At 35.3% G+C, this 61306-nt stretch overlaps 9 protein-coding genes and 1 pseudogene across 14 annotated transcripts; 4 read left to right on the forward strand and 6 right to left on the reverse strand.

The window, feature by feature from the left end:
• Window positions 1-9983: 9983 nt before the first annotated feature.
• On the reverse strand, window positions 9984-11318 carry LOC141686578 (uncharacterized). Its single transcript, XM_074491602.1, has 4 exons — window positions 11216-11318; window positions 10976-11073; window positions 10450-10766; window positions 9984-10351 (listed from the first exon to the last, which is right to left on the reverse strand). The coding sequence occupies exons 1-4, from the start codon at window positions 11222-11224 to the stop codon at window positions 9984-9986; spliced, it is 792 nt and encodes a 263-aa protein (XP_074347703.1). The 5' UTR covers window positions 11225-11318.
• Window positions 11319-12432: 1114 nt separating this feature from the next.
• LOC141686580 (caffeic acid 3-O-methyltransferase-like) lies at window positions 12433-13872 on the reverse strand. Its single transcript, XM_074491603.1, has 4 exons — window positions 13451-13872; window positions 13032-13345; window positions 12836-12900; window positions 12433-12748 (listed from the first exon to the last, which is right to left on the reverse strand). Exons 1-4 carry the CDS (start codon window positions 13870-13872, stop codon window positions 12437-12439), a joined length of 1113 nt encoding a protein of 370 aa, XP_074347704.1. The 3' UTR covers window positions 12433-12436.
• Window positions 13873-14345: 473 nt separating this feature from the next.
• On the reverse strand, window positions 14346-15917 carry LOC141687337 (caffeic acid 3-O-methyltransferase-like). The gene is made up of 4 exons (XM_074492578.1): window positions 15496-15917; window positions 14980-15290; window positions 14786-14850; window positions 14346-14671 (listed from the first exon to the last, which is right to left on the reverse strand). Exons 1-4 carry the CDS (start codon window positions 15915-15917, stop codon window positions 14360-14362), a joined length of 1110 nt encoding a protein of 369 aa, XP_074348679.1. The 3' UTR covers window positions 14346-14359.
• A 758-nt stretch (window positions 15918-16675) lies between these two features.
• LOC141682993 (caffeic acid 3-O-methyltransferase-like) lies at window positions 16676-18506 on the reverse strand. The gene is made up of 4 exons (XM_074487677.1): window positions 17975-18506; window positions 17477-17790; window positions 17339-17403; window positions 16676-17249 (listed from the first exon to the last, which is right to left on the reverse strand). The coding sequence occupies exons 1-4, from the start codon at window positions 18394-18396 to the stop codon at window positions 16938-16940; spliced, it is 1113 nt and encodes a 370-aa protein (XP_074343778.1). The 5' UTR covers window positions 18397-18506; the 3' UTR covers window positions 16676-16937.
• A 533-nt stretch (window positions 18507-19039) lies between these two features.
• Window positions 19040-20755, reverse strand: LOC141685906 (caffeic acid 3-O-methyltransferase-like). Its single transcript, XM_074490982.1, has 4 exons — window positions 20199-20755; window positions 19748-20061; window positions 19574-19638; window positions 19040-19451 (listed from the first exon to the last, which is right to left on the reverse strand). The coding sequence occupies exons 1-4, from the start codon at window positions 20618-20620 to the stop codon at window positions 19143-19145; spliced, it is 1110 nt and encodes a 369-aa protein (XP_074347083.1). The 5' UTR covers window positions 20621-20755; the 3' UTR covers window positions 19040-19142.
• A 948-nt stretch (window positions 20756-21703) lies between these two features.
• Window positions 21704-23351, reverse strand: LOC141687059 (caffeic acid 3-O-methyltransferase-like; annotated as a pseudogene).
• Window positions 23352-28458: 5107 nt separating this feature from the next.
• LOC141683024 (BTB/POZ domain-containing protein At5g48800-like) lies at window positions 28459-31681 on the forward strand. Its single transcript, XM_074487716.1, has 4 exons — window positions 28459-28627; window positions 28904-28970; window positions 29324-30490; window positions 30669-31681. Exons 1-4 carry the CDS (start codon window positions 28563-28565, stop codon window positions 31200-31202), a joined length of 1833 nt encoding a protein of 610 aa, XP_074343817.1. The 5' UTR covers window positions 28459-28562; the 3' UTR covers window positions 31203-31681.
• A 7244-nt stretch (window positions 31682-38925) lies between these two features.
• LOC141686581 (importin subunit alpha-1b-like) lies at window positions 38926-41023 on the forward strand. Its single transcript, XM_074491604.1, has 6 exons — window positions 38926-39105; window positions 39196-39353; window positions 39429-39507; window positions 39658-39780; window positions 39952-40082; window positions 40157-41023. Exons 1-6 carry the CDS (start codon window positions 38926-38928, stop codon window positions 40503-40505), a joined length of 1020 nt encoding a protein of 339 aa, XP_074347705.1. The 3' UTR covers window positions 40506-41023.
• Window positions 41024-44040: 3017 nt separating this feature from the next.
• On the forward strand, window positions 44041-51020 carry LOC141683623 (phosphatidylinositol/phosphatidylcholine transfer protein SFH9). Of its 3 annotated transcripts, XR_012560380.1 has the most exons (16): window positions 44042-44395; window positions 44763-44808; window positions 44920-45202; window positions 46650-46749; window positions 47345-47611; window positions 47691-47768; window positions 47864-47965; window positions 48043-48092; window positions 48202-48301; window positions 48379-48468; window positions 48564-48653; window positions 48914-48995; window positions 49112-49485; window positions 49563-49637; window positions 50287-50488; window positions 50574-51020. XR_012560380.1 is itself a non-coding variant. In XM_074488356.1 (15 exons), exons 2-15 carry the CDS (start codon window positions 44802-44804, stop codon window positions 50332-50334), a joined length of 1740 nt encoding a protein of 579 aa, XP_074344457.1. In that variant the 5' UTR covers window positions 44041-44395; window positions 44763-44801; the 3' UTR covers window positions 50335-51020. The 3 variants fall into 3 exon arrangements, 2 of the variants coding, with proteins under 2 accessions (XP_074344457.1, XP_074344456.1); XM_074488356.1 differs by having other exon boundaries at window positions 44041-44395; window positions 44926-45202; window positions 50287-51020; XM_074488355.1 differs by having other exon boundaries at window positions 50287-51020.
• Window positions 51021-51703: 683 nt separating this feature from the next.
• On the forward strand, window positions 51704-54043 carry LOC141682642 (trihelix transcription factor ENAP2). Of its 4 annotated transcripts, none has more exons than XM_074487347.1 (2): window positions 51704-52587; window positions 53530-54043. In XM_074487347.1, exon 1 carries the CDS (start codon window positions 51832-51834, stop codon window positions 52576-52578), a length of 747 nt encoding a protein of 248 aa, XP_074343448.1. In that variant the 5' UTR covers window positions 51704-51831; the 3' UTR covers window positions 52579-52587; window positions 53530-54043. The 4 variants fall into 4 exon arrangements, with proteins under 4 accessions (XP_074343448.1, XP_074343450.1, XP_074343451.1 ...); XM_074487349.1 differs by having other exon boundaries at window positions 53618-54041; XM_074487350.1 differs by having other exon boundaries at window positions 53623-54041.
• Window positions 54044-61306: the final 7263 nt, after the last annotated feature.

The raw sequence follows: 61306 nt of genomic DNA on the forward strand, positions 1-61306 counted from the left end.
ATAATAACTACTCCCATAATTGCATGCAAACAATTAAAAAAAGAGGGGGACAACAAAATCCTTGGATTACCAGGGGATTCTCTAGCTTGGGCCTTTATTTTATTTTATTGCGCAGTTGGTAAATTTGTTTGACACTGCACCAGTCAGTATGATTTAAATATTTTTATATATATGTTGGTTACTTGGTGATGTATATGTTCATTTTTGCAGTAAGTGTTGAGAAACTCACTAACAAGTATAGCAATATAGAGGCAAGTGTATAAAGAATTTAACAAGTTTAGGCCAAGACCACAGTTAACAAAACAAAACATGCAGGTAAACAAAATCAGTAACTGAAATAACGTAGAGAGAAAGAAAGATGTACCCGAAACCATAGCTTTCAACAGTGACTGAAATAAAGGTTTACAGATACAAAATGCCAAGAAAATAATCACAGCTGAGTCATCAGGCCTTGCTTGAAGTCCTGGCTGCTCTTGAAGAGATTATTGCCCCCTACCTGCTGCGTTTGGGATGTACGCAATATCTCCACCAGGATAAAACAGCTCGGAGTTTATGTTAACAGCAGCAACAAAACCTCCACTTCGACCAGCACCTCAGTCGCCGGAAAATATCAGCACTTCAGGACTTATGGGAGAGAAATGCAGAGAGGTTGAAGAGACGAGATGAGAATGTAGTGTGTTATATTTATTCAGTTTAGCCTCTATTTATAGGAGAGGAAAAATGAAACTGTCCACACACTTAATGTCTGAATTAAACTGCTCCATTAATGAAAAAATCAAAACTGATCAGATTTTGAATTCATAAATGAAAAAATCAAAACTGAACAGCTTTTGAATTTAAATTATTTGTAACAGCTTTTCACATTAACACCCACATTATTATCATAACTTAAGTTAAGTTCTGATTCGACTCATCAGTACTTAAGTTCTGATTCTGATATCAGAACTTGTTAAGTTCTGATTTTATTCATCAGTTCTTAAGTTCTGATTCTTATATCAGAACTTGTTACAGATCAGATTATTTGCAGGTTCAATATATTTAGACTACTTAGCCTATTTCAGAACCCAGCCCAATAATTCAATCACCGATAAATAAATTCGAATTAAAATAATTCTCAAATAAATAAAATCCTCGCCCAGGTCGCCTCGCGTACGCGAGACGCCGAGACATTCGCCCAAATCGCCCTTCGACCCGGTCCGGTGCGGTGCGTGGCGGGGCGGGGCGCGCGCGTGTGAAGCACACAACAACACAATGGACCATCACACACCTTAGTAGTTGTATACTACTCATGTGGGTAATACCATATAAAGCACACAACCCCCTTTATTTATTTCAATGTGGGACAAACATTCTCAAATTTTCCAAGCTTTTCCAAGCTACTTTCAACTCTCATTTCATATGGATTTCATTAAGAAAATTCTTAAAACCATACATGAAAATTTAAGTTCAAATATCATTGAACAATTTCCAATCATTAGATTTTAGGATTAACATCAAGAACATAATTAAATTAAGCTCTAAAATCCTAATTTTCTAACAATCCCCCACAAATCCATACAGAAATGTGATCAATTTCCCATCATGACTTGTTTTTCAGAGTCGGTACCCTTCCGGGTTTGAACCCTCCTAATTCCTCTACTTCAATGGCTATCGGACTCAGATGGAATGTTTCACCTTGAATCTTAATCCGTCTAGTATAACCATATTCCATAGACGACGACAAGTCAAAGGTTATGGTGCCAATCTACGGCTTTGAGACATTAATGGTCATGTCTCGATCCTGTTCGTCGAATGCTTCAAGGATTAACCCTATCCTCTAATTGCGACCACACAATTACATTCGCTTAGCTGGGCATCTCCAGAGATATACTGCCTCTATCTCGTCAAATGACTTGATCCCATTCAGAGTTTCAACACTCTTGCTTTTCTGGCAGTGTCTGTACCTTCTAGGTTTACAGGGGATAGATTCAGATACTGTAGTATCATCTATGTAGCAAAGGTACTACCAACTCATCCTTACAGCTTGTTATTACCCATTGAATACACTTCAAGGGATCTCCTCTCATGTGTATTGGGTTCCCACTGTTGATGAATTATGATGGGTTGACAATCTCATCCCCAACCTTGACTTAAGGACCACTGCATGTTCCAGTCCTTTAGTAAGAGGATCAGCTATATTATTCTGAGTTCCTATGAACTCTATATCTATGATCCTATCAGTCACTAAACCCCTTATAGACTTGAGTCTAACTTGGATGTGTCTCTTAGTTTTAGCATTATGCTTTTTACTGCTAATCTTGTCGATAGTTGTTCGACTATCACAGTGAATAGCAATAGCAGGGAGCGGTCTGCTTACTACAGGTATTGCAGACATAAGTCCGTGTAACCATTCAGCCTCCGTCCCTGTGGCATCAAGTGCACACAACTCAGCCTCAAAAGTAGACCGAGTAACAATAGTCTGTCTGCTTGACTTCCAGGATATTGCTCCACCAGCCAAGGTGAACACGTATCCAGTCACTCCATTGGAACCAGACTTCTTAGCTATCCAACTTGCATCACTGTACCCTTCAAGCACACCAGGAAATCTCCTGTAGTGTAAACTAAGGTACATTGTGCCTTTTAGATATCTAAGTACTCTATCAAGAGCATCCCAATGAGTTCTGTTTGGACAGCTTGTATATTTCGCCAATTTAGACACAGAATATGAAATATCTGGTCTAGTACAGTTAGCAAGATACTGCAAGCTCCCAATAATCTGAGAATACCTTAACTGAGACACAGGCACTCCTGAAGTATTCTTGACAAGGGCAACTTTCGAATCATAAGGTGTACTAGCGATTCTACACTGTGAATAACCATATTTCTCAAGTATAGATTTCTCTATATAATGAGATTGAGTCAAGGTTATTCCTTCAGTGGACTGAATCAATTTGATTCCAAGAATCACACTTGCCTCACCCATATCCTTCATTTCAAAATGCCTTTTCAAGAATTCTTTAGTCTCGTTAATAATCTCAATATTGGTTCCAAACAATAAAATATCATCCACATATAGGCACACGATAACACACTCATTACCTTTAACTTTAGTGTAGACACACTTATCACTTTCATTAATCTTATAACTGAAAGGCAATATAGTTTCATCAAACTTTTTATGCCAATCTCTGGGAGCTTGTTTCAAGCCATAGATGGACTTGATCAACTTACATACTTTCCTTTCATTGCCTGATGCAACAAATCCATCAGGCTGATCCATATAAATCTCTTCCTCAAGTTCACCATGAAGAAAAGTCGTCTTTACATCCATCTGATGGATGATAAGACCATGGACTGAAGCCAATGCTATAAGCATTCGGATTGTTACCATTCTTGCAACTGGAGAGTATGTATCAAAATAATCAATTCCTTCCTTTTGCTTAAAACCCTTAGCTACCAGTCTAGCTTTGTACTTATCTATTGAGCCGTCAGGGTTCAACTTCCTTTTAAAGACCCATTTGCACCCAATAGTAGAACACCCAGGAGGGAGATCAACCAACTCCCATGTTCCATTGGAAACAATAGAGTCAATTTCACTCTTGACAGCGCCCTTCCAGTGCCTTGACTCAGAAGAATCCATAGCTTGCCGGAAAGTTAAAGGTTCGTCCTCGATATTGTAAGTGATGAAATCACCTCCAAAATCCTTGACTACTTTTGCACGCTTACTTCTCTTTGGTTCCTCTAATTCCTTATGAATAGAGCTACTACTAGGTTCCGCCCCCACATTTGTCATCTTTTCCACATGATCAGGAATAGAACTTGATGTGTGAGTAGGATCTTCCTCAGAAGTCGTTTCAGGTATTCCAGTCTTCATAGGGTAGACATCCTCAAAGAATGTCGCATCTCGAAATTCAACTATCGTGTTTGCCACTATACCATCTATGTCAGATTTTAACACTAAAAATCTCATAGCTGTAGTGGTTTCAAGATAGCCCAGAAAGATACAGTCAACAGTCTTTGGACCTAGTTTCTTTCTCTTGTGTTCAGGAACAAGCACCTTAGCAAGGCACCCCCACACACGAAGATACTTAAGACTAGTCATCCTGCCTTTCCATAACTCCAAGGGTGTTTTATCCATGTGTTTCAGAGGGACTCTATTCAAAATATGGCAAGCCGTATTTAGAGCCTCTCCCCACATGTATTTAGGCAACCCAGAGTTAATAAGCATACTATTAATCATATCTTTAAATGTTATGTTCTTTCGCTCAGCAACCCCATTAGACTCAGGTGTGTATGGTGGAGTAACTTCATGAACTATACCATTGTTTGCACAAAATTCATTAAAAGCATTACTCGTATACTCACCACCTATATCAGATCTCAACCTTTTAAGTAACTTACTAGTTTGTTTTTCTACTTCAGTTTTATATATAATGAATTTACTAAGTGCTTCATCCTTATGTCTAAGTAAATAAACATAACAATATCTACTACTATCATCTATAAAAGTAATGAAGTATCTAAACTGGTCCTTGGTCAACACACCACCAAATTCACAAATATCAGTGTGTACTAAATCTAACAAGTCTGAATCCCTAACAACGTTATGAAAAGGTTTCCTTATCTGTTTAGCAGACACACATACTTGACATTTAGAATTCTTTTCTATGGTATATTTTGGAATCAACTCTAAGTTCATCATGTTCTTAAGAGCACCAAAGTTTAAATGACCTAGTCTAGCATGCCATATATTTGAGGATTCAATACAATTAACAGTAGGAATAACATTATTATTCAAACTTCCCAAAACGGGATCCGCATTAATAACAAATAAACCATTTGACAAGTAACCCTTGCCAAAGAATGTACCAGTGTGAATAAGAACTACTTTATTACACTTGAACGAAATTTCAAAACCACTGGAAACTAAACAGCTTCCACTTATTATATTTCTACGCATGTCGGGAACATGATGCACTCTCGTCAGAGATAGAATACGTCCTGAAGGGAACTTCAGATCCACGTTTCCAACTCCATGTACTTGAGCAGCACTAGCATTCCCCATCTTCACAGTCAGGCTATGACTCTGTTGATAAGATACAAATAAACTAATATCAGCACAAATATGTACATTAGCTCCAGTATCTATCAACCATTCATTTGACAGATAGGTAGAAAATATCACAGGGTTGTAGGATACATACCGGTCAACGTTGGTTTCAGAAGCCGTAGCCTCACCAACAACCATGTTCACTACAGGCCCACTTGCGGTTCCAAGCACAACATTTGCTTGTGCTACCTCGGTTTTCTTCGCTTTCTTCGTAGGGCAGTCCTTCCTCGGCCAGCATGGTTTGTTTGCCTTGGGTTTCTTGGTCTTGTCCTTGTCACTCTTAGGTTTATAACTATTAGCTTTCTTAGCAAAAGCCTTTCTCTTTTGTCCTACAGTTGCTATGTTTACCTTCGAGGTACCGTGTTCAGTTGGCATCACATGTCCCTGTTTGGACTTGTGTTGTTCTTGTACCGAGATGTCCAGCATAAGGTTGGTCCAGGTGATCTCTCCTTTCTGTCTTTTCAGGGAGAGAGAGAACTCTTCCCAAGACTTCGGGAGTTTTTCAATCACACTCATCACCTTGAACTTCTCCGGGAGATTCATTCCAGACTCCTTCAAAGCATGCACTATCATCTCGAACTCATGCACCTGCTCAGTCATGGACTTATTGTCCACCAGCTTGAACTCGAGGAACCTTGCCACATAATACTTTTCTAGACCTTGTGAGTCAGTATTATGTGTCTGGTCCAGCTTCTCCCATAAGAGTTTTGCAGAGTAGGCATCAGAAGAATAGACATCAAACAAAGTGTTTGTTAGTGCCGCAAGAATGGCCGCTCTAGCCACTCCATCCTTCTCAGCCCACTTCGCAAAAGCCTTAACTGTGTCAGCCTTCTCTTGATCCACTACTGGTTTCTCATATTCCACAACCGGCCACAGACCCTTTATAGTCAACCACAGCTTCATCCTTTTCTGCCAGCGAGAAAAGCCAATGCCACCGTTGAATTTCTCCGGTAAACCGGTTAGTTCAACAGCCTGTGAGAAACTATAGGTGGTCCAATCAATGGCCCCAGCAGTTACACCCGAACTGCTACCACCACCAACGATAACCTCACTTTCGTTAACCATTATGCTAAATTCTAAATAACTAATAATCTCTTCAAGAATGTTGAGAAACTCACTAACAAGTATAGCAACATAGAGGCAAGTGTATAAAGAATTTAACAAGTTTAGGCCAAGACCACAGTTAACAAAACAAAACATGCAGGTAAACAAAATCAGTAACTGAAATAACGTAGAGAGAAAGAAAGATGTACCCGAAACCATAGCTTTCAACAGTGACTGAAATAAAGGTTTACAGATACAAAATGCCAAGAAAATAATCACAGCTGAGTCACCAGGCCTTGCTCGAAGTCCTGGCTGCTCTTGAAGAGATTATTGCCCCCTACCTGCTGCGTTTGGGATGTACGCAATATCTCCACCAGGATAAAACAGCTCGGAGTTTATGTTAACAGGAGCAACAAAACCTCCACTTCGACCAGCACCTCAGTCGCCGGAAAATATCAGTACTTCAGGACTTATGGGAGAGAAATGCAGAGAGGTTGAAGAGAAGAGATGAGAATGTAGTGTGTTATATTTATTCAGTTTAGCCTCTATTTATAGGAGAGGAAAAATGAAACTGTCCACACACTTAATGTCTGAATTAAACTGCTCCATTAATGAAAAAATCAAAACTGATCAGATTTTGAATTCATAAATGAAAAAATTAAAACTGAACAGCTTTTGAATTTAAATTATTTGTAACAGCTTTTCACATTAACACCCACATTATTATCAGAACTTAAGTTAAGTTCTGATTCGACTCATCAGTACTTAAGTTCTGATTCTGATATCAGAACTTGTTAAGTTCTGATTTTATTCATCAGTTCTTAAGTTCTGATTCTTATATACTTGTTACAGATCAGATTATTTGCAGGTTCAATATATTTAGACTACTTAGCCTATTTCAGAACCCAGCCCAATAATCCAATCACCGATAAATAAATTCGAATTAAAATAATTCTCAAATAAATAAAATCCTCGCCCAGGTCGCCTCGCGTACGCGAGACGCCGAGACATTCGCCCAAATCGCCCTTCGACCCGGTCCGGTGCGGTGCGTGGCGGGGCGGGGCGCGCGCGTGTGAAGCACACAACAACACAATGGACCATCACACACCTTAGTAGTTGTATACTACTCATGTGGGTAATACCATATAAAGCACACAACCCCCTTTATTTATTTCAATGTGGGACAAACATTCTCAAATTTTCCAAGCTTTTCCAAGCTACTTTCAACTCTCATTTCATATGGATTTCATTAAGAAAATTCTTAAAACCATACATGAAAATTTAAGTTCAAATATCATTGAACAATTTCCAATCATTAGATTTTAGGATTAACAAATTAAATTAAGCTCTAAAATCCTAATTTTCTAACAGTAAGTTGCTTACTGAATTCTTTATCACTGATCAAGGCATCAAGGTGTGTATCAGTGTATGTCAGTATGTGCATGCATGCATGTCATGCTCAGCTTTTTCACAATTGAACATACACTATATGATCAATCATGATCAGCTTCATGTATTACCCTAGGTTATAATATGCTCAAACCTGGGTATTTATTTAGGTTTCTGTAAATATAGGGGTAGAGAAAGAGCAAGTGTATAATTTATACTAGTATTCACTTTAAATAAAGTCTTATATTCCAAAATCACCATCTTTTCCAGAGTTTGGGTTCCCTGGTCAAAAAAGTCAATATTTAACCAGGCAAAGCAAGAAAAAGCTACACACCCACATATCACTTCCTTTTCTTTGCTTCTCTCAGTCTTGTTGCCAAAGCTTCTTCTGTTTATATATGTGTAAAAAGCTCCCTTCATGTTTATAGTTTTTCTTGAGCATCAAATATTCTCTTACCATATTTAATTATCAATCTTTTCCTCCTTAATCATTTTCATAATTCTTTTTCTCTCTATTAATCCCATAACTTCTTGTTCATAAACATTATTGATCTTTGGTTGCCTCTTAATTAGTCGGGGCAGATATAGTAAGAGGCAAGAGGGACACAACTAATGTTAAGTTAATTTCTATATTTCTTGTATACATTTCTCTCTTTGTTAATTACATGGCCATCTCCGGAAACTCCATCAAACACTCCATCAAACATCATGTCTTTAGATCTGTTATACTTTTTTTCTTCACAACCTTCTTTATCTTCTTAAATTTAACTTTGATCATGAGCTGTAGTAATTTGCAAAGCCAAAGGCAGTTACTTAACGTTCATTATTCTACGTCGGAATCATCGTCATCATCTACCATGAAGACGGGTGATAATATGAGTAAAGGGAAAGTGCAGTTCCAAGGTGATGAGCATTCAGTTCCAAGTGGACCAAATCCAATTTCAAACAGGTAACTAATTAAATAGATGTAAATATATAATCAAGGAAGTTGCGAGTTCTTTGCGCAAGACGTGATCTCTGTAAGGTGCACACTGCTAACTCGGTTTTTAGTGGTTATACAATTTGATTGTAATCTCAGCCCTTGATATTTGGTTGTTATTAGCAAGAATTGATGCAATCTACATTTTGTAAATGACTAGAAGTATTTGAAGCTCTTAAATAGCTAAGCAGTGATATATTAATATAAGTAATTTTTGAGGAGAATGTTTAAGAGATTGTTTGAAACGGTCTTTGATTTTAAGCAGACTTCATGTTGGATTGGTGTTAGTTACGTGTAAATAGCAATGTTTGTAAAAATTGGTAATAAGAACTAATAGAGATATCGATTTAGAATTGATCGCTAAATTAGAGATTAATCTGATGAAAAATCAGTTGTATTTTAATATTTTAATTAAATTTAATATAATATCCCTATTTTATTAGTTATTTATATATTACTATATATTTAACATATTATATATCTCATAACTATTTAAAAGTAATTGAAATTTTATTTTATATCTAATAATATATTCATAACATATGAATTAAGAATAATTCATACCGATTAATCAAATTTAAAAAATCGGATCGGTTTTAAATCTTGTAGATGATTAATTGGAGATTAATCGAAAAAATCAGAAATTTTTAAAATCATACTCCCTCCGTCCCTAAAAACGTTTCCTCTTTGTGTTGGACACGTTTGCCAATGCACACTTTTGATCGTTAATATCTTTAAATTCGTATTAGTATTAAATATAAAAATTTCACTATATTAAAGTACTGATAAATACGAATCCAACGAGATCACTCATGACTATGTTTGATATTATAGATTAGACGTAAATTAGTAGTAAATCGCTTACCGTGAACAGTACCGAAAGTCAAAAGAGGAAACGTATATTGGGACGGAGGGAGTAATAATTGTGAACAGAAGTAGAGTCAAATCTGATAGTAGTACGGGTACTGGTGCACGTGAAAATGAGGGCCTAGGCTCAATCAATCCAGTAGTGATTTGCTTTTTATCTGTTGGACTTGGCCTTTTCAATTCATCAATCACGTACACCGATGCTTGCTTGTCAGCTTGTGTAACACGTCAAATGTTTTTATCAACAATCTCGCCAAACTTCAAATTTCAAAGTAGCTGGAGCGTCAATTTCACGTTCAAATTTCAGAATCCCCACCTGAGCCTAACTCAATTATTACCACCTACAAAGCAAGAGTGTGGGTGCGTACTGCAACCGTATAACTAACACGAGGATTCGATAATTTTAAAATATAAAAATTCGGGTGTGGGAAATTCGGCAAATATTATTTGAAGATTGATTAGTTGATTAACGGCATTGCCTTTGCCAATGAAACAACGATTACTAAGCATGCACCATGCAGCATGCACCATGCACCATGCACCATGCACCATGCACCATTAATTTGTCAGTTATGTCAACAGAGCAAGTCGAAAGAGACATGTTTGGCTTATCATTCACCTGTTATCATATTTTTTCATCACCCTCTGAGTGGCAAGTGCAGCAGCCTCACTAGCCCTCATGGTTCCACTTGCCATGATGCCTGCAAATTCACTGGCAATCTCTTCTTGCAACTTGCACCGAGCATCCTCAGTTCCTGCAGTTTTAGCCTTGGCAGCAACATCGTTACTTTTAGCCGACTTGGTAGGATTCTCCTCTGGCTTTGATTTACTTTCGTCTTCTTTCTTGTTGATTGCGAGAGAGCCATGACCTAGTTCTGTGCTTGTAGGCTCCTTATCTGGAAAGAGTATTTGTTCTTTGAACTGTGGAGCTTGGGGGACATCACCAACCTTCATAGTTTGCTCTAATCGTTCTATCATAGGCACTGCATGCATATAACTCTTATTAGATACCATACGAGAACACAGAACTTGACAAAAAAAAGAAAGGGTAACAGATGCATTATGGAGATTAGTAACTCACATATGAGAGGAGACATAGGGCTGTTCACTACTTCATTCGGGAGGTTAAGAATGTACTCTGGAATTGTAGCCCCGACTAGAAACTGAGCAACTTCGTTGCTAAAGTTATTGCAGTTGTGTTTGAGCAAATTGTATGACTCTGCTGTATATTGAGGGCTAATCTCTTGCAGATACATTTCAAATACATCTTTGGGAACGTGTGTGATACCAAGGTCTATTACTCGAAGTGGAGTCCCATACGGTGTAGCTCCTGCAAGAGAATGCTCCAAGCCGCCACTGAAATAGTATTCATTGCCATATACAACTACTCCAGTATGCCTGCAGGTCCAAGGAACTAAGATGAAATTCTAGATCTAGACCTGCTTGTGTTACTTCTAGAGCATCAGCGCTCCACTTAACAACTATATATCCTCTATCAATGTGTGTGCATATATACGACGGGTACTAGTTGAATGTAACAGCAGCAGAATATCAGAAAAATCACAAATAAATGTGCACTGACAATAGCAAAACAAGATTGTAATTACCATATGCCTTCAATCGGTTTCCCTAACAGTGTCATGGAGAACTGGCGAGCCATCCCTTGGCTCAAGTCATATACATTCAAGCTAACCTTATGACCTTCCTGCAAAATCCGGTAGAGCAAGTCAAATATATCAAACATTTTAACGGCAATCTAATAATATTTGATAATATGGCCGAAAAATATAAAGGTAGAGCATTCAGAAAGATGAATGACGAGTAATTATCATTAAATTATATCTTACCTCAGCCATCCTCAATCTATATTGTTAGTAGCAAACTTTTCGAGGAAGCTGAATCAGGAGATCTGCATAGGGGCACGACGATCAAACATCAATGTGTTATAACTGCAGTGAACATTATGGAGCTAGGAGTTCAGATTTGTAATTAATTGCTTTCTTATTTTCTGTACTAGTACCGGAACGGTGTCCAAAATAGATCCAACAAAGAATCAGTACTTGACAGCCCCTAACACTTTAACTGAATAAGAATACTACAAAGTCCGCTTGGACTTGATTTACAAATGTTTTGTATATCCAAATTCAGATACAGCGTACATCTCGAATTCCCCTGACAATTTATATTGCGTACATGTACAATATCGAAAGTTCAGATGAATCAGGTAGCATTAACTGACAAAAAAGATTGGAAACCCAAAAACTGCAGAATGCCCTAGTGAAGCAATAGGTTCAAATGCATAAGGTTTTACAGCATTACGACAAGGCACAAATCAAAGCACTGATATTTTGTAGACATTTGGTTTCAGTAACAAAATCTCACCCCTGATTCATGACATAGAACAATAGGAACTTGATGAAAATAATGCAGGAATTACATCAACGCAGATATCGGATATAAATGTAAAATCATTATGTACGTACCTCAAAAGCCAGCGTACAGAATGCAAATGAGACCTGGAAAGAGGCTAAAACAAAACAGAAATCTGGTTTACAAGTCCATTGATCTCTCTGTTTTGGCCACGTGTTGTTACTTTTTAATTTCTTCAAATTACATTTAGGTCCCAGTTTTATAATATTACTTGTCAAAACAAAGTTGTATCCACTCTGTTATGCTAGTAATTCTTGGTACTGTATGATTTCTGCTTCATATTCGCTCTTATCTATATTTATAGTACTATTTTGTTCCATCGAAACAGAATTTCTGAGACCCCCGAAGTCCCAACGTTTGGGGCATATACCGATTCAAGACATATTCTAACATGTCCTATGTGGCTGAGCTTAACTTTTCGACATTCTTATTTACCTTGATCTAGACAAGCAGAAAATTAACGCACAAAAGCACTGGAATGGATCTTTAATGAATTTACCAGAAAATAACAAGGATTCAGACGTTTATATGGAAAAATGTTAATCAAACACACCAAGGAGTTCATCAATCCGGGCACACTCCAACAACATTATTGTTCAAATACTAAGAGGAACAAATTGATGGATGAAGTCATTTAACTACGCAATTTTCTTATAAAATTCCAAAACACTGTAAAGAGACGCGCTGCAGATCAGTTTCACAGCTGCAAATCCAGAATGTTTTGCCAAATTCTCAAATTCTTTGAAACTTCTCTCTTTTCCTCCGGGGTTTGATGCCAACATGATCATGTCACAGTCACAGGCATTGTTTAATTTCGACAATGAATCTGTCTCTGAGTATTCGGGCAGTAAAGATTCCACAATTATCACCTTACCGAATTCTGGAAGGGAGTTGCAGCAATTCTGTAAAAGCTTTAAGCAGTGTTCGTCGCTCCAGTCATGAAGTATCCACTGCATAACCCAAGTACGCCAAATGTTAAAAAGATTTATGTTCTGGAAATAGCTATTGTGTTTTGATTCAGCAAAATTAGTGTTCACCTTCATGAAGATGACCTCTCCTTTTGGTACACTTTCGAACATATCTCCTGCAACATGCTCCACACCTAGCATCACAATTACATTCATATTCATTTGAACTAAAATCATGATAATTCATTACAATGTCCTCTTGTTTCATTATAATTTATCAAACACACATAATAGTATACACTCGCCTAACTGTGCACTTAATTACCAGCAAAAGGAGGGGCATCCTTGATGACATGAGGCAAATCGAAGTTGATTCCCCTAATCAGAGGATACTTGGATATGATACTTGCAAGCGTTGCCCCTATTCCACCACCAACGTCTACGATTTCTGTGACCTCATCAAATCCGGTGTAAACTTCCAAAACCTTCTTCATGATTATACTGGTTTGGTTATACATGGCTTGAATCAAAACGTCTCTGAATCTGCTGTCAATTGCAGGGTATTCAAATGCATGCATGCCATCATGCGCCTTATTAAAGGGAACTCCACCCTCCAGCACTGCGTCTTTCAAGTGATACCTAAAACATCGATGATAATTAACCATATCTTCTTAATTGGATTCAGAGCATAATTAACCAAATCTAGCGGAGATTATGAGTAGAAGATAAGTAGATTAGACAAACCAGGAATCGACGGTGACTTTGTCATGAAGCATAAGCAATGTAGGAGCTAGTGAAACTCCATCTTTGTCAGAAATGTAATATTTGCATATACTTGTTAGACCATACAGACTCTTCTCTTTGCAATCTTCTCCGACTATTGTGGTCCAGTTAAGAATTGACTTGGAAGCCAGAAATCGAAGAATACGATCAAGCATTGCAGAAGCTGCAGGATTTTGTGTAGGAAGCTGAGCTACAATATCATCACTGGACAATTTTTTAGCATCATCTCCGAAAGGAGAAGTACCATTAACAGTAGAAGCTTTAGCCATGATCTCAAATATATCAAGTTCTATAGCAGCTTTCATCACCATTCCAAGTATTGCACCACTATTCACCTGCAGTGCCAGTTCAAACTCACTGGCTTCTTCACCTTTTTTTGACATCTTAGTTAACTAACCTTTTACAAGTTACCTTATATGATATGTTTGTATTGTTTGTAAAAAGTTGTGATGGAAATATGAATTTATAGTTCTACTTGATTGATCCCTTTCGGTCGTTTAAACTTTAAATCAACACATTTTTTATCCGATTATTCTCTAAATTAGTCCACAGTGAATGTCTTTGTTATACAAGATACACAAAGTACAAACCAAAAATTTAAAACCAATCTCGATGTTATCGTGTTTGGAACAAGGCTCCTTGTTCATTGTGGTTCATTATGTCCCTTCTCTCTCGAATCAACAAATTGTTAACCATATTATGACAAAAAACACAAAAATTGGATAATTTTCATAGGTTTATACGGAAAATTGACAATCATAAACGCCAAACAACTTATCAATCCTGGAATACTCAGGACAAGGTTCAAATACTTAAAGTTTATATAATGTAGCATCACATAATATAATGTTACAAGATTGAGGCAATAAACTACACAAGTTTCTTATAAAATTCCAAAACACTGTAAAAACCAGCGTTGCACATGAGTTTTACAGCTGCAAATCCAGAATGTTTTGCCAATTCCTCAAATTCTTTCAAACTCCTTTCTTTTCCTCCAGAGGTCATCACCATCATCATCATATCAGTATCACAAGAATTGTTTAATTTCGCCAAGGCATTGGTGTCTGAGTATTCAGGCATTATTGATTCCACAATTATCACTTTACCAGACTCAGGTAGAGAGTTGCAGCAATTCTTTAAAAGCTTCAGGCAGTGTTCGTCGCTCCAATCATGAAGTATCCACTGCACAACCAAGTATGTCAAAAATTTACGGAAAGTTTTTGCTCTAGGCATAGTTATAACATTTTGAATCATACATATACAGGATTAATTATTTTCTGTAGCAAAAGTATTCACCTTCATGAAGATGACCTCTCCTTCTGGGACACTTTCGAACATATCTCCCCCAACATGCTCCACACCTAGCATTGCAATTACATTTATAAATCACCAGATAATTACATAGCATTAATTTTTCTTTATTTAGTGTCTCATTCATAAGTCCTCCTCTTAGTTCATTAGAATCTAACAACACATGCACGATACATTACCAGCTAAAGGAGCGGCATTCTTGATGACATGAGGTAAATCAAAGTTGATTCCCCTAATCCGGGGATACTTGGCAATAATTTTAGCTAGTGTTGCCCCTGTTCCCCCACCGACGTCTATGATTTTTGTGATATCTTCAAATCCAGTGTAAACTTCTAGAATCTTCTTCATGATTAGAGTGGTGTGGTTGTACATTCCCTGATTGAAACCATCATTGAATTTGCTGTTTATTGCAGGGTATTCAAATGTATGCATACCATGAGCCAAGTTAAATGGAATTCCCCCTTCAAGCACTGCATCTTTCAATTTATTCCTAAAAAACATTGATGAAATGTATTTTTATTAGTCGTTTATCAAGAATACACAACACATTCCATTGTATTTCACCGAAGCCATTTAAACAAAATTAAGGTCAGGAAATGTCTTCTCAATCGGGTTAAAGTTTTTGAGCGGAGACTAGAAGTAGATTATCATTTGATACTGTAAATTCGAAAGATAAAGAGATGGATTGTACAAACCAGGCATCAAGGAGAGCTTTATCATGAAGCGTAACCAACACAGGAGCTAGTGAAATTCCATCTTCATCAGAAATGTAACTTTCGCATCTACTTGATAGACTAAACAGACACTTTTCCTTGCCATCTTCACCAGCTACTGTGGTCAAATTAAGAATGGACTTGGCAGCCAGAAATCGGAGAATTCTGTCAAGCATTGCCGGAGCTGCAGGATTTTTTGTAGGAAGCTGAGCTACAATATCATCACTGGACATCTTTTTAGCATCATCTCCGAAAGGAGAAGTACCATTTGCAGTAGAAGCTTTAGCTATGATCTCGAATAAATCAAGTTCAATAGCAGCTTTCATTACCATTCCAATAATAGTTCCACCATTTAATTGCAGTCCCCATGCAAATTGATCGGCATCTTCAGCTTGTTTTGACATCTTAAATTTACAAGTGCTCTGATATGAAACGCTTGCAATATTCTTGGTACCAATTAGTTGCCATATATATATATATGAATGACTGAAGTCTAGTACTTTCTTTCAGGACTACAGTATAATAGAGTTACGCCAAAACAATATATTATACAGCTAGAAGCAAATAGCTTCCTTACAAAACTAAAATTTTAAATTTTTAGTAACTGAATCAAATATTTGACATCAATAAACCTAATCACCCGTTCATGTAAACTTTACTCCTGTCTTTTAGAACAAAATTTGTAGTGGTGGGACGGCCGCCGGCCGGGGAACGGGACAAGGGCGAATTTGGCTGTTTAGTAATCATGAATATGCACATTTGAAATAGACACTTGGACGAAGACTAACTAATAGAAAATAAAGTTACAAAGAATAGAAGGCAATTGGTGTTAGTGAGATACTTTGGTACTTCGGTACTTTAATACTGCAATAAAACAAGGGTTCACTTATTTACAAAGAGTATAGATAGATGCACATTTGAAATGCACAATACATGTCCAGAATATAGAGATTGTCTTCACAGTTAACTGAAAATAACACCAGCATCAGGAAAAAATTGGCTTAGAAACTGAATCCTGATATGTAATGTTAAATCAAAATGAATTATTTACAAATATGATTAGTGCTTAAATCCATCAATTTCACTTGATCGTCGTCTATCTGAGTACAGTAAAGATTCTACAATTATCTCCTTGCCGAATTTTGGAAGGGCGTTGCAGCAATTCTTTAGAAGTTTAAGCAGTGTTTGACTGTTTCTCGAATCTTGATTTACATGCAATGCATTCAAACAATTCAATAAATAGTTAACCATATTCTGAGAAAATACCACAAAAAAATTGGAAAACATCATATGTTTATGAAGAAAATTGGCAATCATACACACCAAAGAGCTTATCAATCCTGGAACACTCCCAACAATGTTCAAATACTTGGAAGCATACTAATGTATCAGATACCATAATGTCAGAGGATTGATGCAATAAACTACAGAACTTCTTTATAAAATTCCAAAATACTGTAAGCACCAGCGCTGCATATGAGTTTTACATCTGCAAATCCAGATGCTTTTGCCAATTCCTCAAATCCCTTCAGACTCCTTTCTTTTCCTCCAGGATTCATTGTCAACATTACCATATCCGCATCACAAGCATCGTTTAGTTTTGCCAAAGAATCCGTGTCTGAGAATTCAGGCATTATTGATTCCATAATTATTACTTTACCAAACTCAGGAAGAGAGTTGCAGCAATTCTTTAAAAGCTTTAAGCAATGTTCGTCACTCCAATCATGAAGTATCCACTGCACAACCAAGTATATGCCAGAAAATTACGGAAAGTTCTTGTTCTATGCATAGTTATAACGTTTTCTATACTTGTTCATACATATACCTTCATGAAGATGACCTCCCCTTTTGGGACACTTTCAAACATATCTCCTCCAACATGCTCCACGCCTAGCATTGCAAGTACATTTATAAATAGCCCAGATAATAACACAGCATTAATAAGAAACACACTCGATATTACCAGCTAAAGGAGCGGCATCCTTGATGACATGAGGTAAATCAAAGTTGATTCCCCTAATCCGGGGATACTTGGAAATGATTTTGGCCAGCGTTGCCCCTGTTCCACCACCAACATCTACGATTTCTGTGATCTCTTCAAATCCAGTGTAAACTTCTAGAATCTTCTTCATGATTAGAGCGGTGTGGACATACATTCCTTGATTGAAAACATCATTGAATCTGCTGTCTATTGCAGGGTATTCAAATGCATGCATACCATCATGAGCCAAGTTAAATGGAACTCCTCCCTCAAGCACTGCATCTTTCAATTTATTCCTAAAAACATCGATGACATATATATCTTATAGTGGGTTTATCAAGAGTCTGCAACACATTCTGCTGTATTTCAGATAAGCCGTTTAACAAAATAAAAGCCAGTAGATGTTTAAGCAAAAAATATTAGTAAATTATGTTATTTGATACTGTAAATTCGAAAGATGAAGAGATGGATTAGACAAACCAGGAATCAAGAATAACTTTGTCATGAAGCATAACCAACATAGGAGCTATTGACATTCCATCTTCATCAGAAATGTAGTATTTGCATATACTTGTTAGACTAAACAAACTCTTCTCTTTGCCATCTTCACCAGCTACTGTGGACCAATTAAGAATGGACTTGGCAGCCAGAAATCGAAGAATTCGGTCAAGCATTGCTGGAGCTGCAGGATTTTGTGTAGGAAGCTGAGCTGCAATATCATCACTGGACATTTTTTTAGCATCATCTCCGAAAGGAGAAGTACCACTTGCAGTAGATGCTTTAGCTATGATCTCAAATAAATCAAGCTCAATAGCAGCTTTCATCACCATTCCAAGAATTGTTCCACCATTTAATTGCAGTCCCCTTGCAAATTCGTTGAGATCTTGAGCTTGTTTTGACATCTTGTAAGTTGACTGGCCTTCAATTTACATGTACTTTAATCTGAAATGCTAGCAATATGAGTGACTGAAGTCTGGTACTACTTTAATGAAGCTAATCACCCATTCTTGTCAAATTTGCTTCTGTCTTTTAGAACAACTACCTTTATTAAATTTTAATATTAATTTTAAACTTTTATGATTAGATTCCTTTCTAAATTGTAGTGCTGGGACGGCAGCCGGCCAGCAATGGGAAGAGACCTAATTTTACTAATTTGAAATCATGAATTTGCACACTACGTGGCCATTTGTAACGTTTGTACATGACGTTTGTATAGAAATGGATGGAACAGATGATTCCATTGGTACCAGTTTCATAAATCTGTGTTGTGTCATCTGTACCAGTTTCTAAGCTAATATATAGAAAGCCTATTTTAGGTTGCGTCTGCAAGTCACGGTGCTTCTCTCAAGTTACTGAAAAATGTTTTACTGATAGATAGTATCTTCTCGCCTTGCTCGAGAGGCCTCATTCCAATACTAACAGCACATAATATGCGGAAATTTGCATTCATCCACATGACTTTTGTGAAGGTCAAAGCTTAAGTATCGTAAACGAAGAAACTCATCAAATAAGTCAATTCAATGTATGAGAAGTTAATTACCACAATGCAGATCAAAGAGCTTATTATATAAGCTGGAAAAACTCCATCAATGTTCTAATACATATAAATTAAAAACATACTAATGCATTACAGGGATGATACAGTGATCTACACTTTCTTATGAAATTCCAGAACACTATATATACCGACTTTGCATATGAGTTCTACATTGACAAATCCAGATTGCTTTGCCAATGCCTCAAACTCTTGAAGACTCCTCTCTTTTCCTCCCGGATTTAGTGCCAACATTATCATATCAGTACTCATGATGTTACTTAGATCCGATGAAGAACCTGTGTTCGTATACTCTGGTACAACTGAGTCTACAATTACCACCTTGCCAAATTCTGGAAGGGCGTTCCAGCAATTTTTTAAAAGCTTTAAGCAGTGTTCATCGCTCCAATCATGAAGTATCCACTGCATAAACCATGAGCTCAAAATAAACAATTAAGCAGTTTTATGTTTAAGAGATGGTTAGGGCATTTTGTATCTTCACAAATATGATGGTAAGTTTATTGTTATACAGCTGAAATATTCACCTTCATGAAGATGACCTCTCCTTTTGGGACACTTTCGAACATATCTCCTCCAACATGCTCCACACCTAGCACCAAAGCAGGTACATAAACTTCATTTCTCTTCTTGTTTTTTATTAATCTACCAAAGATAATTTTAGGATATATAACCGGAAAATCCTTCAAGTATTCACTTACCAGCTAAAGGAGCGGCATTCTTGATGACATGAGGCAAATCGAAGTTGATTCCCCTAGTCTGGGGATACTTGGATATGATTTTGGCTATTGTTGCCCCTGTTCCACCACCAACGTCTACGATCTCTGTGATCTCTTCAAATCCAGTGTAAACTTCTAAAATCTTCTTGATGATTATAGTGGTGTGGTTATACATCGATTGATTGAAAACGTCATTGAATCTGCTGTCAGTTGCAGGGTATTCAAATGCATGCATCCCATCATGAGCCTTGTTAAAAGGAATTCCTCCCTCAATAAGCGCATCTTGCAGGCGAAGCCTGAGAACAATAAACTTATTTTACATGTTTAATTTGATCATAATTTCTGAGCACATCCTGTTGTATTTTTGTGAAGGGATGCAACTTGCAAGCAAGCATCGCAAAATTTTGAATAATTAAAGAGAGAGTAGACAAACCAAGAATCGATAACAACTTTGTCATGAAGCATAACCAGTAAAGGAGCTAGTGAAACCCCATCTTCATCAGCAATGTAATTTTTGCATATGCTTTCTAGACTATACAAACTCTTTTCTTCGCCATCTTCGCCAGCCACTACTGTCCGGATAAGAATGGAATTGGCAGCCAGAAACCGCAGAATCCGCTCAAGCATGGCCGTGGCTGCAGGATTTTGTGTGGGAAGATGAGCTACAATATCATCACTAGACAAGTTTTTAGCATCAGCACCAAAAGGAGAAGCACCATTAACAGCTGCAGCTTTGGCCATAATCTCAAATAAATCAAGCTCAATTGCAGCTTTCATTACCATTCCAAGAATTGTGCCACTATTTATCTGCAGTGCTCTTGTAAAATCACTGGCATCTTTATCTTCTTTTGACATCTTACTTAACTGGCCTTGTAAGACTCCTCTAGTACATATGCTTGTATTCTTCAAACTTAATGCCAAGTTTTGATTTGGAATATATGTGAAGGAATGTAGTTATTTAAACATCTAAGCGATCTGAATTATATTTCTCCTATTACACTATTGTTCGTGTTTTTGTCATGTTGAGTAATCAGCTCATATAAAATCTTAAGGTGTTAGAGAATGACCGTCATCTTATATTATTCTAACACTCCCCCTCACTCGAAAGCCCATTTATGGGGGGAAGAGTGGATCACGGGCGCCCATCTTCGGGGCATAAATTTGTCTTTCGTGTCCCTCATAAATTATGAGAAATGTTGGGGGTGGCAGGGATCGAACCCATCTTTGGGGCATAAATTTGCCGGGATCAAACCCGAGTCCTCTGTCAGTCTGAGCTCTAATACCATGTCAAGGAACCAGTTACTCCAAAATCTCAAAGTGTTAAAGAAGGGTCCTTTCCCGGATCTTATATTATTCTAATTGCCTAAAAATTTGTGGTGAAAGGGCACACTTGAGAAAGTGTGATGCACTTTGCAAGGTAATAATTCTCACGCACTGTGCCCACTGTCTGATTATGAACTACTCCTTATCTACATTTTATGCCCCATACCACATGAGTGTGGTTGAAATTTAACAACAGGGAACGCATGCATTGATGCACATGTTATCTTAGAGCAACAACAGACAAGTAGGATCACACTTTGGTAGTTATACAATAACCTAAGATATGGATCGAGTCATCAGCCAGTCAATACGCATTAGTAGATTGTTTTATTTATTTAGCTCTTTCGATTATTTGTGAATGATTAGTTCTGTTTGTACATGGTTCTGCTACTTTATCAATTTTAAGGATGCCAATCCATAAGGAATAATGGATGTTGTCCGACGACTTTTCAATTTTAAAGCTGATGAAAACAGCATGCATTGTCTAGCAAGATCAAGAATGAATTCTTCTTCATCAGTTATCATCCAAGTAGCAGAACTAGTAACATTGAGCTAATTTAATACAGATCTGTTGGAAATTTTGTGTTTGGTTCATGAAAAGTTGTCACATTTACGAATCAAAAACTTTTAAGATCTTTTAATAGGAATATGCTTATCTGAAAAAACTTTCATGAGCTTATTAAGCTGGCAAAGCTCCAGCAATGTTCAAATCCTTAAAAACTTACTCATGTATTACAAGAATGATGCAACAATCTACACGTTCTTATGAAATTCCAAAACGCTGTAAACAGCTGCCTTGCATATGAGTTCTACAGCTGCAAATCCAGATTCCTTTGCCAAAACCTCAAATTCTTTTAAACTCCTCTCTTTTCCTCCCGGATTTATTGCCAACATTACCATATCATTATCCATAACGTTTCTCAAGTTCGATGAAGAACCAGTGTTGGTATACTCGGGCACTACTGATTCAACAATCACCACCTTACCAAATTCTGGAAGGGCATTACAGCAATTTTTTAAGAGCTTCAAGCAGTGTTCATCACTCCAGTCATGAAGTATCCACTGCATCACCCAAGTATTTCAAAATATATATAACAAAACAGGTTTATGTTTAAGACAACTTTGTACCATTTTGTGTATTCATAATTATCACATAATTAAGCTATATTCACCTTCATGAAGATGACCTCTCCTTTTGGGACACTTTCGAACATATCTCCACCAACATGCTCCACACCTAGCACCAGTGAAACAAGTCTTTATATTTCATTTCATTACTTACTTGGTGACAATATATTTCTGTTAGCTATGGATTAGCCTTATTATTCCTTCCAATATTCTCCTCGTGTTTGATAATTACCAGATAAAGGAGCGGCATTTTTAATGACATGAGGCAAATCAAAGTTGATTCCCCTGATTTGTGGATATTTAGCTATGATTTTGGCTAGCGTTGCCCCGGTTCCACCACCAACGTCTATGATCTCAGTGATCTCTCTGAATCCAGTGTAAACTTCTAGAATCTTCTTCATGACTATAGTTGTGTGGTTATACATCGCTTGATTGAAAACATCATTGAATCTGCCGTCTATTGCAGGGTATTCAAATGCATGCATGCCATCGTGAGCCTTGTTAAACGGAACTCCTCCCTCAAGCACTGCATCTTTTAACTGGTACCTGAAGGCATTGAATATATTGTTACAAGAATATGATCATGAATCCAAAGGATATATCCTGCAGTACTTAACCGAAGCCGGTTATCAGCCAAAGTAGTCGGATCAGTGTATAATTACTCAGTCATACAGGGAGATATGTATAAAACCTGAAACATAAAGAGAGTAGACAAACCAGGAATCGATAAAAACTTTGTCATGAAGCATAACTAACAAGGGAGCTAGTGAAACCCCCTCTTCATCAGAAATGTAACTTTTGCATATGCTTGCTAGACTATACAAACTCTTCTCTTTGCCATCTTTGCCAGCTACTACTGTCCGGATAAGAATGGAATTGGCAGCCAGAAACCGCAGAATTCTCTCAAGCATGGCAGTAGCTGCAGGATTTTGTGTGGGAATATGAGCTACAATATCATCACTGGTTTTTTAGCCTCATCTCCGAAGGGAGAAGCTCCATCAACAGCAGCAGCTTTGGCAATGATCTCAAATAAATCAAGCTCGATAGCAGCTTTCATCACCATTCCAAGAATTGTTCCACTATTTAACTGCAGTACTCTTGTAAATTCATTGGCATCTTCATCTTCTATTGACATCTTATGAGTTTATTCTTGAATCTTGATAATAAGTTGTGATTCTATTGGATTTCTACAAACATTGAAGCTACCTGTTAGAAGTAGCCTAATAGCTTTCCAAATTAAGGATTATTTTGTCATTTTAGCTTTACAGAAAGTATTGATCCGTGGGCTGTCTGTCAATAATGTTAGTGTTGTCTTACCCTTTTAACTTTGTTGCAATTTGCAAATGGGATTCCTGAGTCAGTATTAACGGCTTGCTCCCGAGTTTTATAATGGAAAGTAAGGAAGTGATTAGAAGCTAAAGTATTTTCATCTCATTTTTGGAGTGAAAGATTGTCTAATTTGCATTCATTAACACTTGCTTTCGCTCCTTTTAAAAACTAAGGAGCACGATTAGGAGGGAAGTGAAATAACTTTACTTACCCTTCACTTGTTTTCCTTACTTTTTAAAACTCGGGAGCAAGGGGTATGTCGTTTACCATGTGATAATCATCGCGCATTCTGGAAAATTAATGATATAATCAACACTCCACAGTCCATGATAGATGAGTCTATTGGAATTTATTGACAATTTAGAGCAACTCCAACAATGGACGTTAAAAGACAACTAACACATAAAGTGCAGTGTCAGGTTGGCCATATCCTTCTATTTCAAGTGCATAGCATTAGTAGATCATTAATCATTAATCAAAATTTTCTTTTCAAACGCCTTTACTTGAATAATCTTTCTTGTTTAAAAACAGAATAATTTGATAGTGCGTTTTTGGACTCTGTGTTTTGCAGATTTTTTCGGATTGTTTGTTCTTTTTCTGCTAATAATGCTATCTTTTGGTATTTTCTTTTTATCAGAAACTTGATGAGTTTAATTCATCCATGTTTTTTCATAACAATGTGGTTCAGAAGAGGACCCGGCTGTTACATGTTATTTAGGGTTTATGATAGTAATTTATTATGGAGAAATAGAACGGAGAAATAGAACGTGACTATTTGAGCGACTACCTAATCAAACCAAACATACCCCATAATCCGTATAGGGTCTAGGGAGGACTGATGTACGTCTTCTCCGGACATGCCCATACCAATGCAATTGTCCCTCCCTTATTTTCTTGAAAATAGAATTATCATTAAACCATCGCCTAAACTTTGAAAGCGTCATTTCGGTATCTGATCCGCAATTATACCAACACAAATTCACCGCAACATACACGTTTCCATCATTTCCAAACTACACTCTTGAGCCTTCCTCAATAGTCAAAAATGGGAACACCTCAGCATTTTTTTGCATTGCATTTCTCTTGCCATTTATTTTTTGCTTTGCTTGCTAGACATTTCAACTGTTATAAGTTTGCTGGATATACTTTGTTATGTTGCTCTATATAACGAAGATATATTTAGGTTAGAATATATGATGACTCGCTGGCAACGAGCCTATCAGGCCCAGATTTGAGCTGTAGGTGAATTTATATCAAGTGTTGTAAGTTGTGAAGAGCATATAAGCCCATGACATGCTCTTGCTGTCTGTAGTACTGAATTCACAATATATTTGGTAGACTGGTTTTCAATTTACGTGCAATTCGACTAATTTCGGAGAGCACTAACACAACTAATTCCAGAGAGTACTAGTACATCATTCCTCCGTCCGAAGAGCACTAACACAGCATCATATTGTCTCACCTATAAATTGTAATCAAACCTAAGATCTTAGGCGATTCTGTTTTTCAATTTACGTGCAATTCGACTAATTTCGGAGAGTACTAACACGACTAATTCTGGAGAGTACTAGCACATCATTCCTCTGTTCGAAGAGCACTAACACATCATCACATTGTCTCACCTATAAATTGTAATCGAACCTAAGATCTAGGGCGGCTCTGGTTTTCAATTTCAACTTTTGACGCTGTCGCGACTCGAGCATGATAGCTTGATAAGTGATAACTATTCGTTCATGCATCACATCTTTAAACTTTGACCGAGTTGAAATTTGTATTAGTGTTTGATTTGACATGCATGTGCAAGTTTTGTAATTTTGCAGTAGATCTTATGCCGTTCCATTTCTATTATATCGTTACATATTTTCATTATTTAATATAATACTTTTTAATTTGAAGCACGCGCTTATGAAGCTAACATCCAGTTTCTCAGGTTAGTAGACCGGATATTTTTAATTTGATTATGTTCTCATTTTATTTTCCAATTTAAAGTCATAATTAACAGCAGAACGCCGTTTTACTAAACAAGCATTAAACTTGATTTAGTATTTGATCTTGATTTAGTATTTGATCTGTTGATCACAATCTGTACACTCACATGTACAATTCTAACAATATCCTGTAGTTGGTTTGATAACAAACTCGTGCCATAAAAGTTACTCGTTCTATTAAATTGTTAATGGGTAAAATTCCACAGCTACGGTTGGCTCCACGTGTTGGGAGTCAACAGAAAAAAACTTCCGCAATGTTTCAAGGCGGAAGACTTCCGCAATGAAACAATGCGGAAGAATTTTGTTTTTTTTAATTATTTAATAATATGTGCTTTAAATGTATTTCTGATTTAAATATATTTATAATTTAAAACAAAAATAATATTTATATTTTAAAACAATTATGTTATTTTTTAAAAATAAAGTACTTAATAAAATTTAAGAAAAAGATTTATATTGAATTAAACATTGAATAAAATTTAAAATAAAAAAAGAACCACTTCCCTTACCGTCATATTAGTTCGAAGGACGTATACCCGGGTACATAAGCCCCTTATGTAACAATAGGCATACCCGTGTCAACAAAAGAATCCCACTCTAATATAAACTGTCTCAACAAAACAGTATGGTTATCCCGTTGCATACGGGACAACCTCTCCACACATAGAAAATCGTGATCCACCGGCTCCTCAGGAATATGCTGCAGCGTACCGAACTGTCTCAGAACCCTGTCCGGCATGACATACTCCACCATCTCAAAATGAATCATCCGTATGCGACCGAGTGCCGTATGCAACATATCCATCATGTCAGTATCATAATCATCGGCACTATAATCAATCCTCCTATAAAACCTCCGATATGGCTGCCATGTCAACCAACTCATCTGAAAGCTATCAAAATCTCCCCGATAACATCCTGTGTCATGGTGAGGGTTACTCCTCCTGTTAGCTACCGGTCTAGCCCACGCTGTAGCTCTCGGCAACACAAACCTCGTACGCGGTGTACTCAACTTTACACAAACACTTAAGCAAAAAATCATCAATTTCAACACTTAAACAATGACCCATCAAATTCGAAATAAAAATTAATTAATTCGAAATAAAAAATTAAAAATTCCTAATTAATACTAACCCTAATTCGAACTAATTAATCAGAAAAAATGAAGAACATATAATTCCATCTAGAAAGTATCAAATCATGCTACAATTCGAACTAAAAAAGAATAAAATCATCATACAATTCGACTAAAAAAGAACAAAATCAACACAAATAATCAAGATTATCATGTGTGTATAATCAAGAACATCTTGTGTGTGTACTATACATACATCTCGTGTGTGTTTGTGCGTATATAAGAGAAAAAAATGGAAGAAGAATAAAGAACCTTTGAAACAAGGAAGAAGAACACAAAAGAATCAGTTGCAATTGCCTTAGAAATCGCCCTAGGATCGCACGGAATCGCCCAAAAAACGCTCAAGAATTTTGTTTAATTGATAAAACTGCTAACCAACTGTTAGCAGGGTATATCTGTACACGACTTCCGCAATGAATCATTGCGGAAGTATTAAGGGCAAAAGGGTATTTTCAGTCCTTCCGCAATGAATCATAGCGGAAGCAAGGATAAAAAGGTAATTTAATACCCTTCCGCAATGAACCGTTGTGTAAGGGTTGACTCTGAAAAAACTCCAATCAGCCATGGTTGGGGAAGGGGACCCATTGTTAATATTTGAAATGAAGTGATGGATACGCATTTTAAGTTTCTTACGTGGTATACTTCCGCTACTCACTTTTTAAAATTTTTTGAATAAAAGTTTAATCTTTGAATTTTATTCAAAAGAAAAAAATTAAAATAAATTATGGAACTATACTAAATAAGAGTTTTAAAATATGTGCCGAACTTTTTATTTTAAATGTTAAGGAATTAGGTTCCGCTTGAGAGTGTTGTTGAAAACTGCTATACTGTGAGAAAAAGTGATGTTAGAAAAAGTGGTGTCAGTAAAAATGAGATGATTCTTTGGTAATTTTTTTAATTTTTTTTATATTTTGAGATATAATATATAAAAATAATGTTTTTGAGAAGGTCTGATCTGATAGCTACTTCTTGCGAAAGTTGAAAACAACTTTTTTCAAAAGCATGAAAGACATGTTTTTGCTAACAAACAGTTTTTAGACCAAAAACGCTTTTCCATACAGTTACTAAACACCTTTCTAACAGATTTTCAGCAAAAAATTGTACCAAACTGGGTTTTAGTGAGACGGAGGGAGTAATATAATTTATAAATGAGCGAATCCGATAGGCTAATCTTAATTTTTGGTTGGTGGAAACTGGGGAAAAGAATAGAATGAAGGTGTAAATCTGAAATAGGGATTACTTGGAGTCAAAGTAAAAATTGTAGAGTAATCAATGCCTATTAACGTCCTTCCCGCCTTTTTTCTGTTGGTGCTGTCGTTTCGTTACCTTTTATTTTTGGATGAATTTTTTTTGACTTTTTTTGTAAGAACAAAGTTACAATCTGGCTCATGTATATTCCCCCTTTTTACCTGCTAGGATTTAGCAATTTCATCGTTTCATGCCTATGCAGACAACATAAAGACAAGCACAAATGAAAACAACTGTTTCTAGTGATAAATTCCAATAATTTTTTTCAAACATTTTGATATACATGTGTTCTGTGGGGTATACATTATGCACGTGAAGAATATAATAGTTTGAACACCTATAGCAATGCCAGCTGTTGAGGTTTTACTGACATTCTGTGAACGATAGTTTACATGTTCGATTTTGAAATTTACGCAGTTTGCGTAAAAATAACAATAACAAATGGCCCACCTGAGTAAGCAGGGCCATTATTTTGAGATAATTGCCATCTATTATTTATAGTCCACCTGTTAGACAAAAATGGCCAAAGTGTTTAGCCAATACTAATCTTCTCAATTCTCAATTGGCTCTCTGTTTTGTATCTTACTTGGTCTGCTTATTATCTGTAAATATCACATTTTAACTTTGGTGTTTCATCTCTCTGTCCATGGACAAACAGCAACAGCAATTGTCTTTTGTTAAGTGCTCGCGGCAGCAGAGATGCAGTGAATGGTTTGTTAACTTCACTACTGAAATTTTTGACTTTTTTTCTAATGCTGTAATTTCCTTTTGCTTAACTCAGTCTTGGCACATTTCATGTGTTAAGGGAGATCTTTTTTGATTATCTTAAATGTTAGTACATGTTTATGAACTTAATGATGATAAGAACTCTAGATTCAGACCAGTAAACAAGCCTACTCAATTGATATGTAAAACTCAGCACAAGTTCATACAAATTCAATGTTTCAGTTTATTCTCCAGCTTTCGTTTACTTATCACGTTCTGCAGGATGTTTCATGACGTTCCTAGTGACATAACAATTGAAGTAAATGGTGGCGCATTTCCTCTGCACAAGGTACTGTTTGATCGACAAGTATAAATGATCTATCGACTATTAGAGTTAATTAAGATTGGTTTTTAATCTTTCTGATTTGATATACTATGTTCATCTTAGTATTAGTTTTGGTTCGAATGGGTACTGATACACCACCTTAAGCTAGATACCAAATGGAAGCATCAATGTGGATAAACGTTTTTAAGATCGTGATGAAAAGACTAGTGTGACTAATTTCACTACAAAGACATTAGCACTAGACCAGAGAGTACCTTAAGATAACTAACCAAAAGCCTGTATTTGTTCTACATTATCCATATGGACCATATTTTTTTCCTTTCAAAAATATAACTTTTCACATGTTGTTAGTGTAGTTTCCTCTTGTATCGCGTTGTGGGAGGATGCGGAAGTTGGTAGCAGAAAACAGGGGCTCAGATATCTGTAGGATAGAGCTTCTTAACCTACCTGGAGGAGCGGAGTCATTTGAGCTTGCTGCAAAATTTTGCTACTGCATTAATTTTGAGATCACATCGGCTAATGTTGCTCAACTTCTTTGTGTCTCTGATTACCTTGAAATGACTGAGGAGTTTTCAAGTAACAACCTTGAGTCTCGGGCTGAAGAATATCTTGAGAGCATTGTCTGCAAGAACCTTGAAATGTGTGTTGCAGTACTACAACAATGTGAAAACCTACTTCCTTTTGCTGACAATCTGAAAATTGTCGGCAGATGCATTGATGCTATAGTATCCAAAGCGTGTGTTGAACAGATCGCTTCAAGCTTCTCTCGCTTGGAATATAGTAGTTCTGGAAGACTTCAGATGAATCGGCAGGCCAAATGTGAAGGAGACTGGTGGATTGAAGATCTGTCTGATCTACGGATTGACTTGTATCAAAGAGTTATTACCGCAATGAAATGTCGTGGAGTTAGACCTGAAAGTATCGGTCAATCACTTGTGAATTACGCTCAGAAAGAATTAACAAACAGGTCTGGTTTTTGGAACTCATCGAACCAACCAAACCTGGTAACTGAATTTAGTGAACATGAGAGACTTGTGGTTGAGTCTATTGTTAGTCTTCTTCCAGTTGAAAAACTTGTCATTCCCATCACCTTTCTTTTTGGTCTATTACGAAAATCTGTAATGCTTGATTGCACTGTTGCTTGTAGACTTGAACTTGAGAGGCGGATTGGCTCCCAGTTAGACATAGCTACCCTCGATGATCTTTTAATCCCTTCCTTCTGCCATGCATCTGACACTTTATTTGATGTTGAGACTGTTCATAGAATCTTAATTAAGTTTTCTCAGCAAGATGATAGTGACGATGACATGGAAGATGGCTCACTCTTTGGATCGGATAGTCTTGGTTCACCTTCTCAAACTGCACTCGTCAAAGTTTCGAAATTAGTGGATAACTACCTTGCAGAAATTGCACCTGATGCAAACCTTGAAGTTACTAAGTTTATAGCCATTGCAAAAACATTGCCATCAGAAGCGCGCACTTCTCATGATGGATTATATAGAGCTATTGATGTCTACCTTAAAGTAAGTGTTGGTTATTACTTTAAGTATGCCTATTACTCCTGCGATGCATCCTTGGAGCCTGATCTGGAGCATTAATAACACAAATAGTAAATTTTAATAAATTAAAAATGTTATGTATGATCCATCAAAAGCAACTTCTGACTCTTTTCTAACTATTAGTACTGAATGCTAACTGCAGGCTCATCAGGGGTTGTCTGATACAGATAAGCAGCAGCTCTGCAGACTGATTCATTTCCAAAAGCTTTCGGAAGAAGCTGGTTCACATGCTGCACAAAACGAACGACTTCCTCTCCAATCAATGGTCCAAGTGCTTTACATTGAACAGCTGAGACTTCGTAATGCCTTGTCTCATTCTTATCCTGATGATGAGCACAAGCAAATGCACCACTCGTTGCATATCAACAGTGGGGCTTTTAGTGCTGCTATGTCTCCGCGAGATAACTATGCATCATTGAGGAGGGAAAATCGTGAACTGAAACTTGAACTAACTCGGCTGCGTATGAGGCTTAATGTTTTAGAGAAAGAACATGTTTGTATGAAGAAAAACATGGAGAAATCTCAATCTAATAATTTTATTAGTACCTTTTCAAAGAAACTAGGCAAATTGAACTTGTTTGGGTCTAGTTCTTCACAAGGGTCAAGTTCTCCCTCGCAAAACTCACAAAGAATGGATGGTAAGGTAATAGAGAGGACAGTTACAAGCCCAGTTTAGGTACTAAATCTTCAGATGTTTATCCAACCTTCTGAGAGAAGCTCCTAGTCCTCCACCATTACCCTAGGATACATGCAGCAAAGCAACAGAGTCTTGAAAATCCAACATGTTGCCTACATTTTATAATGAATGGAATGGAACTAGTTTACAAACTTGTTAAGCAAATTCACCTTTCAAATACAGTATTAGTTGAGTTACCTTCTACCTGTTCCACAAACTCAAGTTCAAAACTACTGAAGAATATTTTCCTTTTGCCTCTGCTGTCTACTCGTCAAAAATAGTGTAATAGATTATTTTTTTTCTTAATAAGTATGTCATAGATAAAGAGGAGCATCTTCCAACTTGGCAGGCCAATTCTACCTGTTCTTGAAATCCATCAGTCATTAGCCAGATTGAAAAATCTTAAACTCTGGATTAGTGAAGCAGGAGTTTATCTAAATTACCCTATCATTGATAATCAATCAGTCTTTACTGATGGGATTTTCGCAATGTAATTATATGAATAAAATATAATTTTGAGATCTATCGTGAATTACGTGGATAAGATATAAAGTTATATAATTATGTGACTTGCGTGTAATTTATGTGAAATAGAAAAAGGGAACAGAAAAAGTCGTGAGTTATGTATTAAAAAGTATAATTGAGTTAGTTGTTGTCGGGCCGTCAGGAAGAACGGGACCCGTTATACGAAAAATGAATTTAATAAAAAGAATTAAGAATGAGATAATGTGTGAATTGTATCGTTATTTTAAAAGTGTCGGATACCTAGTATCCGCATCTAAATATTTATAAAATATAAATTTATGTGTAAAATGTATAATCATAAGTATAACGATACTTATGATTCATAAATGTTGTTTGATATTCACGTTTGAGATTCGGGAGTTTTAAAGATTTTAAAAGATTTTATTTGGTAAAAATAAGGATTATTTGAGCCTTATATATTTTTATAAAATTATTAGAGAATGATCAAAGTGTGAATTTTATTTTTATTATCTCTGAAATAGTCCTAAAGACTTTCTAAAAATGATAGATGAATTTATTTTGATGTTCCGGTATTTTAAAATAATTTTTTCTCTATTATTAGAGATTTATTTTTAAAATCCATAGAAAATAGAATATATGCTCAAAATTTATTTAAAAAATTTGGGGATAAAACTAATTTCATATTCTTTATTTTAAATATAAGAGTGATGTCATTTTTTATATTTTACAAATATGTTTTTAGATTTTTGGATTGTAATTATGGATTTTTTTAAAAAAGAAAATAGAAATGAGGAGATTACTATTATGCCTTTAATATATACTAGTTGATAACCCGTGCAAAGCTCGGCCGAGTTAATTTATTTAAATAATGTTTAAAAATTATAATAGTATAAGTGCCATTTCAAAAAATTTATTTTTTACTCAAAAAATCCAACCCAAAATATTGAGTACGATATTTATGTTATGATTATAATTATTAAACGATTTCAAAAATCTTATTATTTCATTAAAATATACTATTAAGTCATATGGGAAATAGGATTACTGAGTTGAGATTAATATAAGAATTGCAATTAAAAATCGGATAAAATAATATATATATATATATATATATATATATAATATTATAAGTCATATATAGAAGTAAAAGAAGAATACAAATTATACATTTAAAGTTAGATGCATTTCAAAAAGGGTGAAATGAAAAACATATAATATATTAAATTAATAATGCATAAGGGAATAAAGAATACAAAGGTTTAAGTTAAAAGGATGAAACAAAATTAAAACAAAACTAAATAGGTAGAAATATAAAGAAATAAAAATAAAAGTAAATTTAATAGAATCATACGACATATAGAGTATAAGATAATAAAAATAAAATCAAACTTAATAAGAATCATATACATGTAGAAGTATATAAGTAAGTTTAAGTTTAAGTTTAGTATAATTAAAAGACATATTTAGCAAAAAAAGACATACAAAAATAGAATTATAAAATATAAATGAATAACAGAATAAGTGAAACCAAAAGTTGGTGGTACCAAATATTTGGTGAAACCAAAATTAATAGTAAGGCGTTTCGCTTATTAATAAAGGTTATTAATATATATATATATATATGTGTGTGTGGAGCATTGGTCGTTTCGGCTCGATTTCCGCATAAAATCGGAACCGCAACCATATATCTCCGGTTATTAAAATCGTAAACCGCAACCATCGGTTCAGATTTGGTTTCAGTTTAAAAAAATCCCGATTCGGTTATAATCGGCTCGATTTCGGTTACAAAACTGACAAATATTGTATTTACCAAAAATTTTCCCGAGAGAAATGAAAATTTCGGTCTCCAACAGTGAAGTTGGTGAGAATCTGGTTGACGTTAGTGATAGCAGCCAGAGCGTAATTTGGTTCATAAGTGGAAGTGAAAGTAGAAGAATAGAGAGGGGAATTAGTAAGGAATTTCACAATAGTATCTTTCTTTAGCCGATCTAGAAGTTCTCTGCGACAATTGAAGGCCAACATAGGCTTTCATGATTAGCTTGTGCATGACACATGCATCACTGCACTGGAAAATTGTTTACTAAAATCAATTCAATGCTTGCTACTATACAAGGCATTTAATCATCGAATTTATAATTCTAGCAATCCACCGAGTAACTTAATAGCCGGAAACAGTTGCTACAGCTCAAACATTCCTGAATATGTTGTAGTTTTTATACTTATATCATATATTTATTTATTAAAAAATCATATTTATTATATAAATTATATATTTATATAATTATTTACATTATCGGTTTGGTTTTTTCCGGTTCGGTTTTAACCAACAACCGAGACCGAACCCATGTAATCGGTTCGATTTTTAATTCTTCGATTTCGGTTTCGGCTCGGTTTTTTTCGACTAGGTTTTTACCGGTTTCGGTTTTTTGCTCACCCCTAATATACTCCCTTACCCTCCTTCTTCCTCCCCACCCCGTCACTCTTTCTCTCGCTCTCTCTCTCCTCTCTTCCTCACTTGTTTCTCACTATTTTTCTGATTCGAAGGAAGTTCAACATGGAATTTAATTTTCCTCTAAAATGTAGTTATATAAATTTTTTGATTTTTTTCTTTTAAATAAAATTTTAGTCTTAAAAAATTAATTTGAAAAAAAATAAAAAAAATTATGCAAGTATGCTTTACATTCACCTTAAATTGAATTTTAAAATATGTGTTGAGTGTTGAAAAAAAATATGTAGTGTATTGAATGTGACGGAGGCTTCTTTAGGAGACGCATTTGGTTATATACTAACTAATTTTTTTATAAAATTATATAAAGATAATCACATAATATATCTTTGATTGGTAGCAAATTTCATTTTTTCGAATTTTATAAAGTAAAATTTAAATAACAAATGAATAAATAAATTTCATATATTATGAATTAAATTAAAATTAAAATTAATAATTACATTGTCTAAAACGGAAATCAATTAACTTTGTTATAAGTAATCATGAACATTAGTCATTATGATATTAAAAAGTACGGAAATAAATCAGGATCTTTTTTATAAAACTCATTGTATATCATTTTAATGAGATATAATAGTTTTGTAAATTTATCTTCGTTTCCAAAAAAATATAATTTTTTAAAATCTCGATGTATAACAACAGTTTTGAAAAAAAGATAGAACGATTAAATGTAGCATTATATTTTTTAAAAATTAAAATAAAAAAATTTATAGCATAATTTGACAGTGTATTTGGTCCGCTATAACATTATAATACTTAAAAAGAAAAGGACAGTAAAAAAAGTGACACATGCTTCATAACTACTGTGGTGCTTAGTTTATATACTAAACTCCTTTAGGTTTCTTCTCCATCTAACTTTTCTTCTCTTCTCTATTTTTCTCTTTTTCCATCTCTCCGCGGCCTCTCTATTGGCATGAATCATGGATTTCATCTCTGCGAATTAAATTTAATAAATTACTACTTGATTACATAACTAACATGATTATACTAATTCGATTTCTATCTAATAATGGTTTGATTCAATTGTTCAGGTTGAATATTTGGTTCTCTTTTATATGGATTGAAATTTTTTGGGTTGTATGGGATTTGAATTCTTACTCCTAGATCATTAGAGTTTCTTTAGAGTTTCTTTGAATTCACTCGGTCATTAGAGTTCTTACTCCTAGATCCCCACTTCAGGTCATTCTCATAGCTTGGAGCACATCAGTTTCTTTGATGAATCTGGTAGCCATGGAGTAAGCTGCCGCACTCTGGGGCTCCTTGTTGATCAGTTCTACATTGTATCTTTCGTTATGTTTTGGGTCTAAGTTCCTCATGAAGATGATCAGAGCCTCCAGCTCATCCAGGTTTGAGATCTTATTGATTGCTTCCTGGAAACGTCTCATATAGGCTGAGAAAGATTCGTTGTCATATTGTCGGATAGTTTCCAGGTGACACATATGCAGCTCATGTGTCTTGTTAGCTCGGAACCTCCTGATAAAGGCTCCACGGAACTCCTTCCAGCTGTGGATGCTTCAGGAGGGTATTCGGCTAAACCAACTCTGAGCCCCCCCTTTAAGAGTCGATGCGAAGAACCTGGACTTTGTTAAGTCATTGTAGTAGTAGATCTGTGCAATTTGCTCGAAGTAATTCAAGTGCTCTTCTGGGTCTCCCAAACCATCAAAAGAATCAAAGTTATAGTGCTCGAGGTTTCTTTGCCGGGGAATAGCTTCTAAGGAGTGGCCGAAGGGCGTCAGGGTCTCCCCAACTTCCATTCCAGAGTCATTGTCCAATTTTCTTTGCAGCTCATAGATCATATCTTTGAGGTCCTTCTGCTTTTCCTCATCATCATCAGAAATGAACTCGGGGGTGGGGTCCCCCCGGGTTTTCTTTGTCCTGGACTTGGCCAGTAGCTTCTCTTCTTCTAGCTGTATTCTTTTTTTAATTTTTAGCTCAAGCTTTGCTTCTTCTTCCTTTTTGATATGTTCTTTCATCTCTTTTAACCTCTTTTGTTTGGCTGCTTCTGTTTCTTTCTTACAATTTTTATCCTTCTAGTTCTTCGTCCCCTTAGCTCCAATTCGGTCGAAGCCAGAGCTCCGGGATTTCTAGGAGTCCCTGGACTCTTCCGATTCCTCCTCTTATTCGGCTTCCTCCTGGGCCCGGGCTTGCTCCTGGCTGTAGAGCCCGATTGCTTCAGCTAGTTCATTACTGGTTAGGTTGGCCATGTGTTCCTCAGCGACTGAGACATTGGTGTACTTATATTGGTCCAGCTCAATGAGGTTCCTTGCATCCCGGGGTGTTATTACCCTTTCCATAACAGGGGTATGTGTCAATGGTTGCTTCTGGAGGGTATCTCGGTCGGCCCCCGGTACCTGTGCCTGGGAGTGGTCCCGATCCTGAACATGGGTACTCGCAAAGGGTCTCCCAACGGTACTCTTTCCTGTTCTTTCCATTGTTTCAAATGTAGCAACAACAACTGACCAATATTTCAAGCTATCAATATCGATCTAAGGTTTATTTTTTCTGAAAATAGTGAAAATTATCCAGAACAACAACAAACAACTTCCTGGACTGGTTCAAATAACTTTCTGGAACTGGTTAACAATATCGTAGAATAAGTGCAGCTAGCACTTAAAACACAAAGGCAATATGCAAATTAAAGCAAGCTTGGTTAGGGATGTAAACGAACCGAGCTGATCGTTAGGCTCGACTAGACTCATTTAACTCGACTAGACTCGTTAAGTAATCGAGTTCGAGTTCGAATAAGAAAATGTGCTCGTTTAGCTTATCGAGTCGATCCGAGTTTTACAAGTGGTCGACTCGAACTCGACTCGAGATCGACTCGACTCGTTAAACTCGACTCAAACTCGACTCTATAAGCAATATGCATAAAAAAATCTAAATATATACATGAACATGCTCTATTCTCTACCCGTGTCTTCCTAATTGGACTGGGCTTAAATTTTATTTTATTCGGGTTGAGCCTTGTTTGGACTATATTGTGAAAAAAGACCCAAAAAAATTAATGACCAACTCGAACTCGACTCGACTTGAACAGTTCGTGAACAACTCAAACTCAACTCGGTTGTTAAAGAACTCGAGTTCGAACATGAAAATCTGATCATTAAACTTTTTGAACTCGACTCGACTTGTTAAGAAAAAACTCGAACTCAAACTCTTTAAGGAAAAACTCGACTCGACTCGGTTCGTTTACAGCCCTAAGCTTGGGGATCTTAAAAGATCAAAACTATCTATAGCACACATAAACATGGCTTAAATAAACGAAACTGGGCTCACACAAACGTGGTCTAAAATAATGAGCACACACAAATGTGGCTTAAATAAACAATATTCGTAGTCATGAGAGCTAGGTTGCTTGGATTCTTACAAATTAAATAAATGGATTCTTTTAAGAGTTTGTTGGTAAAGGTGAATCCAGGGGCACCGAAACCCAAGGATAGAGATCCCCTCCTTCTAGCGCCAAATGATAACTCCGGTTTGTGGGGCCGCTTCTTCGACGCCGCGCCTGAATCCTTGTTGCGTTTGTGGTGTAGCTGTTGTGGGTTTTTGCAAAACAACACCGGAAGGGGGGTTTGGGTCCCGCGGCGCCTCCGATGTGAGAGTAAGAACTCGCTTTGGTGAAGATGAAGATAGATAGGAATGCATGGTGGCTATGTGTGTATATGAGTGTATGAGAGTGATTAACCTTAAAACCTTTTCTCTTTGGGCTATTTATAGCCCAAAGGTAGAATTTAGGGGTTGGTACATTTGAATCATAGTCGTTGGTTCTGGTAGCGGAGGACACCTGACTGGGATGGATGCCTTACATGTGTGAGGATGGAAATAGTTGAGAAATGTTTCAAGGATCCTCTAACACGTGCTCTGATTATTCTCATGATTGATCAATGACAGCTGTCTCTACCACGCGTTTGGGCATATGTCTCACGTATTGGGGCTTTCAAGGATTAGGTCGCTGGAAACAATTACTCCGGACTAAGGGTAAGCGAGATTGGATAGAGTCAGGAGTCCGGACCCGGTCATTCTAGGAGCCATATGTACTATCACAGCTCACCCTTTGTTAAATAATTGCATGTCGTTACTCAACAAAAGGTGTGTCACAGATCTCTTTGTTTTTTCTGGTAAATAATTACGAGTTGAACTCTTGACCATGTTTCTTGCACGAGACAACTCCTTAACCTTTCATTGTTTTGTTTTGATATTTATAAACATTTGCAGAGAGAAAAAATATATGAGCTAACTGGTTGTATCAACACTCAAGGCGGGGTTGATGAGACCAAAGAGCTCTGCAAAATGATTCAAACAAGAGAATGTTGGTTGGTTTTATAAGCTAGCTAGCTGTTAATTTTTAAATTCTATTCAAATGTTTTCTTATTAACCAAATAATTTTGACATAACAGATCCCAGGTTGAGCGATGAACTATAGCATGATTTTATTAAGCACCTCATTAAGTTGCTGGAGCATGAACACAACCCAAAGTTCCAGTCACGTGTTGCTATCATCCTCCAACTTGTTATTGCTTATTCGAGGAGCGGGAATGTGGTAATAGATAATATCACAGATTCAATTGTTTTGGACCTCATACGCTCCCAAGTTCATCAAGTGCGCGTGCAGGTAAAAAAAATAAGTTATTTTTTCTCATCACTTCTAAATTTACACATTGAATATGTTGCAGAATGCTATATCACTATATGCATGGTTGGTTGGTTTACTCAGAGAGATTTGTGAACATGCAGGGTCTGTGGCTATTACACACTATAGCTATAACATACTCTAAATTTCCTGACGAAGCTTTGGAACTTTTAGTTTCTTTTCTAACCGATAGATCCACGGTTCATGACGTTTTATGTGTCAGCGGCCGGACGTCGGCAGTTGCTTGTCAAATCAATCCAAAACTCCCATGTGATAAGGTTATTTTGCGTACCATGTTTTCAGTCCTTTATAAAGCGATTTAAAGCATTCCCCTCATCGTTTTTTAACTATTTCTCAAACATTGGCAGCTGATGTTGGTTGTTCGTGCTCTCATGGAGCTTCTTAAAAGCGAACATTCAGATATTTATCCATCTGGATGTGCGGGAATTGTATATCTCTGTGAAGGAAGAGAAGAGATTATATTTGAAAACGAATATTTTGAATGTCTCATCGAAAAACCTTATTTGTAAGGATTTGGTTTATTTTCTTTTCTTGGCTGCAATCTTTGGTTTTACTTTTACATTAACTAATTGTGTTTCAGGTGTCATGTCCTGAATATTTCTAGAGCTGCAGCACTGGGAAGTATCGTGAGATGCGGTAGTGATGATGATATTGATCAGGTATGATTAAGTAACAAATGTAAATACTGTACTAGAATATAAAGTAATTCACCATATATGTGTTCATTAGTTTGCGTGGGTCTCTCTCTGACTCCATCTACATGCTTGTTTGCTCTTTGTTTTATATACTCAGACTTCTAACTTCTCCAGGTTATAATCAAAAAGGGATTGTGCCTCTTCAAAGTCTGGTTAAGCAACAAGGATAAATACATTGTGAAGAATGCTTGCTGGATCATTTCAAACATAGCTGCTAGAAAGGAAGACCATATAAAGGTTAGTGTTGAAAATTTTAAATTACTGTGAAGTTACGATTTATTCTAGGTTGTTTCAAAAACTGAATTGGCATGATTATCATTTTTGCACGATTTGTTAGAGTAGTCCTCTCAGGTATATTTTGTTTGTAATTAGTTGCAACTATCTTATTCTTGTGACTATGTTTAACAGGCTGCTATTGATTTCGAGTTGATTGACCCTCTTGTCCATATTGTTGAAAATTACGAGTCCCTTGATGTGAAAAAGGAGGCTGCTTGGGCAATTTCAAATGCCATACATGGTGCTGGCCCTGATCAGATTGGGTATGTTTGAGAAACAAAAAGATCCTTTATTCTTATCATATATAACATCTTTCGATCCTTTATTTTTTTGACAGAGACATGAGGAATAGGTGTGTTGAGCCCTTCTGGAATCTGCTGAAAGAATGTCACGAAAATCAAGAGATTGTTTCCCTTTGTTTAGAAGCCTTGGTAGGACTAAAAGGAATCGATATTACCTGCAATGATGAACCAATTGATGTTGTGGAATGGTTCAAAGTATTCAAGAAGTTTATGGTTAGACCAGAAACCCCACAGTTTCAACTAGCTGAAGATATAGACGAGTTGACAAAATTAAAGAAGCTCAGGAGTATTGACACTATTGAAAATTGTGATGGCGACATGGTTCTTCATCTTACATGTACATTCGAAGATAACTTACATTTTTCCAGGCGAATCACTCCCTAAACGACAGATCAGATGGAAGTAAACACGAATTAAGTAGTGGAGTTGGGTATTAGTACATCTGCTTTAGTTGAGATGATACTTTTTTTTTTGCTTCGAAATCTTATTTTTGAATAAATAACAGTACACAATGCAGAAAGCTAATGTTAGAATTTCTTCAGCAGCTACATTAATACCTCTTGTGTAGAAGCCTTTGGAAGCCAACCACATGATCGTCCAGCTGTTGATTCTTGTCTAAATTATAGAGAGATTGCTAGATTCTTCAGAGCCTTTTGAAGATTAGTTGACTTTGATGCTTGATGAGGCAACTGACATAGCCAGAGACGATTGCAAGTTACCCGGATTGGGTTCCTCCAGAGTTTCTACTCCAGCATCAGTTGTCTTGATGCCTGCACCGCCCTTACCGTGATCACCCCCGATTCAATATAAGATGTAATCCTGCACAATATTAATAATGACTCTTTAACTCTTAATTGTTAATAGGCTGAATCTTTAAGCATATCAGTTTTTTTGGTTGAATATCACGGTTGATGGATGTTAGTACATTACATATATTAAGCAAGACTGCAGAATAAGATTATATGCTATATTTTTCATGTCTTGTTGTGTAATTTGCAGAGTTAACGTATTCACATGAAAATTATGTTCTGTATTGCTATGGTTTTTATGGGGCAATGAATAACATTAATTAGGGGATTTTTTCGTGGCTTGACATCTTAAGAGATTTCAGATAACTAAAGATGTCTTTAGTGTTTGACAAAGCATGAGGCAACAGAGACAATCCAAGTTACTAATATGTAGAGATGCACAAAAAGCCCGAGCCCGAAAACCTGGCCCGGCCCGATCCGGTCAAAGCCCGGTCAAGCCCGGCCGGGTCAAAGCCCGGCCCGGTCCCGGCCCGGGCTTCGGGCCTCGACGGGCCCTATAATTTTAGGCAAAGCCCGGCCCGGTCCGGTTAAAAGCCTGGGCTTCGGCCCGGCCCGACCCGATTAAAAGCCCGAAAAAGCCCGGTTATAATCTGATTATTCTAATATATTTTCTTATATATTTATAAATTTACATTTACTATACATATAAATAATACTTTAAACACATATATATTTACATATTTGTGATTAATAATATTATTTATATACTTCGTTACATAAATAATGAAAGAAGATATAATAAGTACACTATATATATTTGGATATCATTGTCATGAATATTTGGATATCATTGTTATCATAACAATGATATCATTGTTATCATTGTTATCATAACAATGATAAAATATTTTATATAAACATGTTTATTTTTTGCGGAACTTAAATGTTTTCAACGAAGTAATGTTTTCCTAAAATATTCCATGTAAACTAATACATTTTTACGATGATCTAGTTGCTAACACATGTATTCTTCGGAATCTCTAATAATACTAGATCCGATTTAAATTAGAAAAAAGTCCGGCCCGATCCGATCCAGCCCGAAAAAAAGCCCGGTTAGGCCCGCCTCGAGGGCCCAAACGTGCTTTGAAATTTCCGGAAAGCCCGGCCCGGCCCGGCCCGGTCAAAGTCAAAGCCCGAAAAGCCCGGCCCGGGCTTTTTAAGTCCCGGGCTTTTTAAAGCCCGGTCAAGGCCCGGCCCGGTGGGCCTTTTGTGCATCTCTACTAATATGCGGAATTTTAAATTGCATCACACTCGCATATATGATTGAATTAAATTTGTAATCGGATTAATAAATTTTTGATACGGTATATTCTACCATTGATTGATACTTTGTGCAAGTGGCATACTCAATTTGAGGCCCATGTTTTGTGGAAATAAAATGTCAATAATAATAATTAACTACTATATATGGAGTTTTGTAAATATCAACTAGTATATAGTTGTTGATTAAATCTTATATTACTTAAATAATAATTTTTAAAATTATATTAAATGGTTCTCATCAATTTGATGAGATGGTTCTAAATTGAGTGAAGAAGGAGTAACAACCAAATTTTTAATATTATGTCAATAATATAATATGTATATTTACATGACAAATTTTAATTTCTAGTTCATAAAATGTTTTTTATTTCAAAAACATAGGTCAATCAATTCATATAATCTTAACATGTTTTATAAAAATATTTTCTCAAATATTTTATAAAAAATATTTTTTCTTAAAATAATATGAAATCCTCCGTTTATTCATATGCATCCACGAATAAATTATGACACATGTCATGACACATCATTTTATAACTATTTTTGTATAAATTTTTAAGATTACTTTTAATTTAAGTCGGACAGTTTGGCCATAAACTTGGAGGACAAATAGAGATGCACAAAAGGCCCACCGGGCCGGGTTTTGACCAGGCCTTAAAAAGTCCGGGTTTTGACCGGACCGAGCTTTTCGGGCTTTGATTTTGACCGGACCGGGTTTTCCGAAAATGTCAGAGCCCGTTTGGGCCCTCGAGACGGGCCTAACCGGACTTTTTTTTCAGGCCGGATCGGATTGGGCTGAATTTTTTTCTAATTTAAATCGGATCGAGTATTATTAGAGATTCCGAAAATACATATGTTAGCAACTAGATCATCGTAAAAATATATTAGTTAACCGGGTTTTGACCGGACCGGATCGGATCGGTCCAGATTTTCGGGCCCGGACTAAACGAGTAGTATTGTGATCCGATTCAGCCATGAACTATATTCAGAGTATTTGCAATATCTTGGAATTAAAGTAAAGCAAATAAACTTAACTTTGCTTTATATTACTTTTGAATTATATAATACCCGGTGCTTGCATTATTTACATGATTATAAAACTATAGTTATATGTTAGGAAAGTTAACTTTGTTATAATATTAAAAGTTTGAAATTTATATAGTTGAATACATATATGAGTACCGGAAATATTAGCTTTTTAATCTACCTAGAATTCAAACTTCACAACTAAATTAATAGACTAAAATCGATTTATGATCTTTAGGACACATTATTTTAATTTTCGTTGAAAAGTCATGAACTTGAGATTATATAACCTATTTGCTGGTTATTTAAAAATGGAAACAACAAAATTAATCTTATTTATGTACTTTCCGTAAAAATAACGAGAATAAATGTTTAAAATGTGACACCGAAAATAGTAATTTTTCAGTGGTATTTTAGTGACCCCTCCATTAATAGCAATTAGAATTTAGAATTAGGAAATAATATGTGAAAAATAGGAAGAAAATAATAAAAATAAATTAGGTGGCGGTGCTGCCGAGCCCATCTAAAAACTTGAGAATCTCCGTCAGATACAATGAGGGAGACGTTTCATCAAACAAAACGTTAAAGAGGGGGGTTATAAACAGGAAAAACAAGTTCCCCAATCGCCGGCGTTACGCAATCAAACGGCGCTTCCAGATCACCGACGTTACCGTCACTTTCTGTAAAAGTATGTATAATAGTGTATATAAATATCTACAAGGAGAGAACAATTGACAGTGAAATATTACAATTTATTAATAATTTTCAAGCCAGGAAAACTAAATACTAAAAATATAATATAGCAATTGGCTCTGAAATACTCCTGTTTTATTCTCTTTTGCTCCTAAAAGTAAAAAGCCTTCATTTCATTATTAGTACTACTAATTTACTATACATTCCTTTTTATACATATATATTTTTATACAAACACGAAGCGGAGGAGGCTTCGTAACCAGAAAGTCACGCCATCCTACGCTTTCACGATTACTTTACTGCAACTTGTTAGTTGTTGTTTGAGAGAGAGAGACTAGAGAGAAATTGCGAGGGAGAGAGAGATAGAGATTAGAGAGAAATTGAGAGAGATCTATACCATTCGCATCAACTATTGAGAGCCGAATTTTCTCGATTTTATGTGTAGCTGATCGTATTCTTCATATGAATGCGGTTGATTTTGAGGTAATTTTATGATATTGACCGTTGATTATTCCTCCTCATAGAAATGTGCACTAGTTGCTGAATTATTTCTAATTTTTAATATGCGTGTCTAGAAGAATATATGCCTTGTTTATAGTTTGTGATCTGTTTTTGTGGATTTTTGTGGTTGAAATACTCGGGATGGACTATATTCCTGTCTCTATTCATCATTTCTGCTGCCTGTTATGTTGTCGATTATTTCATTATTTATCGATTATTCTGTGACTGTCTTCATCAATCTAGCTCAGATTTTGAGCTCAGAATATTCTTAGATCCATGATATTTATATATGACGTGTTTGTTTTCCGGTTACGGGTATTAATATATTTTACTTCTTATTTTGTTGCAGATTATTTTCCCGAGACTCTAATTTTGGGGATAAAAAACAATGTCAGGTATTTATTTCAATATACTGCTAGTTTATCAGATATATTGTTGTATTGTTTATAAATAGAATTCAAGTCTTTACACACTGAGTTTATGATGATTGATTGGAATTGATTTAGGAGAAGAGGAGAGAGCTAGAAGATCTGATTTTGAGATTTCTGAGGATGAGAAGAAAAGAATTCGGATTAGATCTCTAAAGAAGAAAGCAATGAATGCTTCCAATAAGATTTCACATACTCTAAGGCGACGGAGTAGCAGAGTTGCTCATTGCCGGTATGCATCAATTTCTATTGATGATTATCGAGACGAAAAAGAAGAGGAGTCTGTGAATGCATTTCGCCAAATATTGATTGAGAAAGATCTGCTCCCACCTCGCCATGATGATTACCACACTATATTGAGGCAAGTTGTCTATATTAATATACATATGACGAATAAAAGATATACATTGTGTATCATGAATATTTGTTGTCCTTAAAATGGTTTGATATTCATAATTTGCCTAGACTCTCTCACATCTTGATTGCTACAAATCTAAGGTTGCAAAAAACGAAAGGCTCATATTGATTCCGAATCATAATGATCATTAGTCATTACACTATTATGTATATAAAGGTATATTCATCTTGGTCTTGTGCAAGATGATAAAATCCTCTAAAATTTGACATAAACCTTCTGTATACTATGATTACTTTTATAGGCCAAATGTTTGATGATCTATCACTGATTGCAGTGTGAGTCTGTAATCCTCATTAAATTTCTTCTAGAAATTTTTTACCATTTTAATTTTAATCCACTTTGTAAGTTTGTAGAAAGAAGTAGATGCTTACAGTTATAGCTTTTTCAGAGCAGCAAGAGCTTCTTGTCAGATGTGATTTCTAATTACCCTATTGAAATTATAGATTGATAGAACAAAGGATTGGACCAAAAGGAAAGAATTACCTGGAAAGGCGAGTACTATGTCAGCCAAATACATAGTGTGAGTCACGGGAATTTATAAATGTTGTGAATAATACCGCATTAAGAAACACTCCAAATTCTGAAAGATGGGTGCCACAGTATTACTGTTTTGCCAATTTTAGACATAACTTCTTTTAGGTATTGCTCAAGGCACTGAATAGTGGTTAGTTATTCTAGTACAACTATCTGTTTGGGGATGGAGGACATAAACAAGTGTGAAATAATGCTGTCCATTACAAAAGGTTAATTAGTAATATCTAATATCTTTCATTGACGATGTTTGAAGAATACCACCCCTTCTGGAATTATTCTAAAAAATGTTAAGGTTGCTTACTGAGCTGTAACAGAATGCAGAGAATAATAAATGACTTGGTTCTAGTATGATGACTTGTCCGTATCATATTGAAATCAGGAGATCTTGAATTATTCTTCATTGTTTTCTTGCTGCCAAGCATTTAGAATAGGCAAAGACTAAAGCCATCTAGGATAAAGTCTGGAGAACAAGTTTTACTCTACTACTAAACTTTATATAATTGTTCGTACCAACAATGAGAAGTACTTTTGTAGGAGAAAAACTAAAAACTATAAGGTAATCTCACAAACCCATATTTCCAGTCTTTTATTTTTGCGAGCTTTAAATTTGCAGTGTAAACAATCATTACCCTCACACCTGCTTGGAATTGAACCTAGAACCACTGGGTTGCATTAAATGTATTTTTACTATAAATTTAGATGGCTGACACGTCTTTCATCTGTTTTCCGGTGGTGAACAAAGTTTTGTCCTGGCCAACTCATTATACTTACGTAGTGAACAAACTATCACCAAAATAATTTTCTGCCATCCTGTGCTTTCCAGTCAAATGCTTAGGGAATTTATGGTTGTCTGCAGATTTTTAAAGGCCAGGAAGTTTGATTTTGATAAGACAATCCATATGTGGGCGGAGATGCTAAACTGGAGGAGGGAGAATGGAGTTGACTTTATCATACAGGTAATAAGTTGTAGAATCTGTTTGACTAAAAAGTTGCATAATGTTGTGTTTCATTAAGGTGAATGAATTGGATTTGGGAGTGATGCTATTATAAAATTGGAATTCAGAAGGAATGCTCCATTCTCCATCCAACTCATTCTCTTTAAAAATCTCATCATGGAAAGTTTGAACACCCTCATTTTCTTTCACTTCTTCCTCCTACCTCCATGCTTTCTCTTCTAATCCTGTTCCCAATTTTCCATTATATTCCATTCTCCCCAACTAAAAGGAACATAAGGGTTTAGCATGTCATTTTTTCTTTCTCCACTCCCACATCACACACACCAAAATATAAAATGGTTTTGGATGCCTGCAGTCTGGATCTTGGCCAAGATGAGCAACCAATGCTCAATATTGGCTGCAATATTGCAAACTAAAATTTTTCGCCTCTCATCTGACCACCCTTGGAAAAAATAGAGTGAATTAATCAACTCAGAATGTTTGTTCCTTTGCATCACTATAATATATTTAATGACTTTTGAATTGGGAGAATCCACTTTTTGGGATATGTTATAGTAATGTTCTCTAACCGATTGGTTGTGCAATGATCCGTTAGGATTTTGTATATGATGAACATGAAGATGTTCAGAGATATTATCCACATGGTTTCCATGGTGTAGACCGAGCAGGACGACCTGTTTATATAGAAAGACTCGGAAAAGTTGAACCTAGTAAGCTGATGAGTGTGACCACAGTCGATAGATTCTTAAAGTATCACGTCCAGGGGTTCGAGAAAACATTTGCTGAAAAGTTTCCAGCATGTTCAGTTGCAGCAAGGAGGCATGTAGATTCTACTACCACAATACTGGATGTGCAGGGAATGGTTAGCTTAGAAGTCTCATCTATGCATAGCACCATTTTGAACGTTCTTCAACAATTTTGAATATGTGTTAATTTTGCAGAACTGGATGAGTTTTGGCAAAGTTGCACATGATCTAGTTATGCGCATGCAAAAAATAGATGGAGAAAACTATCCTGAGGTGCTTAATTGATTCAAGTCACAGATATTTGAATCTATTTTCTGTTTTGTCTTTTTTTTTAAAGTTCTTTTAATCTAATTTGGTATACTTTTTAGACCTTAAATCAGATGTATATTGTTAATGCTGGTAGCGGGTTCAAGTTTCTATGGAATACAGCGAAAGGATTTCTGGATCCAAGAACGACAGCAAAGATACATGTAAGATGATAATGATTTTTGGGCATTTATATACTGTTGACGGTTTTAGAACTGTTCATGATTGAGCTAATCCTCAGGTTGTGGGAAACAAATTTCAGAAGCAGTTGTTTGAAGTTGTTGAACCAAGGTTAGAGTTTCTAATTTTTATTTTTTTAGCAGGTCTGAGCTACATGTGTTTGAAGCGTTTTTGTAATTTCTTATGCACCTTTTCTTATAATTATTTTTTTTATCAACAGTCAATTGCCAGTATTTCTTGGGGGAACGTGCTCGTGCCCAGATGAAGGTGGGTGTCTTAGATCGGAAAAGGGACCATGGAATGACCCGGAATTGATGAAGGTATGTATATTTAAATTTTGGTTCTGTAGTCATGATCGTGACTAATCATTAGTTGCTCATTTAATTTTTTATGGCAGCTAGTACATATTGAAGAAGCAATGTTTCTCGGAAAATTTAGTAGTTCTTCTGATATTGATGAATTAGAAGCCAAGTCTTATGTTCGTAAGGTGTGCAGTTGATATTTAAAATAATAAATGTAGACCTAAACCTTTCAGTAATATGCAGCCGTCTAATTGTAAATTTGGTTCTCTGTAACTGATAGCGTCAGAGTTCAGAAATTGTTTCTGCTGATTCAGGATCAGAAGCAAGATTCTCAGTTTCTGGTATCATGCAGCCTAGGATTCATTCTCAAGTAGGTATCTTGTACCTTTAACATTTTATTTTTAGAGTTCCGACTAGCCTCACTATTTATTATTGTGAATTTCTTACTGATGATTATGTATAATGTATTTAATATAATAGTAAATTCACTTTAAACAACTAAATGACAAACAAGCTACTTTAAGTGTCTATCAGACGAAAGGCGTATTTGCTCTCATCTTATATAATTGTTGTGCAAGTACACATCAGGTTGATGCTTTGATTTATCTGCTTGTATTTTTATTGTCTTAGGAAGCAACAAGAGATTCTACATTTATCCATAGCCCAGTCGAAAAATCTTGTGGGGTGTCTACAGTATATGTAAATCCAACAAGTAAGTGACCATTGATTAAGCCTAATCCTAGAAAACGTGATTGTTTTGCACTGCAAAGTTATGATATTTACTGTGAGCGTGAGGTACTAATGTATTCCTTTTGACCCTTGCAATAGCTGCTTTGATCAGTAATGTTGGACACGGAAGGGTGTTGAAGAAGTGCATTACAAGTATAGTTGACCACATATGCAAACTTTTAGCGTGTATATATTTCATACTAGTTGGTATGGGCAAGTATATTGTAAGGAAAGATGAGGAGAAACGCAAAATTGGATCTGAATTATCATTGGAAAATCGGTCCCGTCAGATTTCACAAGCTAAAGAAGAGGACCATCTTGATCCATGCTGGAAAAGATTAAAAAATTTAGAGTCATTGGTAACTGAGCTTGTCAATAAACCTACAAGTATACCTCCTGAAAAGGATGACATACTACTTGAGTCACTGAATCGTATTAAATCAATTGAATATGATTTGCAGAAGACAAAGAAAGTAAGTTACCCCTAGCATGTATTCAGTAGTTCATATAAGGACAAAGCTGGAACTTAAATTTCCCTCTCCTTCTGCAGGCATTACTTGCAACAGCATCAAAACAAATGGAACTTGCCGAGTCAATGGAGAGTTTAAAAGAGAACAGCGTAAATGTAAGTAGACGATGCCCTTCGAAGCTGTAACCAGTGTTGTGTTTAATTGGAGTGATAGAAATTGAGAAGGAATGGAATGAAATCAGTACTAATGTATCGGTATATGTTTATAATTTTCATTCCTTCCTGCGATATTTTTTTAGCAATCTAAAATAGAACTCAGACCACCAATTCTATAAGGAATGCTACATAATCCTTTTTACACATTTTCCTACCGAACTTCATCATACAAAGTTTGCACTCCCACTTTTTCGTTCACTCTTCGCTCTTACATCCTTTTTTTCACCTTGAATTTTGTTTACTATTTTTCATTTTATTCCTTCCCCATTCCACAACCCAAACTATAAAATGGGAGTTGTGAAATGGAGGCAACTGCTATATTATACGCAGATCCATCCTTTCACATATAGTAACTCGATGTCAGTTGCAGCGAGGGAAAGATGGTTTAAGTGCAGTCACATTTTTTATAGTTCTGAAGCTTCCGTCTGGTCTTTGACTTTCCTTTCATTACTTGTAAACTGAAAAGCTGCAACATAAATATACGTGGTATTTATTTTACTTGTATATATCACGCACATTTCAAATGATAGTGCATAGTTTTAATTGCAGTACTTTGTCTATGCTAATATACTTGTTCTGTGGAATTCAGGGGACAAATTCATGCTGGTCAAGAAGTTCCAAGTCTTATCAACATTGAAGAGAGACATTACTAATTATTACAAACAATTTTTTTTCATATATAAGAATATCTTACCATCAGGCATCAAAGGGCTTCAAGGCTTTTTTGCCCTTGTCTGAAATGGATATCTTCAAAAAAGGTTGGCCAGAAGAGTACATGACCGTAACTATAGGTGAAGTTTAAATTATCTTGTTGCCAATTGATGTGGATCTCTTTCTCTACGACACCGTTGACTGAGTATTTATTCTTTGACATAGTTTTCTGGTAATAAGATAGAAAGGAGCTGCAATCTGGTTGATATCGTTGAGATGATGTTAATAAGAGCTGCAATCTGGTTGATGTCATTGAATGACTGAGTATTTATTCCTTGACATAGTTTTCTGGTAATAAGATAGGAAGGAGTTGCAATCTGGTTGATATCGTTGAGATGGTGTTAATAAGAGCTGCAATCTGGTTGATGTCATTGAAGACAGTGTATTTCGGAAGAACATTTTTCTTATTATTGTACATAGTAAGATACACTTTTAAAGCTTGTTCATTTATGTTGGTAATACCAAAATATACATTGACAAAAGTAGAGATTATGAGGTATATATATGATTCTTGGAATGTTTTTGATATCAAGTAAGTTTTTTGCAACTCTACTTGTGTCATTTGCAGATAACATTGTATCTTTGTAATGTGGAATATAGTGTTTTTTTAAAGTATAGTCCTTTGATAAGTTCAGGGAGACATGGATTTGTATTTGAGTTGACAAGGACATGATTCCACTGTGATCTAACTTGTGTGAATGAAACTCATGGTCCTTGATGTTGAAGCTCTGTGCGAGGATATTTGACGATACAGAATTACAGATAGTATTTCTTCATTGTAACTCCTGCAACTACTCTGGTCAAGCCATGGACGTTATAAGATGATTTTGTAGGTGAAGGTTCTTCTAAAATAATGAATACTCCCTCCATTCACGTTAATAGCTTTCTTTCCATTTCTTTTCCTAGTGATAATCGTTTATCTCAAAATTTAATGCAATAATCTTTTATTTTCATTTATAACATGAATTATTCTTCAAACAAATATAAAAACTAATATAAATAATACGGGTAAACATGAAAACATATAATACAGTTTTTTAGTATACTTGCATATTTTCAGAAAAGAAGATTATAATTATTGAACATAAATTAACCTATTTTTATATAAATTAACAAAAATTGGTCAATTTTAGGCTAGCCGACCAACTGTCAGTTGGAGTTTAGCACTGAAGTATTTTTTTATGAATAATTTTTTTTGTTAATTTTTTTTAAAAAAATTGATTATTTTGTGATTTTTTTTCTCGAATAAACTTGCATAGATATTGGAAGTAAACAAAATTGAGAAGTCCTATTATGAAGTAGTCGTGTCTTTCATTCATAAAAAATTGCAGTTTGAGACCCAAACCCACCCGGATCCGGAAAAATTAAAACCACCACATCACCACCATATTACGATCAAAATCAATTGAATTGTGTTATTTTGATGGCTTCAGCATCAGCATCAGCATCTTCATCTCCATCATCTCCGCCACCAAGTAATAACATATCGAAAAAAGCACAACCCCTTCCTTGGACTCATCAAGAAACCATTAATTTAATCAAATCTTACCAACATAAATGGTACTCTCTTAACAAAGGTCAGCTCAAATCTTCTCAATGGGAACAAGTTTGTCTTGCTCTTGCTTCTCGTTGCGGTTTTAATCATCCCTCTAAATCAGCTACTCAGTGTCGCCATAAGATGGAGAAACTCCGTAAACGATATCGTGCTGAAAGACTTAAGCCTTACCCTCATTCTTGGCCTTATTTTGGTCTTATGGATTCTATGGAAACTGGTCCTGTTCAATCTGATGATGATGATGATGATAGTGATCGTGGTTGTAATTTGAACAAGTCGAGAAGTATTAATCGCATTGTAAGAGGGGGTGATTGTCGTAATATGGAAACTGATGTGAGAGCTTTGGGGGTTTCAAGAAATGATGTTTATGATGATGGTGAGGATGAGCAAGAGGGACAAGGGACTCGTGAATTGGCTGTTCAGATTAGAATGTTTGCGGATAATTTTGTTATGATGGAGCAGAAGAAGGTTCAGATGATGAGGGAAACGGCTAAATACGAGATGGAAATGGAGAATAAGAGGATGAAAATGATTATTGAATCACAGCGAAAGATTGTTGATACCATTCATGACGCTTTTAACACTTCTCCAAAGAAAATGAGGACGGGTCCGTGATTTTTCAAGGTTCTTCTGCTTTTCTTCAAATAATTTAATAATTAGTTTAGGAAATTTTGATTGATACTAGTTAGTTGTGTTACAGCAAACCAAATGTTTTTTTAGTGTCTTATGTTACCTTGCATCATCTGTAGAAATGGAAGAGTATTTAATGCTGCAAGTATGTGCAACTATGTTCAAATTAATCTGCTGTGTGTTCGTAATTGGTTATGGACATCTACACGAATTATGGGATTTAAAAGAACTATTGTACTTGTTCACCAGTTGACTACTATATTCTCCATTGGGCATTGGGTAATATAATTTTGCTTCTGTGTTGTCTTCCATAGGATGTAATCATGTAAGAATAGATTTAAAGAGCTGTAGTTTTTCAATTTCCGGTCATTACCACTGGCAGAAATCTAATTGCCATTTACTCTTTGCATGTTTCTTCTGATTTTTTATCCAAGGTTTACCTCTCTCGTGCAAGTTCTTAGTAATAAATAATAATTGATTGCATGTTGAGAATATTTATCTGAAAACTCACCATTGTTGAACTTGACTCTCTGTGTTGAACAAAGTTAGTTTGTACAATGAGATTTGTGCAGTATGTAAGTTGAAGTTTGACTCATTTTGTTCGGGACCTCGGGTCCAAGGGCACTTCACTTCAGCATTAATAGCCCTTTCTAATATATCACCAATTATTAGTAAAAGCTTGCTGATTTGCAGATTATCTTTTACAACTTGCTTGATATTTAGTATATATATTTATTTTGGGCTTGACTTGCCGGTGAATATGTAGTATGAAACTATAAATCTTTCTAATTTACTCCACTTGGTATACTTGAAAGGCTTTCACCACCAGTCTTTCATATGTTAAGGGGTCTACGTGATTTACTACTTTTGGTTCACATGAATCAGGGATGAAATTCTAGGGTTGTGTTTTTTACCCTCTTTTTAAATTTACTGCAGCATTTATCCAACTGCCCTTTCCAGATCTCTTCCCTTCCCCCTATTTGAACTAACATACAGACCTCAATTTACAACATATTTGGCATAGCGAAGGAAATGGTAGCCCTGTGGATTGTATGGACAACAAATGCAACTATGAACAGATTGAATCATTGTGAACCAAATGAACGAATCTGTCTCACTATATGAATTTATTCTTTCAACGACAGAAATTAGTGCCGTTTCTCGTTCAAGAACTCTAATATGTATCCAGTTAATTATCCAGAGCTTGTACTTGTATCATTTTGCAATAAATGTCCGTCTGTTCATCCTGGCTGCTTTTGTCACTTGAGATGTTGATTCTGTAAGTATAGCTTTAACTGAAGACATGGATGCCTGGATTAGTTGTGGGTACTAGTTACAGTGTGACGCTCTTGATCTATTATTAGTTAAGAACTTCAGATAAATTTCATCCCCTAGGTATCATAGTGTTAATTTTTCATATTACTAATCCAATGTGGTTTTGTGAGCCATGCAACTGGCAATGTAAAAATGTTCCATGGTTGAAAGTGAAATGCAGCCTTTCATCTCTTTTTGTCACGTAGAGACCTTGTGGAGGTTTGAATATTACTTGATGAGTCTAGGGTAGCATCTAATATTCACAATAATCAATCATGTCACTATCAGATTTGGTGCTTCTATGTGAAATATAAAATAAATTACCGTATGAATTGCCTTAGTTACTACAACTGTTTTAGAAAAGAACCATTTCCTGACTCTGGAGGATAATTGATCAGAAATTAGTCATTGAAGTTGAGCACTTCGTGTAAAGTTGGAGCAATCTGCAAGGCTTAGCCTATTGGACTCCTCTTGGTAATAAGAGGTATGTTTGGGAGAGATGTAGCAAAGTCTGTAGTGCTCTTAAAGCATACACATGCAGCATCCAAGCTTTTGTTGTTTATACTGCAGGATATTGCCTACTATTTTCAACTTGTTTATACCACAAGAGCCCTATCGGCTGCCTTGCTTGTGGAATAACTGCACGATAATGGAGACAAATCGTCCTTAAAATATACTTTGTTCATAGTCAAGGCAATGAAGCATTGTGTTCAGTAGCACCACTCATCATATCAATCAAGCAATCCTGGATTTCCATTTTCCAAGCAAACGAAACTTCATTGAACTAAGAGAACAATCAAAATATACATCACTGTGTTGTCCGGGTAGCCAGTTCATTTAGGAGAAAGTAAAGTAAACATATAACTTGATCTCTCCTCCCAACTTCTAACTTCGGTGTGAATAATGTGGGAAATGATGCAAATCTCATTTAACCTTTCGATAGAGATATGTACTACAGTAGTTTTCAGGCACACTCGGTGAGTATTAAAATATCAGAACTGCCCAAAACAATGCTATATTTGAATCTTTGATCTCATATCAAATTAAGTTCCTACATTCAGTGAATTTGTGCTTGCTACAGTCCCTGTAATTGAACTCAAATGCTACAGTCCCCATAATTCAGTGAATTTGTGCTTGCAATGTCAAAATAATTACAAACAGTTTAACTATTTTAACTGATGATGATTGTTTAAACATTTAGACAAAATTGGCTTTGATCAGAACAATGATGGATATTATCTCCAACAAAGACAGGCACATGAACAAATTGTAAGGGCCAAACCCATCAACAAAATATTTGAAAAAAGAAAAATGTAAAATGCGAGACTGTGCCCTTTAACATTTACCTCTACTCAGGTCTCTCTTCCTAGAGCCCTGCAGTAAATTTAACATACATAATTGCCCTAAAATTATCCCTTGAATTGTGTATTGTTGACATTCAGAGTAATCATCAGATGTCCATCCGTCTCATCATTTCCTGTGGAACTGTGAGCTTCTTCTGGACATTCTAAATACCATGACAGTTGTAATTATTTACAGGGCTCAAATCGGATTGAGCCTGTACATCCTGCTGCTTTGGTGGGTTAGCACTTGGCAGTTCCGGTCAAGGATTTTTTAATGATTCACATGAGCTTGATCTACTATATTTGATACAGGTTCAGCATGCGGCTGAGACTGAGCTCGAGGTTGAAGTAATGAATGCTGCTGCCTGGAAGAAAGTACAACAGGTGATGCAACTGTTTGGAAAGTGGCGGCCACTATAGAAACCACATTGTTTTCATTAGTATTATCAGCATTAGAATGTGGATATAGTTGGCCAGAATACATCTTATGCTGTGGTAGGGAATGGTGAGCAGTAGTAACAAACTCGTTTGGAAATTGAACATAATTCACTCCCGACCCTAAATATAATCATTGTCCTTGCATTGTGGGTGAATCCAGCTCCCCTTCCACCTCAAATTGGCGTCCTGAATCAGTTGAGAGGTCATTTACAAGAGCATGTTTCTTGGGAAGATTATGCATTTTAATATTCTGGCCTGCCCCATGAGGCGGTATTTGATGCCTCTGGGAATGCTTTGAAAATGGGGTCATGGGTGGGAAGGATACTGGTGTAATAGAAGTCTGTGGCTGAAACTGGGAAGAATATTGCGGAGATGATAATGGTAACTGAGATTGCCCTTGAACAGCTGGCATCAAAGCACTAGATGTAGCATATTGTCGTTGCTGCTGAATATGATTTTCTCAAGCCAAGCGACTCATATGGACTTGATGTCGTGTTTTACTTGTCTGAAGATGGGGAATCTGAGAATTACCGAGGGCAAAGGATTGGTCTGTAGACATTGGATATGGCAGGTGACGGAGTGGATATAACTGACCTGGAGTCTGAGTTTCCTGATTGGGGGGGATCTTGACACACCAATTGGAGACGCTCCTTCAGTACTCCCTTGTGAAACTTGCATCTGCAGCTCAGGAATCATCATTTCTCTTTGATAACCTAGATTCTGGGTGGGCTGAAACAACAAAAGAAAATTTACTACATAAAAAATGATAACTTTAAAATGTTGGAAATAGCAACATATGCGTTATTTATAGGAAAAAAACAGAACTGAAAAACAGTATGATCCCCTGGGCGATGGAAGTTCAGATATTCAGTTCTTCAAAGAGATGCTTACAACAGAATGCCATTGCTAGAAAATTAAAATTTTCAAATGTTTACGCTTTTTTTTGCTAATTAAGTCAAATATTTACCCTTTTTTGCTAATTAAGTCAAATGTTTACCCTTTAACTTTTCTGTTTCAGTACCATAAGACACTCTTCAGGATGAAAGTAGTAGTGTAAAATATAAAGTTTGCTCTTAACATAAGACACTCTTCAGGATGAGACCTCGAATACAAAGGATTTACACCAACAATCTAATGCATAAACAAACAGAATTGAAAGGAATACACAATTTGATTAAAAATTGAGACGGTTCTAAAAATTCTCCACGAGACAGGGTCCAGATATTCTTTTCGAATCATAATTCTCAGTCCCATATTTGAGACTGGTATTTTTTGAGACCTTGGTTATATTAAAAATTCCAATGCAGAGAGATGTCTTTAATCAGCAGTGTTTCGAAGATAATATACTTGTTAATTTATTTTTGTTTGATACAAAAGTCAGTTTTGTTGGTACTTAAAGAGTTCATTCTAGATCAAAACTGTGAGATACAAGTTTAGGAAATATAAAATTTAGGCGATTTATAATTTTTTAATATATATTCAAAGAACAATGTAAAACATAGCGTTAGAAACAAAGTAATATTAGACTCTTATGAAACCAGGTCGTTATCATTTTGAAACTAACTAGCTTTATAACCCGTGCAATGCACGGGCATGTCCTAAATCGCACAAATTGATGTTATTTTAGTTACAGTTGTTGACAATATTTTACGTTGATCGTCTTCGAATGATGACGTATTTGTTTATAGATATGAGTACATTTTCGGTTTTGATAGCATTCGTCAAATAAGGTTCTTCGACATTTAAAATAAAGGTCTGTAGTGACATTTATTGTTATCCACCGCTAAAGGTGATTCATGCGGGTTATTATAAAAATATTTGTAATATTTTAAGTTAATGCATAATACAGTAAGTTATTCACATATAATTTTATTTTATAATTGTCATTTGAATTTAAATCTTCTTCAATTTATATTAATGAGCTTAGTAACCTTTCATGTCCCCTCGTACACTATCAACAAATACACATTACTGAACATGTTAGGCGCCTCCTGGTTGTATTTGATACATAAACCTTATAAAAATTATATATTTTAGTCGATGTTATTCTCTCACGCTGTAAGAATGCAGTAAAACACCAATATAAACGAACATTATCTTATATTTTATGAATTATGAAAACCATAAACTAAAGTTTTTTATATTCATACATACAAACATACATAGATACATACATATATATTCATTTTCTACCATGCATTTCAAAGAAGCAACATCGCTTGAGGGAGAATATGGTAAATTAATTAGTTTAGATGATAAAGAAAAATAAGAATATATCTTAGAGGTCCACTACCTGAATACAATATAAGCTTTACCCCGTGTAATGTGTTTGTATGTTTAAAATGTGATCAGGATCATTTTGTATGTTTATGTTATGTTAAGAATGTAATTGATAAGTTTAATTAAGGTAGAAGTTTATATTGTATTTGTACATAAAAAAGTCCTTAATTTATTATTTTCATGTAAATTTGAATTTATTTGTATCATAAAATATAATAATACTTAAAGTATGATATGAGTATATATAAATATTTATTCAATTAGAGGTATAAATGGTTATGATGCCCATATCATGTTTAATACATACATTTTTTATTATTTTTTTAATATTTAATTCATAAATGTTTATATTAGATCTAAAAATTAGTATTAATATAATATATGGTATATTACAGCCAGCCATGTAATGAAAAATCACCGGTAGGGTGTGACGATATCATTAAGATTGATGACGAGTAATAATATTTTTGTAATAATAAATTTAAATGTATTGCCACTTTTTATAAAATTACATGATTTTGTACTCAAGTTTCTCATGTATAAATACTGTAAATATTATATATTTTAGTCAACATTATTTATTCACGATGTAAGGACACAACAAAACACCAATATAAACCAACATGATCTTATATTTTATGAATTATGAATACCATAAACTAAAATTTCTTACATATATACACACAAACATACATAGATACATACATACATATTCATTTTTTACCAAAAGGCGCCTAACATGTTGAGTTATGTGTATTTGTTGTTGTTGTTATTATTATTATTATTATTATTATTATTATTATTATTATATATCTATAGACCTACTATAAAACATAAATCTAATTCAAAATCAATATTTTTATGTTTCAGTGAAATTTGAAATTATTAATTATTAATTAATTTACCTTATATTCATAATTCACTTGTTTATATTATTAAATTTAATATTTAATAGTGTATGGATTATTGCTTTGAAATTTAACTTAAGTTAAGAATAATTACAATTCTATTTTATAATATAAAAAATTAAATCGCTAACTAAATTATTATATGTATATATACACATGTATATATTGTATGTGTGTGTGCATATATATATATATATATATTAATGTATGTACGTATGCATGCATCTTTATAGTAATTAGTTATAGGTAAATATGTATATTAATTACGCAAAAATTAATAGGTATTAATTAATTACTGATGAAATAACATAAATTTTAAGAATTTTTATGTAAGGGTTAACATCTAATTTATTTAAAATAAATTTTTGTTTATAAAGTTCGAAACTCCGTTGTGATGAATTCACCATTTGGGAAGGTATTTGATGAGTGTTGTAGTACTCTTAAGCCTTTAAGTGATCAGTTGTGACGAATTCTATGAGTGTTGTAGAGATCTTAAGCTTTTAGGTATTGTTAAATCGTATTTTTATTAGTCGGTATGCTAATATGGTAGCTCATGTGTTTGCTAACATATCATATACACATCTAGGGTCAGATATTTGTGTTTGTTAGGGCATCATATTCACATCCAGATTGGGTGTTTGGAAGGAGTGATGACGTTCCTAATCAATTTTACGAGTGTATGAGGTTGGAGTTGGTGAATGAATGAATTTTTTTGCTTTGCGTTAAAAAAAATATATTTATTAAGTACTCTGTATGTATATTTTTATGGTGAAATATATAATACTGTAATGATGCTTTAATAGAGGTAATAAAGGTTATATGAATTAATTTGTATTAATTATATAATAATGAATGAGTATTAATGATTGAAATAAATATTTTATGGATATTAATTAAAGTATTTATGATTTAATTTGCTCATCGAACCCTCCTGTTGGTGTACTAGATATATAATAGATTTAGTATTAGAGGACTCACCTGCATCATATGCGAAGGCTTAGGAGGCCTTAACATACAGTTTCCTGGGCCAGTCAGAAGACCAGGTGGAATTTTGACAGGGGTCGGCATTGCCACCATGACAGAAGAAAGCAAGCTTCTAGAATTCAACATAGACGATGATGCGATTCCATCAGCTCCTGGGCTTCCCATTTGTATTCCTTTATTTAAGCCAGAAATATTTCCCACGCCGCTACCACTCATTAGCATACGAGCACCATGATCTGCATGAACTCCATTAACAAGCAGGTGAACAGATAACCTCAAGAAACTGACATTACCTGACAGAAGAATTGAATGGAACAGATGATGAAAAGATACTGCTAAGAGACAGATCCAATGATGCTTGTACTGAGGGAGTCACACCAAAAGTAGTAAGTGTTGGTGTAACACACAGATTTGAAATTGGTACCAGAACATTGTGTGGGCTTCGATAATCAAGGGAAAGCACATCTGAACAACATGTACTTGCATCACACATATCAACAGGACTTCATTCATGAAACAAAAAAGTAGAGGTCCCATAAGATTCATTCATTAAAAAAACTGATGTCAATGAAAATTTGATGCAAGGAATATTTTGATTTGTGAATGAAAAATTTGAATTTGTAATATAGTATAACCATATCATGTGCTACACAAAAAACGCATATGTAGGAAAACTAGATGCAATGATTAGTTTGAATTGCGAATGAATATATTGAAGTAATATAGTTTATAATTGGTTATTATCGATGTAACTTTCAATACATAACATAAATAATTTGGAATTCTGCCATACACAGATTTCGTCATTTTAAGAATCGCCAATAAAATCAAAAAGTGTATTCTTGAGAATAAATATTTTGAATTTGTAATACCAGTATATACTTGGTTCAATTTGATCAATGAAAAAATGAATAAATAGCATATATATAAATTAAATATTTCTGCCTTGCACAAATTTCATTACTTTAAGAATTGTCGTCAAAATTTTTGTTTGCATATTTCAAACAGACTAGGACCAACTGAAATAGGGTTCTTTCTGTTAGAAGGATGAAATGATAAACATTAACATATCATGGAAGTATTAAAAAATAAAACAGTGAATATGTAATACCGCCATGACTTACGTCAAGACTGGACCTTCATTCAAGTTATTTGGGTAGACTTGGGACAGAGCAAATGTATGAGAATTGTGAGGCAGCTGAAGTTGTATCGGCTCCTGGTTATCATTGTAATGAAATTAAAATCATTAAACTATGTACTATATATATATATATATATAATTCCCGAACTTGGGAATTGTTACTGCAGTAAAAAGACAGGCATATTACATTTATTTGAGAACAAATTCAGCACACTATCGGTGACATCTACTAAAATTCCTTCGGCTACCAATAAGTATTCGTTCATTTATATTTGGTATCACTTCCATCCCCACTTCGCTGTCAA

Source organism: Apium graveolens, chromosome 9, assembly GCF_009905375.1.
Source record: "Apium graveolens cultivar Ventura chromosome 9, ASM990537v1, whole genome shotgun sequence".
Classification (NCBI taxonomy): Eukaryota; Viridiplantae; Streptophyta; class Magnoliopsida; order Apiales; family Apiaceae; genus Apium; species Apium graveolens.

Excerpts from the sequence above, each read along its gene's own strand:
- LOC141687337 (XM_074492578.1), bottom strand. The coding sequence starts at position 15,917 with ATGTCAAAACAAGCTGAAGATGCCGATCAATTTGCATGGGGACTGCAA. Across the intron at positions 15,291-15,495 it reads AAAGCTCTCCTTGATGCCTG|GAATAAATTGAAAGATGCAG; the intron begins GTTTGTACAATC and ends AATGTTTTTTAG. Across the intron at positions 14,851-14,979 it reads GAATGCCGCTCCTTTAGCTG|GTGTGGAGCATGTTGGGGGA; the intron begins GTAATGTATCGT and ends TTGCAATGCTAG.
- LOC141682993 (XM_074487677.1), bottom strand. The coding sequence starts at position 18,396 with ATGTCAAAACAAGCTCAAGATCTCAACGAATTTGCAAGGGGACTGCAA. Across the intron at positions 17,404-17,476 it reads GGATGCCGCTCCTTTAGCTG|GCGTGGAGCATGTTGGAGGA; the intron begins GTAATATCGAGT and ends TTGCAATGCTAG. Across the intron at positions 17,250-17,338 it reads GGGAGGTCATCTTCATGAAG|TGGATACTTCATGATTGGAG; the intron begins GTATATGTATGA and ends TTGGTTGTGCAG.
- LOC141682642 (XM_074487347.1), top strand. The coding sequence starts at position 51,832 with ATGGCTTCAGCATCAGCATCAGCATCTTCATCTCCATCATCTCCGCCA.
- LOC141685906 (XM_074490982.1), bottom strand. The coding sequence starts at position 20,620 with ATGTCAAAAGAAGATAAAGATGCCAGTGATTTTACAAGAGCACTGCAG. Across the intron at positions 20,062-20,198 it reads AAAGTTGTTATCGATTCTTG|GCTTCGCCTGCAAGATGCGC; the intron begins GTTTGTCTACTC and ends TATTGTTCTCAG. Across the intron at positions 19,452-19,573 it reads GAGAGGTCATCTTCATGAAG|TGGATACTTCATGATTGGAG; the intron begins GTGAATATTTCA and ends TGGTTTATGCAG.
- LOC141683623 (XM_074488355.1), top strand. Across the intron at positions 47,966-48,042 it reads GAACGACAGCAAAGATACAT|GTTGTGGGAAACAAATTTCA; the intron begins GTAAGATGATAA and ends GCTAATCCTCAG. Across the intron at positions 49,486-49,562 it reads ATTTGCAGAAGACAAAGAAA|GCATTACTTGCAACAGCATC; the intron begins GTAAGTTACCCC and ends CTCCTTCTGCAG.
- LOC141686580 (XM_074491603.1), bottom strand. The coding sequence starts at position 13,872 with ATGTCAAAAAAAGGTGAAGAAGCCAGTGAGTTTGAACTGGCACTGCAG. Across the intron at positions 12,901-13,031 it reads GGATGCCCCTCCTTTTGCTG|GTGTGGAGCATGTTGCAGGA; the intron begins GTAATTAAGTGC and ends TTGTGATGCTAG. Across the intron at positions 12,749-12,835 it reads GAGAGGTCATCTTCATGAAG|TGGATACTTCATGACTGGAG; the intron begins GTGAACACTAAT and ends TGGGTTATGCAG.
- LOC141686578 (XM_074491602.1), bottom strand. Across the intron at positions 10,767-10,975 it reads AAACCGATTGAAGGCATATG|GCATACTGGAGTAGTTGTAT; the intron begins GTAATTACAATC and ends TTGGACCTGCAG. Across the intron at positions 10,352-10,449 it reads CCCTATGTCTCCTCTCATAT|TGCCTATGATAGAACGATTA; the intron begins GTGAGTTACTAA and ends ATATGCATGCAG.
- LOC141683024 (XM_074487716.1), top strand. The coding sequence starts at position 28,563 with ATGGACAAACAGCAACAGCAATTGTCTTTTGTTAAGTGCTCGCGGCAG. Across the intron at positions 28,628-28,903 it reads CAGCAGAGATGCAGTGAATG|GATGTTTCATGACGTTCCTA; the intron begins GTTTGTTAACTT and ends CACGTTCTGCAG. Across the intron at positions 30,491-30,668 it reads CTATTGATGTCTACCTTAAA|GCTCATCAGGGGTTGTCTGA; the intron begins GTAAGTGTTGGT and ends TGCTAACTGCAG.
- LOC141686581 (XM_074491604.1), top strand. The coding sequence starts at position 38,926 with ATGCAGGGTCTGTGGCTATTACACACTATAGCTATAACATACTCTAAA. Across the intron at positions 39,106-39,195 it reads CAAAACTCCCATGTGATAAG|CTGATGTTGGTTGTTCGTGC; the intron begins GTTATTTTGCGT and ends AAACATTGGCAG. Across the intron at positions 39,508-39,657 it reads GTGATGATGATATTGATCAG|GTTATAATCAAAAAGGGATT; the intron begins GTATGATTAAGT and ends TAACTTCTCCAG.